General features: G+C 44.1%; 5 protein-coding genes and 1 long non-coding RNA gene across 7 annotated transcripts in view; 2 read left to right on the plus strand and 4 right to left on the minus strand.

Annotated features, from left to right (window-relative positions):
- The first annotated feature begins 11640 nt into the window (after positions 1–11640).
- Positions 11641–25094, plus strand: LOC309331857 (NXPE family member 2-like). The gene is made up of 8 exons (XM_081844379.1): positions 11641–11653; positions 11953–12063; positions 13211–13989; positions 15680–15741; positions 16376–16597; positions 17359–17772; positions 22757–22975; positions 24506–25094. Exons 2-8 carry the CDS (start codon positions 11962–11964, stop codon positions 25039–25041), a joined length of 2334 nt encoding a protein of 777 aa, XP_081700505.1. The 5' UTR covers positions 11641–11653; positions 11953–11961; the 3' UTR covers positions 25042–25094.
- A 470-nt stretch (positions 25095–25564) lies between these two features.
- On the minus strand, positions 25565–35234 carry REXO2 (RNA exonuclease 2). The gene is made up of 7 exons (XM_081844472.1): positions 35061–35234; positions 32153–32236; positions 30582–30659; positions 29604–29715; positions 28226–28334; positions 27065–27118; positions 25565–25991 (listed from the first exon to the last, which is right to left on the minus strand). Exons 1-7 carry the CDS (start codon positions 35217–35219, stop codon positions 25862–25864), a joined length of 726 nt encoding a protein of 241 aa, XP_081700598.1. The 5' UTR covers positions 35220–35234; the 3' UTR covers positions 25565–25861.
- A 3678-nt stretch (positions 35235–38912) lies between these two features.
- On the minus strand, positions 38913–47628 carry RBM7 (RNA binding motif protein 7). 2 transcript variants are annotated; one of them, XM_081844466.1, is made up of 5 exons: positions 47434–47628; positions 44215–44377; positions 43077–43185; positions 40339–40429; positions 38913–39979 (listed from the first exon to the last, which is right to left on the minus strand). In XM_081844466.1, the coding sequence occupies exons 1-5, from the start codon at positions 47527–47529 to the stop codon at positions 39608–39610; spliced, it is 831 nt and encodes a 276-aa protein (XP_081700592.1). In that variant the 5' UTR covers positions 47530–47628; the 3' UTR covers positions 38913–39607. The 2 variants fall into 2 exon arrangements, with proteins under 2 accessions (XP_081700592.1, XP_081700591.1); XM_081844465.1 differs by having other exon boundaries at positions 40339–40432.
- A 5951-nt stretch (positions 47629–53579) lies between these two features.
- On the plus strand, positions 53580–56970 carry LOC309331903. The gene is made up of 2 exons (XR_014151997.1): positions 53580–53751; positions 56509–56970. It is a non-coding gene; the product is annotated as an uncharacterized lncRNA (long non-coding RNA).
- Positions 56971–62602: 5632 nt separating this feature from the next.
- Positions 62603–65866, minus strand: LOC309331888 (nicotinamide N-methyltransferase-like; the record flags this gene model as incomplete). The annotated part of the gene is made up of 3 exons (XM_081844470.1): positions 62603–63798; positions 64626–64833; positions 65719–65866. The coding sequence occupies 3 exons, from the start codon at positions 65864–65866 to the stop codon at positions 63372–63374; spliced, it is 783 nt and encodes a 260-aa protein (XP_081700596.1). The 3' UTR covers positions 62603–63371.
- Positions 65867–67413: 1547 nt separating this feature from the next.
- LOC309331886 (nicotinamide N-methyltransferase-like) overlaps positions 67414–70379 on the minus strand; it is a 3386-nt gene continuing 420 nt past the window's right edge. Inside the window, exons 2-3 of the mRNA XM_081844468.1 lie at positions 69181–69388; positions 67414–68242 (exon numbers count right to left, since the gene is read on the minus strand). Coding sequence (XP_081700594.1) covers positions 67816–68242; positions 69181–69388 — 635 coding nt within the window. The 3' untranslated portion in view covers positions 67414–67815. The remainder of the gene's footprint in view (positions 68243–69180; positions 69389–70379) is intronic.

A 70379-nucleotide genomic window follows, 5' to 3' on the forward strand; every position in this document is an offset into this window, starting at 1 on the left:
GGTAGAGAGAGAGAGAGAGAGAGAGAGATCAAAAATTTGAGTTATACCTTTGGTTAGGCACCGTGCCTTTTTACATAACCCACTTTTCGATTAAGCAGTGTATAAATATCCTGTTAAATGAGATAAACAAATCAGTTTGGACCAATTCAGCTGCCACACAGTAGCGAGCAAGTTTAGGAGTTCCTCCTAACGCTTCCCCATGATAGAGCAGCAACGAATGATGAGACACAGGGCAGGAAGCCTACATTTGCATTGAAACCATTTTTATATATGAGAGCCAGTTTGGAGTGGCTGTTAGAGTGCTGGACTAGGACCTGGGAGACCAGGATTCAAATCTCGCCCAGCCATGAAGCTCACTGGGTGACCCTGGGTCAATGTACCCCACTGTGGGTTCCTTTAAGGAAAGGGAGGGGTGTTGATGTAATAAGGAAAAGTGCTGTTTTTCTAGAAAAAGAGGTGCTGAAACTGTTAGAATTTCTATTAACCTGTTGGAGGATATTCCAAAACCCCAAAACTTTGGGTCCAGTACGCTTCCAAGAACCAGGCCCCTTAATCAACAGAGCATCACGTGGCTTCCAGGTCAGGCACAGAGTGTAGAAATAAATCATAGGATACATTCAAGTACAGACAGAAATATTTTACCATTGTTCTTAAGCATAACCAACTGAGCTCCAGAGTGATTTGCGTGTTTTGAGCAATAAACCTGAGTTAACTACTGCCGGAGTTGTCTTGCTTCTGTTGGAGAGACGCCACCATTACATGTGACTTGCCTTGGGACCTTGTCATGGAGGGCAGTCAAGAATTCTAATTGTTTGTTTGTTTGTTTGTTTGTTTGTTTGTTTGTTTGATTGATTGATTGATTGATTAAGTGGGAAGAATCTAAGCCTGCACTTTAAAATAGTCTGTAACTTGCCATGCCAATCTCTGAGTGGTGACAGACTCCAAGGAGGCAGGGAAAGCACAAGAGATTTATTTGGATATGCTAGAACATGGTACTTAACTAGCCAATTGTTACTTCACCAAAGGAACTGGTTTGGCAGGCTACCTCTCACACATTCTACACTCATGTAGAGTCGTGCATGCTCTAGTTATCTCCCGCTTGGACTACTGCAATGCACTCTACGTGGGGCTACCTTTGAAGGCGACTAGGAAACTGCAATTAATCCAGAATGCGGCAGCTAGACTGGTGCCTGGGAGCGGCCACTGGGACCATATAACACTGGTCCTGAGGGACCTGCATTGGCTCCCAGTACATTTCCGAACACAATTCAAAGTGTTGGTGGTGACCTTTAAAGCCCTAAATGGCCTCGGCCCAGTATACCCGAAGGAGTGTCTCCACCCCCATCGTTCAGCCCGGACACTGAGATCCAGTGACGAGGGCCTTCTGCTGGTTCCCTCACTGCGGGAAGTGAGGTTGCAGGGAACCAGCCTTCTTGGTAGCAGCACCTGCCCTGTGGAAATAAACAACTATCCTACTTATAAAAGACATCTGAAGGCAGCCCTGTTTAGGGAAGCTTTTAATGTTTAATGCTGTATTGTATTTTTAATATTCAATTGGGAGCCACCCAGAGTGGCTGGGGAAGCCCAGCCAGATGGGCGAGGTATAAATAAATTATTATTATTATTAATTATTATTATTATTATTATTATTATTATTATTACTACGCAAAGATGCAAGGTCACAGGTTTATTCAGACTGACCCCCCCAACTCATAACAAGTCTTAAGTTGAGGCACAAGAGCTATTATGCAGGCTGAAACATTAGTACCTCCAAGCCTCTTGGGCTCACCGATCAGAAGGTTGGCAGTTCGAATCTGTGTGACGGGGTGAGCTCCCATTTCTCTGTCCAAGCTCCTGCCAACCTAGCATTTCGAAAGCATACCAGTGCGAGTAGATAAATAGCTACCGCTGTGGCAGGAACGTAAATGGCATTTCTGTGCACTCTGGCACTCGTCACAGTGTCCTGTCACGCCAGAAGTGGTTTAGTCATGCTGGCCACATGATCCGGAAAGCTGTCTGTGGACAAACGCTGGCTCCCTCGACCTGAAGTGAGATGAGTGCCGCACCCCAAAGCCGAGTCTGACTGGACTTAACCATCCAGGGATCCTTTAGCTTAACTTTGCCATGCAAATAAGATTTCAAGTTGCACCAAAGAAACAGCATGGCTGTTCCTCCCCTCCCCTTTTAAAAAAAATCTAGGAGCCAGCAGTTATTTGCATCTTTCCCCCCAGTGCTAAGTGGCCCATCAAGGGATCCTTTGCTAGGCACAAAGCAGAGGAAAGAAAAGCAGACTGGGCCTCCATTTGGCAAGCTTGGCAGGTCATTTCAGGTGGTTGTCACAGAGATTAACTGCCCATCCTTTACATCAAAGAGAACAAAGGTGAGCAAATATTTCCACCTGCCTGCTACCCACAATGCTTTGACTTCATCAATAACCATTCCAAAGGGGTCATGTTGCCAGAAACATTCATCTTTTAAGGTGCTACAGACTCCTTGGGCTTCTCCACACCACCTGTTTTATTCATTCTGATTTGCTCTCACAAGCCCTACACAATGGTTAGCTCTTTACTGTCAGGTGTTTATTGAGAATTTGTTCTCATTTGTTTACAGGGTGGTTATATGTCAATGAGCATTCATCCTGATTGGTATGTGGGTTGTTTACACATCTTTCTGCTTATTTATTTATTCATTCATTCATCCCACACTTTTAAATCACTTTCCTAGCTACAAAAAGCCCAGAATTTGTTACAACAGAATGCTTTAATTTACTTCAGATGTGCAACCCTAAAGTTTTGTTATGCATTTGAAGTCGTCCCGCAAAACATTGGCTATCTGGAGGCACTCATTGGCACATAATGCAAGAGGTGCATGGACGTCTGCAATATTTATATGCAAAGCATATATGTATACAAGATAAACACAGCAAGGATTCTCAACATCAGTGGTTTGGCGATAACACAATAATCTTAGCTTTGCTATGATAATTCAACATCGGTAGCAGGGGATAAATCCATGGTTTTGATTGGAATCTTAATGGATTCAAGATTCTTGTTCAACAATTTCATACTGAGTGCCCTCTTTTGAAGGTTTTTGTGTGCTTGCTTTAGGGTGGTAATTTCAGGGTCAGCTGCAGAGATTCAACAACAAGAGCACTTTGCAGGGTTTTAGAAATGAAGAAAGCATTTGGGCTTCAGTCCTTTGCCCACTTACCTGGGAGTAAGTCCCATGAACTCAATGGGTAGCTATGCATAGATTGCACTGCGAGTGTATCAAAAAATGTCCTCTTATGATAATTCATTTAATAATAATAATAATAATAATAATAATAATAATAATAATACCCTGCCCATTTGTCTGGGTTTCTCCAGCTACTTTGGGCAGCTTCCAGCACATATAAAAACACTGTAAAACATTTCAAATGGGTAACTGGTATCTTTGATGCATTTTTTTTTTTTAAAAAAAAGGTTGCTTGAGTTATTGTTCCCATATTTTGAAGAGCAAAAAAAGGGACACATTTGCTGACTTCTACTTTTAACCAAGGATCGATATGATGACTATACCCATGAAAAAGAGGATGTGTTCTGGAAAAAGAGGACATATGGCAACCCCAATTGTGAAATCTGTCAGGTGGACATTTCATATCCTATCACTCCCGTCATGGATATTAGAGGTAAAAAAATAGATCGTTATTGCAGAAGTCAAAAGGACTCAAAGCACATTCACACATACAATATGTGCTGAATATGGGTTAACCCCTCCCCTAGTCACTCCCAGCTGAATGAGTGCAGTAAATCCACTGAAAAGGACTAGAGTTGAGGTAATGTGTGTGATATGGAAGTCCTATCAATGGCATTTCATCTGTGATTACCCCTTCAACAGAGAATTCATACCTTGACCTTGCAGTGAATTGATGTGCATGTGTGAACTCACCCTGACATAGCTGCCTAAGCTGCCAACTATTCAAGAAAACCAACCCAAATTGGCGTGCTCCAGAGCTGCCAAGCTTAACAGCTCTGGAATCTGCATCATGATGTCTCTTTGGAAGAAGATGTGGTCAAGGTCTATGGCTCCCTGATCCCTGAGCCTTGTGGTGAGGCTGAACTATTAACCTAACGTCACATTTTAATTTCATCTGCTGCTGCTGCTTCAAGTCCAATCAGAGTTCAAAGAGTTCAAAGCCAGGACATGTTTGCTGCATCTGCTCAGGAGCCCAGGAAAGATTTATGAGAGGTGCGCATTGTTATGGCACCTGGTTGACAACCCTTTTGTTAGGTGAATTGCGGTTAATAGCTGGGGACAATTGGGTTAATGCTTCACCTGGGAGAATTGCATTAAGAGGTGGACTCCTATCAGCTGGGGATGTCTTGTCTTGAAGAAGACAGGCAAAGAAGCAAGGAGAAAGTGGCAGTTCAAAGGAGAGACTGGAAGACAAGAATAGGTAAGATTTTAACTGGAGTCAATGCTGGGGTTGAGCGCTGGAGCCAGTTGTCTGTGAGTCTGAAGCAGAACTGATAGCAGCTGACCACACTCTCTGCTTTGAAGAGTCTCCTTGCCCCATGTGTGCATAGCTACAAAGTATTTATCACAAAGGCAAGGCACCATCACTTTCTAGAATGCTTCAACCACGGGCAAGATCTTAGAGAGCACGGTCCCTGCCCCTCAGAAGTGGTGAGTGTGTGACCATATTTCACTTTCCTTCTGGGAATGAAATGCACCATTCGCATCCACCATGAAGGGGCTCTCTGGAGAACTTTAGAGCTTGATTTAACTGCTGGCCAAGTTTGCTCATCTGCCAGGAGAGAAGTGAGCAGATGTTTCCGGGGTAGGTGAGGACAGGAGTGGAAGCAAGCAGGGCAATCTGCTCCTTTGTTAAAGTTTGTTAAAGTCTCCGCTCCTCCACATGCAGCTGCTGGGTGACCTTGGGCCAGTCACACTTCTCTGAAGTCTCTCAGCCCCCCTCACCTCACAGAGTGTTTGTTGTAGGGGAGGAAGGGAAAGGAGAATGTTAGCCGCTTTGAGACTCCTTAAAGGGAGTGAAAGGCGGGGTATCAAATCCAAACTCTTCTTTTTCTTTTTCTTCTTCTGAAAATATTTATAACCCACTGTTCAGAGCAGTTTACAACAGATATACATACACTATAGAGTGTGTGTGTGTGTGTGTGTGTGTGTGTGTGTGCGCGCACGCGCTTTAATCCAGACTCCAGCCCTAGCCAGCTCCACTCCCATGACCACAAGAGAGACAGCAGCAGGAAGGCTTCCTTCCCCTAGAACAGGCATAGGCAAACTCGGCCCTCCAGATGTTTTGGGACTACAGTTCCCACCATCCCTGACCACTGGTCCTGTTAGCTAGGGATCATGGGAGCTGTAGTCCCAAAACATCTGGTGGGCCGAGTTTGCCTATGCCTACTCTAGAAGCAGCCAGGCTGCCTGCAGCTGCACCCATGTCCTTGTAAGGAGCAATATCTGCAAAGCATAATAAAGCAAAGCACAATAAGAAGAGTTCTGTGTGCATTCTTAATTGCCTGCATAAGCCTGGCAGAATGGGGGGGGGGGTGGGAATCAGTAGGCATTTAAAAGTTGAAACAGAAGGCACCTGCTGAATATCTATTGGCAGAGTATTTCACAAGCAGGGCCAATAATCCTAAAGGCTCAGTTTCTTGTTGTCAAATGAGCCTTGCCCACTTGGGAAACGACCAACGACACGCCTCCTGAGTATGATCTCCGTGATCAACCTGGGATATAAGGCTCCAGGAGATCCCTGAAGTATCCTGGACCTAAGTTGTTCAGAGCTTTGTAAATTAATACAGATTCATAGGATAACATCACAGATGTCTGAAGCATCGAACCTGGGAGCGTTCTGTGGAGGATAGGGCATGAAGTAGGGAGAGCAGAGAATTCCAACGAAAAGAGAAATGGGAACGGAAATTGCCAGTGTTCACTTCTTTGTCCCATACCTGGAACATAAATCAATCCAGAGAATACAAGCAGGATTCACTGTCGTCGTTGCTTTCAGTCCACAAATGATATGTAAGACATTGTGTCATTGTCCGTGCATTTGTATTGCATTTCCTTTGCATTGAAACGATAATATAATGACAAGATAAATCTATGTATTTAATGATGTGGCTTAGGACATGAGTAGCATCATTTTGCCATAAAGAACAGAGAGTTGATTTTTGCCAGAAGATGAACTGCAGCTGCATGGAGGAAGTGCTGCATGCGATGAATACAGGGCAGAATGGAAAACAATGCTTTCTTACTTCCATAGTATGGAGAGAGAGAGAGAGAGAGAGAGAGAGAGAGAGAGAGAGCTGAGAATCATAGAACTGTATACTTGGAGGCACCATGGGTCATCTAGTCCAACCCCCTGCAATGCAGGAATCCCAGCTAAAGATTCCCTTGCAGGTGGTCATCCAACCTCTGCATGGAAACTTCCAATAAAGGAAAGTCCACCACCTTCCAAGGGAGTCCGTTCCATTGCTCTTAGCATCAGAAAGGTCTTCTCTCTATTAAAAGGATGAAAAGTGGGAAAGTCCCAGGACCAGATGGCCTTTCGGCCAAATACTATAAAACACTAAGTAACCAAATATCCCCAGTGCTTGGAGAAGTGATGAATAATATATTAAAGGAAGGAAGGATCCCGAACACCTGGAAGGAAGCATATATTACCTTGATTCCTAAAAAAGATGCAGATACCCTGGAAGTGAAAAACTATAGGCCAATTTCATTATTAAATAATGATTATAAACTATTCACAGACATAATGGCAGAAAGACTAAAAAAGGTTTTGAACAACAAAATACATAAAGATCAAACGGGTTTCCTTCCAGGGAGGCAATTAAGGGAAAATGTAAGGAATCTGATAGATATTATTGAATATTTGGATATGAGTATAGACAGACAAGTGGCCTTGGTATTTATAGACGCTGAAAAGGCGTTTGATAACATCTCATGGGAGTTCTTGAAGAAAAGTCTGGAAACAATGGGAATAGGAGAGAAATTTAGAAGAGGGATAGAAGCAATATATAAGGAACAGAAGGCAAAATTGGTAATAAACAACACCACAACAGAATATTTTGGTATATATAAAGGAACTAGACAGGGTTGCCCCCTGTCTCCTTTACTGTTTATAACGGTACTAGAAATATTGAATGAGAGACTGAGGGGGGCAACAGAAATAAAAGGAGTGCAGGTAGGAAAGAGGGAATATAAAATCAAGGCCTTTGCAGATGACATCGTACTAACTTTAGAAGACCCAAAAAAGAGTGTAAAAGAAGCTTTACTAAAGATTGACGAATTTGGAGCCGTGGCAGGACTTAAGATAAATAAAAATAAAACCAAAATGTTGGTTAAAAATTTAACAAAGGAAGAAATAATAGATTTAGAGAGAAGGACGGAAATTGCAGTAGCTAAGAAAGTGAAGTATCTTGGGATATGGGTCACAGCTAAGAACATAAATTTATATAAGGATAACTATGATGTCACCTGGAGGAGTATAAAGAAAGACATGGAATTTTGGGGGAGGATGAAACTCTCCTTTTTGGGGAGGATAGCTGTTGTCAAAATGAATATTCTGCCTAGAATGCTATTTCTATTCCAGACCATCCCCATACTTAAAGACCTAAAACAATGCAAAGAGTGGCAGAGAGTCTTGGCAAAGTATATCTGGCAGGGGAAAAGGCCACGGATAAAAATGAAAATTTTGATAGATAAAAAAGAAAGAGGGGGCTTTTCTCTCCCGGATCTAAGTCTATACTATGAAGCGGCCTGCATACTTTGGTTAAAAGATTGGATAAAACTGGAGAATAGATATCTACTGGATTTAGAAGGCTTTAATAATTGGTACGGATGGCATTCGTACCTTTGGTATGGGAAAGTGAAGGTCCACAAGAGCTTTCTAAATCATATTTTTAGAGGACCTTTATACCAATCATGGGAAAGGAATAAAAATCTCCTTGAAAGAAAGACCCCATGGTGGATCTCACCAATTGAGGCTTTAATGGTGAAGAAAACAAACATGGAGGAAAAAAACGCCACCTATGAAGAAATGTTAAGAAAAACAGACCAAGGGCCAAAACTTAGACCTTATGAAGAGATAAAAAATCTATTCACTGGGTGGTTCCAATACCACCAGGTGAATGATTTGCTAAAAGAGGACAAGAAGAAGTTGGGTTTTGATGACAAAAAATCAAAATTTAATGTAGAAGTAATAGAAGGTAAAAACAAAACCCTATCTAGAATCTATGACCTACTTTTAGAGTGGTATACAAAGGACGAGGAGGTGAAGGAGGCAATGATTAAATGGGCAATTGACTTTGGTTATAACATCGATTTTGAAAGGTGGCTGGAAGTGTGGAATTGTAACATAAAGTTTACAGCATGTATGTCTCTGAGAGAAAATGTTTGGAAGATGCTATATAGGTGGTACCACACCCCTGTGAAGTTGGCCAAAATGTATAGACTAAAAGATAGGAAATGCTGGAAATGTGGGGAGGTGGAGGGTGACCTATATCATCTATGGTGGACATGCAAAAAGGTGAAAGGCTTTTGGGAATCGGTTTACAATGAGCTTAAAAGAATATTTAAATACACTTTTCCCAAAAGACCCGAAGCCTTTTTGCTGGGAATGACGGGTAAAGATATTAAGCAAGAAGATAGAACGATATTCCTCTATGCCACCACAGCAGCGAGAATTTTATTGGCACAATATTGGAAAGTGGAAACTATCCCCAATATAAATGATTGGCAAATTAAAATGATAAAATATGCTGAGCTTGATAAATTAACAGGTAAACTAAGAGACCACGATGAACAGAAATCTCTGAAAAATTGGAGTAAATACTGGAACTATATTGGAATAAATGCTTAATGTGATTGGCGGGGTCAGAACAAATACTACCAGCGTGTGAATTTAGGTCTATAGATTAAAAATCAAATACGTAATGGAAGCAGATATTCGATACTTACCAAAAGGATGGAAGGAAGTCCAGGAGGCGGTTTCTGTGGGTATTTTTTTTTTTTTTAAATCTTTTACTGTTTTGTGAAATAGCCAGATTAATCTATCTTTGTATAGTTAGAGAGAGGAAAAAGTTGGCTTGTATATCTTGACTCTTTTTTTTGTTACAATTTTTTCTTTTGTATTTGGTTGTATGTTTGTTATGTGCATAACCTTAATAAAAATGTATTTGGAAAAAAAAAAGAAAGGTCTTCCTCATGTTTAGTCACAGTCTCTTTCCTTGCAATTTGAATCCAATTGGTTCTGGTCCTATTCTCTGGAACAGAAGAGAACAAGCTTGCTCCATCTTCCATGTGACAACCCTTCAGGTCATTGAAGATGGCCATCATATCACCTCTTGGTCTTCTCCAGGCTAAGCAGACCTAGCTCCCTCAACCATCTCTCATATGGCATGGTTTCCAGGACTTTTGTCATCTTGATTTCCCTCTTCTGCACCAGTTTGTCAATACATCGTTACCTCCTGTTGTGAATGGGATCTGTTCTGGAGGTCCAGCCGCATCCCAAGGAATTCGCAACCGGAGGACCACTTCTGCACATTCTTTTTGTTTAATAAGACTTTTCCTGTTTGTTTGATCGACTCCTGTCTGAGGCACTAAGTTTTCCCTCATGCAAGTCCCCCACACGAAAGCCCGTGGTAAATTGTAAAACTGTGCAATGGGTATACAGTGAGTTGTGTGTGCTATATTTAATTGGGGGGGGGGCAGTTAGTGGGGTGAGTCCACCACACTATTAATTGGTGGTAAGTGGTGGATACACTACAGATACTTTTAATATGAGACTAATTAAAGCCATTTTTAAAATCTACACACATTTAAAAAGCATTAGGAACATTATAGAAAAACAGCCACATACCCTCTCAGTTAATAGTTTTCAGGGATGTCAGGGACAGTATATTTCTGTCATCAAATTCCTTAGTGAATAGGAATGTTTCTAAGTCGATCCAGAAAGTTAAATATGAGGGAGACAGACACATCTCACTAAGGAGGTAAAGGTAAACGGACCCCTGAACATTAGGTCCAGTCATGACTGATTCTGGGGTTGCAGCGCTCATCTCACTTTATTGGCCGAGGGAGCCGGCGTGCAGCTTCCAGGTCATGTGGCCAGCATGACTAAGCCGCTTCTGGCAAACCAGAGCAGCACACGGAAACGCCGTTTACCTTCCCACTGGAGCGGTACCTATTTATCTACTTGCTCTTTGACGTGCTTTCGAACTGCATCCCATAAACAAGGAGCCACCACCAAGAAATCCTAGGTCAGCATCATATCTTCCACATGCAATAAGAGTACATCTTCATAACCCACTACCAAACCCCCCCCCTAACTGCCCCCCCCCCCAAATACCAGGTAAATGGTGATTAATAGAATGACAGTGCTGCAATTGTGTGCAAAAAAAAAAGAAGAAAAAAAAAAAGGAATCCCCTAAAGAACAAGAACATGCCTGACTTTTTGACATAAGAAAAATGATGGAAACTCACAGTGGAAAATGCAGGATAACAACCACATGACATTGATTTTTTATATTGTTTATTATTGATTTATTAATCACTTTCTATACAACCGTCTCAAGGTGCTGTACAATAAAAACAATTAAATACAATAAGTACCTTTAGAACAAAGCTGAAACCATTCCGAATCGACACTCATGACAAAGACTCATTTCTCCAGCTAGGAAAGCCTATCAGAACAAAAATGTACAATTGTTTCAGAAAGTGCAGATAGTGTGCTCCTGTCATAGCTCAACAGGAAGGCTATTCCACAGAACAGGGACAGGTTACTGCAGAACAGGCTTCGGAGATCCTTGGAACTTGCAGGAGATGCTCTCCCACAGACGTATCTTCCCAACAAATTTTGTGAAAACGAATAAGCCCCATTGCTCAATACACACCAGCTGGAAGTGATCTTAGTTTCTGAGAATTTGAGTTAGCTGAGTCATGTTTCCAGGACCACAGCTGAATACAGGAGCACAGCTTGAAAGTATTAAATTAGCTGAACATTGCAAACACACCAAAAGTCTCCAGTGTTCTCTCACCCAAAGCTGGGTATAGCGGGATAGAGAAGGATAGATCACAAAATTGCAGAGCTGGAAGGTACCCAGGGGCCATCTAGTCTCTCCCCTCCGTCAGGCAAGGCCTCCTTCCACCTGCGTTGCTCTACCCTCTAGTCTCTGCTTCTCACTGTGCATTGTATTATCTTATGTACTGTGGCTTGCCGTTGTTTTATTGATTATAGTTTAGATATTATTTATTGTAACTGTTGAGTGGATTTCTGTTTAACTTTTATATGTTGATATTATTATTTTATACTATTCTAACAATTGCTGAATGTTACTTTTTTGATGTAGGCTGCCTATTTTAAAGTTATGTTTTATTATCACATTTTTGTATTGCATTAGATTGTTATAAGATGTACATTTTTTGTTTCTTCAGCTTGTAAACCGCCTTGAGTATTGTAAGACAGAAAGACGGTATACAAATTAAAAATGATGATGATGATGATCTAGTCTAATCCTTGCAAAGCAGGAAATTACAGATAAGTGATTAGCTGTTCTTTTTCCAACAGTTACTATTCCCTGCTGGGGGTCATCCAAAGGTCTGGTTTATGCTGCCACCATTCCCAAGGAAGCCCCCAAAAATTGAGGTTTCCTTCTCCTTGCTGTCTCTTGCCAGCTGGATTTGGGCTCCTGACCAAGTGACCTGTTGCTTTGCTGCCAGACACTAACTCAGCAACCACCCCTTTGCTCCCAAAAGGAAGTGCACGCTTCCTGGGCTCAGGAAAACTTGTGGAAGAATTCCCTTCAAATTGTTTCACTTGGCAGCTTCATCCGCACGGCTTGCTTTGCTTACGTAGTCACCCTGCTCGCCCCACAACTATATATGCAAGGAGGATTTCATGAGATCTGAGGCACTTTAGTGAGTGTGTTCTCCATTTCCCTGCAGCCAATCCTCATGACATTCTTCATCACTATCAACAGGAAAGGATTCCTTCTGACATTGGGCTTGGCAGGCTTCCTCATCCTGAGCTATACTCTGTACAGGAGGGTGTTCAAGGTAAGAGGGGTGGGGCATAAGTTGCAGACAGAGCATTTTCTGTGTGTGAAAGAAATCCTATGTTCATAATAATAATAACAAAAAAACAACAACTTTATTATTTGTACCCCACCCATTTGACTGGGTTGCCCCAGCCACTCTGGGCAGCTTCCAACATATATAAGAACATAACAAAACATTAAAAACTTCCCTATAGGAGGCTGCCTTCAAATGCCTTGTAAAGGTTGTATAGTTATCTCCTTGACATCTGATGGGAGGGTATTCCACAGGGAGAGCACCACTGCTGAGAAAGGCCCTCTTCCTGGTTCCCTGTAACTTCACTTCTCACAGTGAGGAAACTGCCAGGAGGCCCTCAGAGCTGGACCTCAGTGTCCAGGCTGAATGGTGGGGGTGGAGACGCTCCTTTAGGTATACCAGGCCAAGGCCATTTAGGGCTTTAAAGGTCAGCACCAACACTTTGAATTATGCTTGGAAATGTACTGGGAGCCAATGTAGGTCTTTCAGGACCGGTGTTTTTTGGTCTCGGCAGCTACTACCAATCACCAGTCTAGCTGCTGCATTTTGGATTTGTTGCAGTTTCTGAGTCGCCTTCAAAGGTAGCCCCACATAGAGCGCATTGCAGTAGTCCAAGAGGGAGATAACCATAATATGCACCACTCTGATGAGAAAGTCCATGGGAAGGTAGGTTCTCAGCCTGCGTATCAGGTGGAGCTGGTAGACAGCTGCCCTGGACACAGAACTGATGTGCACCTCCATGGACAGCTGTGAGTCCAAAATGGCTCCCAGGCTGCACCTGGTCATTCAGGGGCACAATTACCCCATTCAGGACCAGGGAGTCACCTGTTCAGCCCCCAACCTCACAAGCCACAGAGCTGGAAAGAGCTTCTCCTTGCTGCTGGTCAGAGGGAAGGGGAGATGGACCAGGGGTCTTATTTGGAATCTGACATCTTTCTATGAAGGACACTTTGTTCCTAGATACCCCAGCTCATATATGCCCTGTTGATATTACAGAGGACTCAGTGTCTGTGAAGTTCTCAAGAACTGTGTGTGTGTGTGTGTGTGTGAGAGAGAGAGAGAGAGAGAGAGAGAGAGCGCAAATCTGAATTCTGTTTCCTTATCATTTGCCTTCTCTTGTTTCTCTTTAAAGATCACTCTCTTTGGAGATCACATGAAAGAACCAGTGGATTTTCTAGGTGCTTTGGAAACAAATGAAGATTTTTGCCTTAGATTCACGGGGAATAGGATTTGTCAGACAGAGAATGCAGCCCAGTGCAGGACTAGGGTGCAACGGTGGAAAAAAGAACAGGAGGTGAAGGAAATCATTGCAAAACTGGACCAGATAATGCCCAGCATCACTTTCACAGATATTATGACCACCACAAGTGCCAAGAACAGCAAGGCCGCCATATTAAAGCAAAAGGGTTCTTATTGTGTTGGAGATCCCTTGATAGTTCGACTGGATTTGTACAACCACTTGGGGAAGAGAAAGGAATATGGAGGAGACTTCTTACGAGTGAGGATCTACTCTTCAAGTCTTGGGGCTGGAGCTTCTGGGCACATCACAGACTATAGGAATGGGACGTACCTAGTCAATTTCACTTTATTTTGGGAGGGCGATGTCAGAGTGTCCATCTTGCTCATCCACCCCAGTGAAGGAGTTTCTGCACTGTGGGCTGCGAGGAAGAAAGGCTACGACAAAATAGCTTTTACAGGCACATTTTTAAATGGAACATCACACGTCTGCACCAAATGTGGTTTTGTCATAGAGACAAATGCAGAACTGTGCGAGTATCTAGATGAACGAGACCAAGAAGCCTTCTACTGCATAAAACCAAAGAATGTGCCCTGTGAAGCATTTGTTCTCCTGACGACTGACAACAAGCCCATCACCTACCTCACATCCTTGGAGCAGAGCCTTTTTAAGAGGTGTTTGCAATTCCATATCAGACCTATAGCTTAGACAGCAATGCACTGGTTGTGAGTGTGGGAAGATTTATAAGAACTCATTTGGAAGCTGAATATAAATATTGGTGGGAAAGGGGCAGGTGGGTCCCTTATGTGAGGACCTTGGAGCAGTCTGGGGATCACAGAGGTAGAAGTCCAAACAAAACTGGGAGAGAAACCTTGAAGCTTTATCACAGCTCAGTACATGAGTCATCTGCACCATTAACGTCTCTCTCTTTGGGTTAAAGCAGAGGGAACTCTGTGGCCCTCCAGATGTTATTGGACTCCAACTCCCATCAGTCCCAGCTACCATGACCAATGGGATGATGGGAATTGGAGACCACCAACATCTGGAGAGCTACAGTTTCTCTTCTCCACACCTGGGTTAAAAGGTAAAGGTAAAGGACCCCTGACAGTTAAGTCCACTCGCAGATGACTTTGGGGTTGCGGCACTCATCTCGCTTTACTGGCCGAGTGAGCCAGCATTTGCCCACAGACAGTTTTTCCGGGTCATGTGGCCAGCATGACTAAGCCACTTCTGATGCAACCACAGCAGCACATGGAAATGCCATTTACTTTCCCGCTGGAGTGGTACCTATTTATCTACTTGCACTTTTCTTTTTCTTTTTTTGGCATGCTTTCAAACTGCTAGATTGGCAGGAACTGGGACCAAGCAATGGGAGCTCACCCCGTCGCAGGGATTTGAACTGCTGACCTTCTGATCAGCAAGCCCAAGAGGCTCAGTGGTTCAGACCACAGCGCCCCTGTGTCCCTTCACACCTGAGTTAGAGACCCTCAAATATAGCGTGGAACAGAACCATTTCCAGAAAAGAAGCTACACAGTATTTGGGATCTGCCAGGGCCAATCTGGCTTTCAACGATTGCAAAATGCTACAAGTTTGCCAAGGAGTCCTTTGGCTGTTTCAAACCCCCTTCCCCATAAATTTGCTTGCAATTATTTCATTCTTATGCAAGTGCCCTTGCCAGATTTCCTGCAGCAGTCTTCTCCGGAAGATGGTCTTGTTTCTCCTACCTAGCAATAGGTACCCAGTGCTGACCCAAGATGCTTTGCTGTCTGATGTATAAGACAAGGCCACCCCTCTCCCTCCATAACCTGCAGAAGCCAACCGGACTCGCCCTTGAATGGTGGCAATGGGACAGAGTCCTCCATCATACCCAAGGACACTTTTTGCCAGCATGATCCCAACACATGCGTGACGCACGTGTAAGGTAAAGGTAAATGGACCCCTGACCATTAGGTCCAGTCGTGGCCGACTCTGGGATTGCGGCGCTCATCTTGCTTTATTGGCCAAGGGAGCCGGCGTACAGCTTCTGGGTCATGTGGCCAGCATGACTAAGCCGCTTCTGGCAAACCAGAGCAGCGCACGGAGATGCCTTTACCTTCCCGCCGGAGCGGTACCTATTTATCTACTTGCACTTTGACGCGCTTTCGAACTGCTAGGTTGGCAGGAGCAGGGACCGAGCAATGGGAGCTCACTCCGTCATGGGGATTCGAACTGCCAACCTTCTGATCGTCAAGTCCTAGGCTCTGTGGTTTAACCCACAGCGCCACCCGCGTCCCTGTGACACACGTGTAGAGAAGGTCAAATAGAGGCAAAGAAGCATTCTTATTTCCTATGCACTCATTTGCCATTCTCTTCTGTCTTTGAAGGGACAACATTGGGATCGAGATACCACAGAGCTTTGGGGAGATTCGTGTCCTATCCTGTAACAGTAAGTTGTCTTTTTAACCAACATGGGTTTCTTTGATGAATCGTGCATGGCTTAGCACCAGCTGTAGTGACACTTTGCCACCAGATCTGATGTAAACTCTCCCCATTCCTCAGAACTATTTCTTTCAAGCATGCTAAACACTTTTGGAGAGATTGCCGCTCAGTGGCAGAACATTGGCTTTGCATGCAGAAGATCCCAGGTTCAATTTGTGCTTCATGTCCAGATAGAACAAGGAAAAACTCCAGTATGAAATTCTGCAACACTGCTACCAGCTGGTGTAGGCAATAAGGACGTAGATGGACCAATAGTCTGACTCGGAAGACTCTGGGCTGTATTTAGTGCTAGTATTACTCAGAGTAGACCCATTGAAGTCCTATCTGCTGTGCATCTAAAAAGAACAAGGCTTTGGAGGAAGAGGGAAATCCACAGGAGTCTCTAATCTAAGCAGTATCTCAGAACTCAGTCTCTCACATAATTCTTCAATGATATTGAAGGGTCCTGTCCTTTTGAACTCAAAGTGCCAGGGGCACACCATATTCCAAAGATGCTTAAATCCCACACAAGGAAACTGAAGCTCCAGAAATGCAGCTCTTTCTATGTTCACCACCAAATATCCCTCATCTGTTTCTGTTAGGAAGTACGACGATGATGGCAAGAGACAAATGCATGATCGGGATGAACTTGCCCGTTCCCAGCGGCTATGCCTTGCAGGAGGTTTGGCACCCACAGTTTTGCTCCGTATCTGATTTTAGCACATTGGATCAAATCCAGGAATGCCTGAAGATGAAGAAGATTTATCTCATGGGGGATTCAACGTTAAGGCAATGGATCTATTACCTTACTGAAAAGGTGGCAAGTACGTTCTCCTGGTATGCGGGTTGCCTTCAGATTTGCTCCGAGCACCCTTTGCTTTTGGCTTCAGCTTCGCATCCCATTCCCATTCGTATACACATTGGTTGCAGTTGATGATTTACTGCATGTAATTAATGGATAGCACAGTTAATTAGCGCATGATAATGCCACGGTTGCAGGTTTATCCCTGTATGGGACAACTGCATTTTCCTGCATTGCAGAGGGTTGGACTAGAATTCAGGCATGGCCAAACTTGGCCCTCCAGCTGTTTTGGGACTACAATTCCCATCATCCCTGACCACTAGGTCCTGTTAGCTAGGGATGATGGGAGTTGTAGTCCCAAAACAGCCGGAGGGTCAAGTTTGGCCATGTCTGGCCTAGATGATCCTCAGGGTCCCTTCCAACTCTACGATTCTATGAAGTTGTGGCCAACTTTTAAACCCAGCTATTGCTATCTGCCTCTTCCTTGCTAGCCACAAGGGTAGGGTAGACTCCCTCCCCATGGACTTGATCTGCAGAGTCCAGAGCCCACATGCTCTTTCTCTGATACACATTAAACACAAACTTAGCTACAATGAAAGAAGAAGACTAAAAGTGCTCTCCCCACTGAGGACCCAAAACTGCCATTAAAAGTTAGGTCCACATCAATGCTACCAAGTAACACCACTTTTCAAATATTAGGATGCCTGATTCCCTTTTTTAGGTGCAAGAGCTGGTTGACCCCCTTTCCCCCTTTCAAACTCTCTTCCTTTTATTGTTTGCTAGCATTGAAGCTCTTTGATGGCCACAGTGCTGGACCATTCAAAACGCACGTAGCTTTGGATCTGGAGAGGAGGACTTTCATTCAGTGGAAAAGACACGGGAACCCTTTTGTCTCTAGGAAACTTTTCTCTGTAAAGGACGGCAATTACATCACCAATGAAATTGACAGGCTGGCTGGGGACAAAGACACGGTCATTGCCATCACTCTGGGCCAGCACTTCCGCCCTTTCCCTATGGATCTTTTTGTCAGGAGGCTGCTTAACATCCGCCAAGCCATCCACCACCTACTTCTGAGAAGCCCAGAAACAAGAGTCATCATCAGGACAGAGAACACTCGGGAGATGGACACAGACATGGAGCGGTTGGGTGATGTCAATGGCTACCCCCAAAACCTTGCCGTAATGGACATCTTCCAAGGTCTCAATGTTGGTTTCATAGATGCCTGGGATATGAACATTGCTTACGCCATTTATGACGTCCATCCACCTGACCATGTGATCTGGAACCAAATCATTATGTTTTTAACATACATCTGTTAGTTTAGGGAAGAGAGGGTTGGAGACAGAGACAGTATAAAGTTCCAGTCTACCAGGAAACTTAATGAAGATGGGGGAGGGCGGTCACACTGATTTATATCCCTAAGTCCTCTTGACATTTGATCACCTGGAGAGCGAATATCAGTTCAGGTCTGGGTGTGAAGAAGTCAGTCAAACTTACTAAGCACTTAGGTCCAAGGATGGGTTGGTACCCCAAACATCCTCTGTCTACCCCCCACCCACAACAACAAAAAATCTCACAATGTTCACAGATTCATCCCATGTCTGGAACAGAAATCAATCCAGTGAATGCAACTGCTATTTGCTGTTGCTTCCAGTCCACAAATGATACAAAATTTGCTGAGAAAGTAAAGCTGGTTTTGTCTGCTTCTGAGCAACTGACCATTGGCCTTGCTGGATGGGACTAATGGAAGTTGCAGTGCAGCAACATCTGCTAAGGCACTAGGTTTGAGGAAAGCTGCCTTGAGCAGGGGTGTCAGCTCACCCTCAGGATTGTGGGTGCCCGCCAATGCAATGCGGTCGTGTCACATCACACACACGCCTGCACACTGTGCGTGTGACGTCACATGACCATGTGCAGGTGTGTCTGTGTGTGTGATGTTGCATGTCTGCATTTCGGTGGCTGCAGCTTCTCTTCCTCCTCCTCCTCTCTGCAGCCAGCAAGGCACCCTTTTCCACAGGGAGGGCCTCTGACGTCCAGGCCCGCTCCCTCAGAAAAAGGTGCTTCACTGGTTGGCTGCAGAGGATGGAGCTGAACTACTTCTTTTTCAGAGGCAGCACAGCTGCCCCCTGCCAGCTTTTCTCACTGACTTTGTGGGTACCCAGCACCCACAATTATATTTTTGTGGGTGCCCAAACACCCATGGCCCCCTGGAGTTGGCTCCTATGGCCTGGAGTCAAAGAGAAGTGTTTAACTTGCAGCAGGTGCATAACTCACTGAGAAAGCATCTGTTAACACATAACATGCTTAGCCCCACAGAACAATTGCCCTATACATATTTTTCCAAAGTGCTGTGAACTTGCCTTGCTATATTATTATTATTATTATTATTATCATTATTATTATTATTATTTGTACCCCACACATCTGGCTAGGTTTCCCCAGCCACTCTTCCAACAAAGATTAAAAATACATTAAAATGTCACACATTAAAAACTTCCCTAAACAGGGCTGCCTTCAGATGTCTTCTAAATGTCAGGTAGTTATTTATCGCTTTGACATCTGATGGGAGGGCGTTCCACAGGGCAGGCACCACTACTGAGAAGGACCTCTGCCTGGTTCCCTGTAGTTTTGCTTCTTGCAGTGAGGGAACCACCAGAAGGCCCTCGGAGCTGGACCTCAGTGTCCGGGCTTTACGATGGGGGTGGAGACACTCCTTCAGGTATACTGGACTGAGGCCACTTAGGGCTTTAAAGATCAGCACCAACACTTTGAATTGTGCTTGGAAACATACTGGGAGCCAATGTAGGTCTTTCAGGACCGGTGTTACATGGTCTTGTATGTTATACAAACATAGCCTTGTGACAGCATTGCATCTCTCAGATTTGACACCCTCCATTTCAACTGTGCAAGAGATCTTCTCCCTCCCCACCCCACAGTTGGGCAAGCATTGCCCCTTACAAAATCTGGATAGTGGGCAATTGCTGCAAGAAGGAGCCCCATTTCATGTTTATCAAAGGAGTACCTTTCACTTTCAGTGTTCTTTCTCTGTGGTTCGTCTCCACCTCCTTCACTTTCACTAGCATTTCACCAATTAGTTGTGGCATCACATGTGATCACACAAATACTGCTGTTGGACCCCTGAAAACAAAATTTGATGGGATTCTGCAGCCAATCACATAAGGCAGTATAGAGAGGAAGAAGGAGGGGAAATGAAGTCAATGAAAAAAGGTGCTAGCAAAGGATGCTAATCATCTTGTGCAGCTGCACTATAAGGTGCCAATTTCTAGGCAGATACCAAAATGTGAGATTCCCTGGCATTGCCCAACCTGGTAGCAGAGGTGAATTCACTTCTAAAGTTAGATGTTCTAAAGCTGAAGGGTCCTTGGAATTCCAAAGATGGGGATCGTGGTGGAAAATATGCAGAGGTCTTCATTTTGGAATTTACTTTCACAGTCTGCATCTGTATTAGAATTGTTTTTGGATGTTTTAACTGTTAAGTCACTTGGGCTCCCTTGGGAGGAAAAATGGGATATAAATTTAAAAGAATTATAATACTGCAGAGCTGAGCCCTGCCATTGGAAAGCAAGAGTGCTCCTGAGTCAAATGTCAGATCTTTAAATAAAAAAACAACCCAATGGTTGAATGTTAGAATTGTGAAATGTTTTGGAATTGTATTGCGAGACAAGGTTGTGCTGAGTATAGACAGCTGTTGGAATTAAATAGGGCGAGTAAAACTGCAAAGAAATTTCTGTTGCTCAAGGAAATAAAAACAAGGGATAAGTGAACTGAAGTCTTTTTCTTTTTTCCTTTAGTACCAAATAAGTGATGCTTTCACACAGGCTTACCTGGTTCCTATAAAAATCCATAGAGGGAAATGTTCAGCTGGATCTACACAGACCTGTTTAGCATTATTATAACAATATTAGATACGTTGTTCTAAAACATCACAGGGCATACTTGTAAACTAAAGTGTTTTTTACCTTTTTTGTTCAAAATGCTGTCTCACTACTGCTGGTTGCTCTGTAGCACCCTTTGTGTCTCATTTTAATATCACATTGTGAACGTTAAAAGTCCTGTGTCCATATGCGTTATCAAAACCATTCCTTAACCCTTCCTTAAAGTTAAAAACCGTGTGTAGATCTGCCCTCAGAAACATGTGTTGAAGGAAAAGAAACAAGGGTTGATAAGAAGCTGAGCACTCTGCCCTTCTACACCTCTGCAGGAAGCCAAGGTCTGCAGGGCTTAGACACCCACACCCACCCACAAGCTTCTCTTGCACAGGTAGTTTTACAAGTTATGAGCTGCAGAAAGGCCCAGGCCGATTCCCGGCATCTCCAGGAAGAGCTGAGAGATACTCCTTGCTTGAAACCCAGGAGAGCTGCTGCCAGTCAGTGTATACATTACTGAGCTAGAATGACCAAGGCCTGACTCAGTAGAAGACATCTTCCTATGTTGCGGCAGGCTCCCCCTGTTGATTGGCTTTAGAAATAACAATTTGGGAAAGTTTTCTTTTTCCATAGATTGTGTTACAGTGGTACCTCGGGTTACATATGCTTCATATTACATATGCTTCAGGTTACAGACTCCGCTAACCCAGAAATAGTGCTTCAGGTTAAGAACTTTGCTTCAGGGTGAGAACAGAAATCATGCTCCGGCAGCGCAGCAGCAGCAGGAGGCCCCATTAGCTAAAATGGTGCTTCAGGTTAAGAACAGTTTCAGGTTAAGAACGGACCTACGGAACGAATTAAGTACTTAACCTGAGGTACCACTGTATGTGGTTTTGATCAAAGCCAGGAAGAGCAGCCGGTTGATGCTGTTTGCATATAGAATTTGCATGCAACAGCAGAAGCTAGCTTTCGTTAAATGAATACTTGCTTGAAGCACACCTTTAGCTGAAAGGTATTCAGACTTGGCTGAGCACAAGAAAGCTTATGTTTATCAAGGGAAGTACATTCTGGATAGGAAAGAGTTCTCTAGTCCTAGCTAACTAATGAGTTGGAGAAACAAAGGAGCCACGCTTGCCCCTTTGTTCTCAGAAGGTAGATCCAAGATTACCTCTCGTCTCAAGGTCCAGAGCAAGTGTGAGCAGAAAGGAGGAGGGAATTGAGAACAGGATGCCACCTGAGATGTATCGGCCTAAACTTCAAAGGATGGAGAGAAGTCAGCATAGAGATAAAAGTACAGTGGTACCCCGCAAGATGAACGCCTCGCAAGACGGAAAACCCGCTAGACGAAAGGGTTTTCCGTTTTGGAGGCGCTTTGCTAAACGAATTTCTCTATGGGGTTGCTTCGCAAGACGAAAAAATCTTGCGAGTTCCCGCGGGTTTTTTTCGCTCCCCCCCCTTTCCTAAGCCGCTAAGCCACTTATCAGCTGTTCCGCTGATAAGCCGCTTAACAGCTGATCGCTAAAAGCCGCTAGACCGCTAATAGCGCTAATCCGCTGTCAATGGGCTTGCTTCGCAAGACGAAAAAACCGCTAGATGAAGAGAATCGCAGAACGGATTAATTTCGTCTTGCGAGGCACCACTGTACAGGGATGCTCTGGGAGTCTGGAGGTCTCTTTCTCTATCCATCTAAATGAGGAGATTTCACCCCTCCCATATCCAAGAATCTCCTGACGAGTCTGCTGATTCTCCAGAGAGGAGGAGCAGTGTTTTGCTTTCTACTTATTCAGCTCCAGCACCAAGTCAGTCAGTCAGTCAGTGTGTCAGAGAGAGAGAGAGACTGAGTGTTAGAGATCGTGTAGATATAAGGTTGCTGCTAAGAGCAGCTGCAGACACTCAGTGTAGCATTCATTTATGCTTAGACCTATTTAGCTCTGTATAGTTTTGTATTATAGCTGTAGTTACAGAATAAAAGAAGATATTCTACAGAGCTGCTCTCCGAGTTGTTTATACACTGCCAGACTCTGCTATACTCTGCTGTGCGACGACTGTATTGTGGAAGTGAATCCGGTGCTCACAACTCTAAGCTGTGAGTCCACAGCACTTTGACCAGGTGGTCTCTGGAAGTGCTACCCAGCTCGCTTAGCCCAGTCGGGGTTGAAGTGCATGAGTCCAGTTGGTGACACTGGCTCAAGGGCGATGTTGACACGAAACCCCCCTTAGCAAGTTGAGTGCACCAAAACCTACCAACAGATGCAACCGTCCACTTAGCTGTTTTTGTTCTCATTGTTTACCAGGGAGCAAGATGGCGCCAAGCCAGAAGTGCATGGTCGGGATGAGCTCCGCATTCCCCATTGGCTTTGTGTGGAAGGACCAGTGGAACCCCGTCTTTTGCAGAACGTCCAGCATGGGGACTGCGGATGAGATTAACACTTGCTTGGGGAAAAAGCAGGTTTATTTCATGGGAGACTCAACAGTGCGACAATGGCTAGAACATCTGGAAAACACTGTGGACAGTAGGTTCCCTGAAAATCTGGCAGAGCACCCACCACCATTTGCTCAGACTCGATGTTGCCGCCTCCTGTTACTCCTGATCCTTCCCAGGAACAGCTCCTGCCAGCAGGCAGATGCTGTCTCTCACAAATATTGGTTTTCCGTTCTCCATTTTTATTTATTGCACTTATATCCCATCTTTTTCCTCCAAGGGGCTTGAGGCATGCAGAGTTCTTCCCCTCCTCATTTAATCCCCCACAACAACCCTGTGAGGTAGCGAATGTCACCTAGGGAGCTTCATGGCCAAATGGGAGGATTTGAAGCCTGGTCTCCCAGGTCCTAGTCCGACACTCTAACCCAGGCTTCCTCAACCTCGGGCCCTCCAGATGTTTTGAGACTACAATTCCCATCATCCCTGACCACTGGTCCTGCCAGCTAGGGATCATGGGAGTTGTAGGCCAAAAACATCAGGAGGGCTAAGGTTGGAAAGCCTGCACCAGTACACTACCACTGGCTCTTTGAGGAAAGTGGTTCTACAGATTTTGGGCTGCTGCTTTGCGATTTCTTGTCACATAGTTGGTTCATGCCTGGAAAGAACAATGCCCAGACCTTGGAGTCAATGGGACCTAGGCAGGGGAGAGTTCCCCAGCTAATGAGAAATCCAGGCTGGAAGCAAATATAGGCTTAGATAATCCTTATAACCTTACAGTGGGGACAAATTAACACTTAACAGATTTTCCAAGCCTCTGTGGAATTGAATGGTAGTTCTCGAAGGCCCAGTACCCCCATTTTTGGAATACTGAGGGCAATGATGCAAGGGTGCCCTGGAATCACCCATCATGCAAGAGCCGAGTGAGTCATTTGGGGGCAAGACTAGTGACAACACATTTTGGAATTATGCTCAATTTAAGGACTTCAGGTGAGATTTAACATGTGCTCCAAAGGAAAGCAATTATGTCTTATGGAAAATCTCACACAGATGGCGAGTAGTTCGTTCCTCACTAGGCGAAAAGGCAGCGAAAATTTGTGGGGAACCTTAGCCCCTTTAGATGTTGCTGAACTGTAATTCCCATCACCCCCAGAAGACTTAGTCAATAGCCAGGAATGATGGAAGTTGTAGTTCAAAAACTTCTGGAGGATTGAATGTTTCTCACACCCAACTTAACAAGGCAGACTAGGCAGTTAGTGGGCTTTGTGGTAGTCGAGATACTTTCCATGAGGCCTTCAGCTCACTAACCACAGCCACCTACCTCAAGCATCCACCTGCTGTTAATCTGGGGGTGGCTACTCTGTGGCCTTCCAGATGTTAGACTACAATTCCCATCATCCTTGGCTACTGCCCATACTGAATAGGGCTTCTGGGAGTTGAAAGTCCAGCATTAATCCTTACAGATCACGGCTGCTATTTTTTCATTATCGAAAGTGTCTTGACACATGAGAACAGGTCTCCATGACAAAATGGCACCCACTCACCTGCGGTAGTCGGTTGTGCATATGGCTTTATCTCCCTAGCATCAACTTGCACTGATCCTATGTCTTTATTTTGTTGCTAGCCCTAAAACCTTTTGACACCTATGGGACTGGGAAGCTCCGGAATCTGCTTTCCATAGACACGGCCAGGAACATCCAAGTCCAATGGAAAAAACATGGCCACCCCATCATTACAGTCCACGAATATACCACAAAAGACCACAGCTATGTCGCTCGAGAGATTGACAACGTGGCAGGCGACGGAGACACGGTGGTTGTCATCTCCTTGGGCCAGCACTTCCGTCCCTTCCCCATCAAGCTCTTCATTCAAAGGATGATCAACATCCGGGGAGCCATCCAGCGCCTTCTCCTGAGGAGCCCAGATACAAAAGTCATCATCAAAGCAGAGAACACCCGGGAGATAGACATCGACCAGGAAAGATTTGGTGACTTCCATGGCTATGCCCAATACCTTGCGCTAAGGGACATTTTTCGGGATCTAAAAGTGGGTTTTGTCGACGCCTGGGACATGACGGTTGCCTACGGCACAAGCAGTGTCCACCCAGCAGATCATGTGGTTGCGAATCAAATTAATATGCTTTTAACTTACATCTGTTAAAAGTTACATCTGTAAAACATCAACAATTAAAAACTTCCCTTCTAAAAATCAAATAGATGCTTATCTGTTTGACTTCTGATGGGTGGGTGCCACTACAGAGAAGGTGTATAGATGCATCATATTGAAGTCTTGGGCATGGCTAAAAATTGTCTCCTTGGATTGTGACCTAAGTGCCTATACCAGATGCCTACACCAAGGTGCCTGCAAACTTTTAAGCCTGAAATCATCAAGCTGGAAAGACAAGTGATATGTCACATGAGGAGGGGGAGACACAGTAAACAGCACCTTGCCTTGGACTGCTTAGGTGACCTTGAACTAGCCGCGATCTTTTGGCTTCTGCTTCTGAGCTCCAAAATGGGGCAAGTGCCGCAGCCAGATTCCAAGGGGCTGTTAGAATAAAGGCACGACTCCAGTGCCACTCAGGCCAAATCCTGCTAGCAGCCCCCAAACGCACACACACACACACACAAAAAATAGGAAAAGCAAAGCAGAAATGCTTAAGTCTAGAAAAGAGGCAAGCATCTTTCAGCAAGGCTGGCTTTATTGCATAATAAAAGAGGGTGCCTAGAACCAAACAGGGGTTCTTTAACTACAAAAGGTACTCCATACGCATGAACCAAATGGCTGCAGTTAGTTCAAGGCACTGGCCTGCAATTCAGATGTCAATAACCCGTCACATGTGGTAGTCAGTAACTGTTAACAATCTTGAGGAAGCAAAGTAACGGAAAGCAGCCCCTTCCTTAACCAACAGTGAACTGAAAACGGCAGGCGGAGACACTTCTGGTGCCTTGGGCTTTTGCTAAAGAACCAGGCTGCAAGATCAACTGGCCAGCTTTTCATTGTCACCATTTTCCACTAGTTTTCTTTTCTTCTCGTCTGTTTTCCTCTTGAAGATGCTATTTCTGTAGAACTGAAGCTCTTTGATACTCTCCCTGATGTCATCCAGGGCTCTAAAGGGAATTCAGGAAATGTTAGCGTTCCTTAAAAAGAAGGCTGCACCATACACACTCACCTCCAAACGCAAGGGAAGGCTAATTTTAAAAGAAGCTGAAAAAGGTATGACTTTACAGTGTTCCCCAAAATGCTGCAAACAGGTTGTGCACTTCTATGTGCTATGGAACCCTATAGAAGGGGAACTGAAGGAGAGATTCAAAGCTGGTTGGAGGCAGGAGAGCAAAAACGCCCTTACACACATGCCTTCTCCCCTGCTGGAATGAGACCAACAGAACTTTGGCAACTTATTCCCTCTTGGTTCTCCCCCCCCCCCCCCCGCCACTTCTGAACTGCTCTGTAACACACACTTTCTCCTAGGGAAATAATGTCAATAAAGGAGGAAATGTTCTAATACAAAACATGCTACCCATCTTGGCAATAAACTTACGGGCTGAATTGCTATGACCAAGCACAATGAAAGAGAGTAGATAATAACAGCACGTTCATCTTGCTGAATAATGACCAAAAGGCAAGTTCTGAGATGGACGGGGAAAGGTTCTTAACAGCACGGTTAACAGATGAGAAAAGGAAATGGCACACTTATACTTGAGTCAAGCTTGATGGGCCATCAAGGTTGGAGTAAGCAACTTCTTGCCCACCCAGTATAGCTGGACTACAACTCCCATCATCCCTGACCATTAGTCATGCTAATGGTCTGGGATGATGGGAGAGGAATCCAGCAACTTCTAGAAGGCAATATATTGGCTATCCCTGGTCTACACTGGCTGGCAGCAGCACTCTGAGGTGTCACATTCAAGTCCCTCCATGCACAATGTGGAAATGACCGTGACTGAGCCTGGTACCTTCTGCATGTACAGCACCTGTTCTGCCCTTGAGCTCCAACCCTTTTCTATTTGGATTCGGAGCAAATGTCCCTTTCCAGATTAGTATCTGCAGACTTGAAATAACTTTTATCAATGGCACCTCCCCCACTGCGCTGTCCTTACCACATTGCATAACCTCATTGTTGATGCCTGGTGATACAATCTGAGACACACAAAACAATCACTCTTCAAAGCCAAACAATTACCTATGAGACGCAGCCTTCTTTGGAGCAAACTCGTAGTCTTCTGGGTACCAGCGTCTGCACACACAAAGCAAGTCCCCATGATCCAAAATCTAAATTATCTACCAAATGTGGTGGACGCCATAGGCAAGAGCACCCACAAACGCAGGACTCCGGAGCCGCAGACGCACCAAATTTGAAACGATCTCATGCAAAAATCAGAAGTGCTAAAATTCCAGCTTTAATTTTCTAAAACTCACGGAAACTAGTTATTACATTGCAGAGTAATATTTTCCACTTCCAAAAGTTCCATGTTACTCAATAATGTTACTATACATTGGTACCTCGGGTTAAGAACTTAATTTGTTCTGCAGGTCTGTTCTTAACCTGAAACTGTTCTTAACCTGAGGTACCACTTTAGCTAATGGGGCCTCCCACTGCCGCCGCTGCACGATTTCTGTTCTCATCCTGAAGCAAAGTTCTTAACCCAAGGTACTATTTCTGGGTTAGCGGAGTCTGTAACCTGAAGTGTTTGTAACCTGAAGTGTCTGTAACCTCATGTTACAGTTCAAAACCTCATGTTCGTAGAATCATAGAATTGCAGACTCAGAAAGTACCCTGAGAGTTTTCTAGTCCATGGGTAGGCAAACTAAGGCCCGGGGGCCGGATCCGGCTCAATCACCTTCAAAATCCAGCCAGCGGACAGTCTGGGAATCAGAATGTGTGCTTTTATTTAAAATGCATCTCTGGGTTATTTGTGGGGCATAGGAATTCGTTCCTTTTTTTTTCTTTTTCCAAAATATAGCCTGGCCCCCCACAAGGTCTGGGGGACAGTGGACCGGCTCCCTGCTGAAAATGTTTGCTGACCCCTGTTCTAGTGTAACCCCCTGCAATGCAGGAATCTTCTGCCCAACCTGGAGCTTGAACCCACAACCCTGAAATTAAGTGTCTCATGCTCTACCGACTGAGCTATCAAATAAATAAAAAATAAATGCAAATATATTTTGCGGCTGTAGAATCTGAACCTTTCAGAAAGCTGCATCTACTGTTGACTGTAGGCATCTTGGTGGTCACATATTACACGTAAGACCCGCAAGATTTCCCTGAAGTCTGTGGCATGCCATTCGCTGCCCGAGGAGCCACCCACACACCCAAGCTCTGGCAAATGATGTAGTGGGTACGGACCTGCACAGTTCTTTGATGGTGCTCACATCAATGATCCTGTAGTGAAGGTGTTTCATGAACTGGGGCATGTGCTTGTCGAGGAATTTCTTGTCCGCATGAACCGAGTTTCCTGAAAAGGGTGGAAAGGCACAGATTCTGTTCATGCGCTCAACGTGGAATTCTCCGGTGGGTGGCGAAGACACCCCCAAATCCCACCCACCCCCAAATCTCAATCTCAAATCTTTGTTACAGTCTTAGACCAGCATATGTAGCAGGGGATACAGCCATTTAAAGTCTATAAAACATTTTGGAAATCTAAACAGTATTAAAACAGAAGGTATATATAATAGAAGCTAAATAATCTAAAATACAAATATAAAAGAAGCTAAAATAATATAAAAGAAGGGTTAGGAGCATTAAACAGATGTAGTATATAAAAGACTATGGCTAGCGCAACTTCTCTATAGCACAACTTTTCTATGGTGCCCAGCTGGGCCCCTTCTCTGACTTTGAACCACTAGAACTTGTACAGTCTAAATTTTTAAGATCAGCCCTTCAAGTCTGAAAATGTGTCTCTAATGCCACTCTGAGACTAGAGACAGGCTTCACAAAAATGGAGGCTAGAGTGTGGGTGACCATACTCAACTACTGGCCCAATTATTTTATTTTTATATGAACACATGAATCTGCCTTTGACAGAATTAGGATACCCTCCCAACACCACTAGATTTTATCTGCAGCACTGCTACAGCCTGACCAAAGAAAGCGCTTGGCCAAATGTCCAGGTAGGTGATGTAAAATGGGGCAATTGGGCGCTGAATTTGCCCTGCTTTCCACTCACACTAATTGCAACTAATCTGAAGCTGCTGCATTTTTCCTTCCCAGGCTCTACAATCAACATCATAAGATGCGCTGTCCCCACATATATTTTCAGAAGAAAGACGGAGGGGAGTCAGGGATTAAACCATCTGAATCTCAGTCTCCAGAACTCCCTTCCCGTAAAGGCACAGAGGTCACCTTCCCTTCTCTCAGTTGAACTTTTTATACCAAATGATGTTTTGGAGAAATGAACATCTATTAAGGGATGGTCTATTGCTGATTCTCAAACTGGCTTTGATTAACCACATAGGGTTGCACCCAATGTTACACATACTCAGAGGAGACACACTAAAATGAATAGACCTAGATGACTGGGGCCCATTAATTTGAATAGCTGAAGTTAGTCGCATACAACAAATTATGATTTGTTGATATTAAGAGTTATTCTTAATGGTTTTTTATACATATACTGTTTGCATTTTCTGTTTGAATCCATTAGCTGCCTTAGGCCTTTTGAGTGGCAAGGGATGGTACAAATCAATAAAAATGACTATCTTTCGTAAATGTTAAAACCTCCTACCGGCAAGTGGGCAGAGTCCTGGAGGTGTCTGTTGACGGACAAAAGACAGAAATTCATACTCTGCTTGACGCAGCGAGATTTTGCTCTCCTGCACTGCCTTTGTAAGGCCAGACTGGAAGAAAGAGAGAAGCCAAAATTACATCATGTTGCCTGTGCCTTAAAAAGAGCCAGGCAGTTAAGATGTCATGCAAGAATCAATACTATTATTAGTTTTTATTAAACCTGTGGTCACTTCTTACTCAAAGGCCTCCAAGCCAATTACAACACATTTAGAACATAAGTATCAATATATTATACCATAAAAACAGAAAGAAAACAACCCCCTTAACAGCCACAGGAAGGTTTGGCAGCACACTACTGAGAAAACAACAACATCTTAATGGATAGTGGAGGATTTGCACTACTAGACCAGGCCAAAATAACCATTTAATCCAGCCTTCTGTTTCCTACAGACATCGGCCCAGATGCCCCAGGGAAAGCCAAAAAACAGGGCATGGTGCACTGGCACTCCACTACTAATATTCAGAGGGAGGCTGAAACTGGATCTGGAAGACTCATGCAGCCATCATGACTAGTAGCCATTGATGAATGTGGCTGAGACAGGTCACTGATCTCATTCCCTCGCAGGAACTGCTGGTAAACAAGGAAGCAGTCTCCCCACTCCCAAACCCCAGCCAAAGGATGCAGCAATTTTAGCACAACAAAGAAGGTTTAATGTCAAAAAGTCTTCATAATGGACATGGGAAACTCTAATGTCACGCTAAGGACACACTGTGAAGTCGGGTGATGGTTCGGCAAAAAGCTGGCCCATTTTGCACGGATGAGATAAACCTCCAGCCATCCTTTTCAAAGAAGTGCTTAATGCAGACGGCAGGGAACATGGCATGGTCAAGATAAGGTTCTGTTGCATGTGGAACTGTAAAAAGACAAAGGAGTTCTTCTCAAGGGAGTGTGAGTGATGAAGGAGCAGGCCTCTACCTTGCCGTGATGCTCTTTGCACCATTCTGACATGCTGTCCAGCAGCTCATCCGGCTGGTTTATTATCAGGTTGGGACCCTGTCAGCAAAATAAGAGAAAACAATGGGGAATCAGATCAGACTGTTACATCACTGATGCTCATTTGCTGTTGTTGCAATTATTAATATAGTAATACTAGCATTTTATCCTGGTTCTCAGACAATAAGGGTTCCCAGGATTTCTCTCATATATATCAGTGATGTGATAAGCCACTACCCATAGGCTGACAATCTAACCCAGGCATAGGCCCTCCAGATCTTTTGAGACTACAATTGCCATCATCCCTGACCACTGGTCCTGCTAGCTAGGGATGATGGGAGTTGTAGTCCAAAAACATCTGGAGGGCCAAGTTTGCCTATGCCTGATCTAACCAGACATGACACAGAAGGAAGTGGAATTGAGAGGGAAGAGGAAAAAGCAAACTCGGGCACTTCTTCTTAAGTTACAGGATTCTTATAATGACCTGCTAGAGGAGTCAAACGTGGTTGGCTTTTTTAAGAGTCAATGAAATGGCCCTGAAGCTCCACCTCTCTCTTCAAAACAGTCCAAAACAAGAGCTGCTAAAGGACAACAGATCAGGGAGGAAGGGATGGTGTGTGTGTGGTAGCAATATAAGTGGAGCTGTTCAAACAGCAGTATGTATTATGAATAGAAATAATCACCTTTGTTTGAACACAAAGGGATATAAACTTGTAGCGCAATCGGATTCATTTTTACTCTTAAGTGTAATGGTGACAGTTTGCACTAGGTAACAAAAATAATCAACTAAAAAAAACCTGATGAACTTTTAGACTTGATGGCAACAGGAAGCAGCCATAATGTGGTCAACTTTCGAGTTTGCAATATCCGGTTGGCATTCACTTCCCTCACTAAAAACATTTGGAAATTGCATGCATAAATAGGGCTTTTCATCAGCCAGCTATGTGGCAAAGAAGTCAGTGGAAATTGTGAGTGACTAGTTAGCCACTCACAGCAGTTAGCTAACTGGCTGGCATTTAAAAAATATATATTGAGAAGAAAAAAAGAATTACAAACTTAAAATCCTCCCTTCCCACCATCCCAAAGGCATAGTTCAGATGTAAACAAAAACAGTACAGTTAACACAAGCACTAATATGGAGAAAAACAGAAAGTTACTAATGTCAGTAAGAAGGAGAATATTAACACAAACAGATATTATGGAATGCGGTAGGTACAGTTTGTGCTGTAAAGTATTTGTTCAAATACTGGATCAATGGCCACCAGACTGCCAAAGAGGTTTTTCAGAAATGGCTGTCCCAAATTACATTATACCATTTTTGCACATTTAAACCCTTTGTTTCCTTCTATTTTCTAGCTATCAATATTCTTCTTACCAGTAATAAGTAACCAATTAAATGTTCATATAATAACCCTTGGTAGTCTGAACTGAATATACCCAACAATGCTATTTCAGGAGGGTGGCTTTTTTAACGGGTTTCTCCAGTATTTTTGTTATTTCTCTGCTAGCTGGCATTGAGCAGGTACCAGCCCAAAAAACAGCAACCAACATACCTCAGCCAAGATGTTCAAGTCCGAATCTGTTATGAGACAGGCCATCTCAATGATCTGGTCTTTTTCAATGTCCAGCCCAGTCATCTATATCAAAGTCAAAAAGTTAACAAGTGTAAGATGTCAAGAAGAGCTTTCTCTTCCACTTTGTGCTAGCAAAAGTGCATTTTAACAAACCCTAATCCTTTCCCTGGACTATATCTTAAAGATCCTGATGCTGGTAGGTTAAAAAAGTATTCACAGCAGCCAGAAAATGGGTGGTGGGGGAAGACCCACTGAAGGTTTGAACAAATGTGTCTGCTTCACAAAGAGCTAGGAAATCAACTCGGAAAATTACCCTGGAGCGCAGTTTATTTCTTTATTTCTTTAATGTCAGGCCATAGCAGTAATGTACTTCCTGCTCACTTAAGCCAAGTGTTTAGTTCGGGTTGGTGGTTATTTTAAATTAGGTATAACTGTAAACTGTTTATAATTGCTATTATTGTTGTTGTTATTGGTTTCTATTGATTTATTGGTTGGTTTGTTGCTTGCAGAGGATATTTTGTTTTTTTTAAATGTTTGATACTTTGTTGTAAGCCACCCAGAGTGGCTAGGGAAACCCAGCAAGATGGGCAGGAAATAAATTTTTTAAAAATATTATTATTAAGTGTCAATTGTTTTAGGACCTCAAGCCTCCACAAGCTGATAAAATCTAGGATTGTGAATTGCTTTGCTGCAAGAGGCCCAGGGGAAGAGGTTAATCTTTTTAAAGTGTGGGGCAATTTGTGATAAATAGGCTTCTCGATGACTATTAAGAGCGATAAATGGCCTCCATATTCAGTGGCTTCTGGAAGCCAACAATAAGAAATGACATCTTGTCTGCCACTGCTGGATGCACAGAACTGATCCTCAGTCTGGTCACACATGGAGCCAACATAGCCCCTTCAAATAAAATTGTCAATTTGAAACCTCATTTCCTCATAGCACAAGGATGCAGCTCATCCTAGGACAGGCTTCATCAGCCTGGTGCCCTATAGATGGTTTGGGTTGCAACTCCCATCAGGCTCGAGTGGGCCTACTTGAGGGCACCCTGTTGGTGAAGGCTGCCCTAGATCCCATGTGAATTCCCGCACCACCAATGCAGATATATGTTAGAACACTCCTTTCCAACCTGCCAAGGGTCCCAGCTGCCCTAGGTAAAGGTAAAGGGACCCCTGACCATTAGGTCTAGTCGTGACCGACTCTGGGGTTGCGGCGCTCATCTCGCTTTATTGGCCAAGGGAGCCAGGCCATGTGGCCAGCATGACTAAGCCGCTTCTGGCGAACTAGAGCAGCGCACGGAAACGCCGTTTACCTTCCTGCTGGAGCGGTACCTATTTATCTACTTGCACTTTGACGTGCTTTCGAACTGCTAGGTTAGCAGGAGCAGGGACCGAGCAACGGGAGCTCACCCCGTCGCGGGGATTCAAACCGCTGACCTTCTGATCGGCAAGTCCTAGACTTTGTGGTTTAACCCACAGTGCCACCCGCGTCCCTTCCCAGCTGCCCTAGGGTGACCATATTTGATTTTCTGCTCCCAAGATCTCATTTCCTGTGAAATTAGGCTGTTTCTTCCCCCACAAACCAAACTTTCTACATTTCCTAGAAAAAACACTTAAAGGGTGAATGGTCTCCTTCCTTCTCTCACACACATCCACCTACAGTGCCTATGTATCCAGGGGGATAATATGGGATGCGGGCACACACCAAGGCTCCCAGGAATAATGGGATGGGCACCAATCCTGTAGTACATGAGTCAGGGGGTTGGGGGCAATATGAGATGTGACCCCCGTAGGATACACATCTCATCAAAGGATATTCTAAGAGAGCCCAATCTTGCTCATATACAGGCATACACTTACATTGCACCTGCCTCTTTTCGGGAAGGAGGATGAATCCTGCACCTACACTGCACCACTATCTCTTGCGGGAATATTATTATGGGCTGCAGCTCCTTTGCAAATAACCCAACAGGGACATCTCTTGAGAACGTTGCCTTACATGGTGTAGGTCTTTCTACATGAACAGATACTAGACAATGGATACTATGATACTATGGGATTGCGATTCTCAAGTATTCCCCCCACTCACCCCCAGCTGTCTCAAGGGGTAGGGGAATTTTGTGGGACGCAGCCCCGCCCTCTCCTTACACATTGATACTAAACCATATATATATATTACATATTACACTGAACCAAATCTCTCATTCATATTATATAGATATACACATATTATATAGATAGATATACACATATTATATAGATAGACACACACACACATATATATACACATATAGTTTTTCAAATTAAAGTTTTGCAATCACATATCCAGCATATCATAAAAACAAGATTCCAAAGAACCTCCTGGACTTCCCTCCTTCCCCTTTGTGGATCCTATTATTAATCATTTCTTCCTGCATCTTTTATAATAATCTAACTCTTTTATATCTCCATTATATCCAAAATTCACCATTAAACTACAAGTGTTATTCCGATCCTAATAACGATTTTAACTGTTTACAATATTTTTTAAGATAAATGATATTTTTTCTGAACTAAATCTCATAGAGGCATATTATGGGATAGAAGCTATTTGCATAACTGTTTCATACTTCTTCAAGGGCAATGTTCTGGGGCAGCGGGAAATTACGGGATGGAGCCTCCTCAAAAGGAACTAAACCGCACCTGTCGCGGGGGAAGGGGGGAATATTATGGGATGGAGCGCCCTTTTTAAACACCCCCCCTACATTGCACCCAATTCCAGGGAGCAGGATACTACGGGATGGAGCCGTCGCATTGCACTCCACATGGTGCAAGCGTCTCGGGGGACGAAAACGATAGGATATTATGGGATGCCCCTTCGCAGAGGCCTCGTTACGGGCTGGGCGCCTCACCTCCAGGTCCACCCAGACCATTCTCTGCCCCATGCCGGGCTCCGCCGCCCCTCCGGCTCCTGCCATGGCTCGCAACCCGCTCAGGCAGCGCCCCGACAGCCACCGCCTCCCTGCCGGCGCGCCGAAAAGCCGCCAAGCCCTTCCGCCAGCGCGCATCATCTGGAGAAGCCGGAGAACTACAAAGCCCAGCAGGCCCCGCGCCAGCCCCGCCCGCTAGGCCATAAGGGACTGCCGCGCAGCCTCCTGGGATTTGTAGTTTTGCGTGGCGACAGCGGGAGTGAGAGCGTCGCTGCGCGCTTAGTGCCTCGCTTGGCATGCTGGGAGTTGTAGTTTGAGGGCCGAGGCTCCCGCGGCGGAGGTGCTCGGTTCCCCCACTGTAATGCGGGATCGTGCCCCAATCCTCCAAAACGAGAGGCTGGTCCAGTAAAAGGCTCAGCTGGGCTTGCGTTTCCCCACCTTCCCCAATACTAAGCTGCATTTTCTTGCCATATTAAGAAAGCAAATACTAGCCCTTTTTAGTGAAAGCACTGACCCGAAAGTTAACACGTATTATTCTAAAAACACGCAATATGTGGTCTGTGCAACAAAGGAAAACCCAAGGCCCCTTCCTGAGACTCATAATTTTTTTCTTTCTTAAAAAAAACAAATATGCAGGGTGCAAGATTCCCCCCTCCTCAAGCTTGGAAGTAACAGAGTAAAGGGATGAAAAAAAAATAGAACACCACAATTAACTCGGGAATAGACAGGAAATAAAGTTAAAATAATGCCGGGCGGGGGGGGGGGGGGAGACCCATCAGTGTTATCAACACTCAGAGTCAGGTTTCAGGTGGGAGGCATTCCCAGCCCTAACTGGAAAAAATGCCAGAGATTTTTGAGCTCAGTCCTTCTGCATGCAAAACATGTATCATAGAAAGGTGGCCCCTCCAACAGAGACAAAAACGGGAGTTTTAAAGGGAGACAAAGCAGTGCCCCGTGCATTAGGTTAGTTCAAAGCCACACCAAGAAACAACACTGGCACATGAACAATTTTGTGTCTGACATAGTGGTACTTAGATCAAAAAGAAAATTCCTTCTCATTGGCTCCTGTGTCACTTTCAGCATTTCAGGGATTCTTTTAAAGTGTGAACTTTGTGAAGAACTTACCTAGACCCAGGAAGGATTAAGATGGAAGCCCTCATCTGACCACACGACCTAAATCCACTGTACTTGAGCATTATTATGGCTGTCCACAGAAGCAGTATGCAGGTATGAGAAATTACATTCTATATTTGAAGATGGCAGTGCTATTTAAGGAAACGTCATTACATGACAACTTTGCGCCCCAAAGCTGCTTTACACATCGCATTTGCATCCTACACATGCTAAATGCCTTACACATTAGGAGTGCTACAGTATGCAATGTGTTTACACCAACCCAAACACACGTTAGGTTCACAGAATACAAAGCCAGAACTGGAACATGCAGACATGGTGATGGAACATGCATTTATCATTGCAATATAAGAAACAACCCTCTGCAGCTTGTGTCCTCTTGAAAACCAGAGCAAGTCTAGATTCCCTTTTGTTTTTAAGTCCTAGTTGGCCTCATAATATGTTCCACTCCCCACCAAAAGAGAGACAAAGCACTTTTAAAAAATGCATTTTTTAAAATTTATAGGCTTGGGCTGCAATCTGTAACCTGGTGCTGGCCAAGACTAATGGGAGTTGCATTCCAAAGCATCTGGATGGTACCAGGTTGCAAAAGGCTGGGTTAGGGAATAACAAGGAATGGGGGGGGGTGGAGAATCAAGGTTTCCTTCTGGTTTTTAAAACCCTGAGGCTGCCATCCTAACTCCACTTACTTGCGAGGAGACCCAATTCAATTCAATAGAACTTACTTCTGCATTTACATGGTTAGGATTGCAATCTTTGAGGTTTTGCCTGCTTGTGAATGAAAGAGAACCCCACTTACAGCAGACAAGACACTGGCAGCAAATCCTCTGCTTTAATGGAATAGTCCTCCTGCCAATAAACATCACTGAATGTCTTGCTCTGACCTATGCTAGTAATGTTAGTCAATCAACTTTGATATACATCCCCCACCCGCACCAGGTGTAACGGGGAAAAAGGACATTACAACTACCTCTGTGAATACAAAGCAGGTTGAAGCGGCACAGCACATAGCTGATGTGTGGACAGCATGTGTACAGTCTGTCTAAAAAATACAGTGTGAAGACTGATGGCTAAGCATCTGGTGTAACAGCTTAAGAAATGTGCCCTATTTAAGATGCAGGCTGAGCATGTCAATGCAAAAGCTTGCTAGGCATTTTCACACATTCAGTCACTCTGAAGGCATCAAAGGCCACTCTCTCTAATACAAACTTTCCAATGAGAAGATATTTTTTTTATAAAAAAAATCACTTTTGGATGCAAATATAACAACTATTTGTAAAGAGAAAACACCAGCTGTAAAATTTAGTTCTTAGGAAAATTTGCTTGCACACAATATTTTGAAAGAACGAGAATTTATTTTAGAGAAAATAAAAATATAGCTAACCAAGTGCGTTTTTAAAAAATACTATTAACAGTATTGCTTGAGGGAATTTTGAATTATGTAAACCTTTTTTTTTAAAAAGACGGGTGCTTGTTTTTGCAACAATGCCATAAATATGTAAGCCAAAAGGTAACAATAAATCCTTTTATATTAGTGTATATTTGACGAAAATATTTTATTTTTTAAAAGATGTCCCATTTAGGCATGCAGATAGAGGGTCACAAGTATCTCCCTCCTCTAGCCCCCCCCCCCAGATATAAACCCAAACAGCATGGAAGAACAACTGGGGTTCAAGAAACCACGGTTGATTGGGATTAGAGTAAAAGAAAGAGAAAGAGCGAGTGTGTGTATTTCAGGAGAAGTGACAGAAAAATTAAGGCAAGCCACATTTTACTGCTGCTGCAATTGCCCCCTTGTCAATTTTGTTGTAGCTGAAAATGACGAGGGTCTGAATACTTTTCAAAATAAAATACTTTGCTGTGCAGAGCAGACAAGGGTTTTTTTTTTCCAAAGAAACAATTTGACACTATCCAGACAATGCATTTATACATTGCAACTTACATGGGTGTTATGTTCCAGAGATTGTTCCTAAAGCCAAAATTGTGTAGTCCAAAGACATTGGGTACAAAGGCAGGTGCGATTACCAAAGTCTTTTTTTCTGGACGCCTGCTCCCCGCCGCTTTTTTATTATTTCTTTTGACAAGCACGTAAACCTGAATGTGCACGAGTAAAATGTGCACAAGTTGCAGGATTACTGCACTCCAGTTGCTACAGAGATTACTAATGTTCAAACGGAAGCACTGTGAACATAAACAGAAGCTACCGGAAACAATTTAGCTGCAGGATCTTTTTAAAAATGGCACCAAAAGTTCCCATCAGTATAGGGGGAATCATAGTTAAAGACATTGATGGCATTTCAAATGCACAACTTCAGAAGGATGGATGTCACAAAAATCCACCCTATTGAAAAAGCTCATCTCAGATTTCTGATTAGTTAAAAGCTATTCCAAATTTAGCTGTACTTGCAAGGGGAGGCTAGCAGCTGCACTTCTGGGCAAGACCAGCCAAACACTGTAGGCCAATGGCCCCTCCCCCAAAACATTGACTTAATTTAATTTAATTTTAAAGATGAACCAATGCTGCAGGCTGGATGAAATACAGCACTTGGCCAGACAACGCCCATGGACAAGAAGTTCATAGATACTTACCTTCGTTTCTCCTTTGTATTAAATATCAGTTGTAATGTCTAAACTTTTCTATTCAATGAGGTTTTAAAAAATTATGTCAACTATAGAAAGGGAATGGACAGAGGCATGCAATGATTTCCTGAGAGGTTTTAATCGCTTAAGTTGTTGGGAAAGTCTTTTTACGATACTGTGGGCTCTCTTGCTCGTAATATAAAAATCAAAGGAGTCTCAATGAAAGCAGCTGGAAAAATTAACACATCATTCAATACAAATCATCAAGTCATCCAGCAAAATTGTTTCACTCTTAATATCTGAACAGGCTGCATGTTTGCTTAATACAAGTATTTAAAAGCAACATTTATTCCAGTAGAAAAACACTGTTACCAATATTTTCATGTGCCATTGAGCCTTCTACTCTGTGGCATTCATTTTTTCCATGGGATTACTTACTACCAGAACCACCTCAGGGGCTCTCTTCCTTTCTCAATAACACTCTACAAAAATACCAATGTTCATTTTAAAATACAACCAAAGCGGCACCTTTTTTCCCCCCCTTACAAAATTAACTACATTGATTTCTCTTTTGCTTGTTTAAAAGCGTGGCACCTTCTCTTTTTTTTCCCTAAACCCTGAGAGAAAGTTAATACAATTGAAACGAAGCCACTTCTCACGAAATACATACTGCAGGTGATTTTTATAAAACGATTTTTAAAAAGCAACTCGTGCAGTTACTCGTTGCAAGCTCTGTAAAAAAACGATTTCTTAAAAAGGAAAGAGCCACTCCATTTCGCCAAGGAAAGGTATGCAAAATCTGCTCTGAATACTTGCTAGTGGCGGGAGGGGCGCCATTTGCCATCTCGGTAGTTCTCCCTCCGGTTATCGTAATCGTGACTCCAGCCTCCATAGTGCCTGTCATCGTGACCATATTCCTCCCGAATGCCCCTGAAATGATGCTCCGAGCCATAGTCGCTGGGGCGCTGAGGTTCCCGGCTGCTATAATGCCTGCTTTCAGTAGGATACGGATGGGAGCTCACTCTGTTCTTGCGCTGGGCGGCACTTGTCTCTGAGCGCCACTGCATGGATGAAGCTGACGACTGGGTGTACGGGTGGTGGTGCCCTGGCGAAGCAAATCCGGATGGCTCCGGGTGCAAGGAGTTGTGCCTGCCACTGTACTGCGACTGCTGCCACATATTATTCATCTGGAAACAGAAAGTGCTTCTGTTAAGAATAGGCATGGCCAATAGTCAGGGGTGATGATGATGATTTGTTCAATTCCTTACTTGCCCTTCACCATAAGGTCCCAGAGTGGCAGTGTAAAAATACAAATCAGTTAAAACTGTTTACATTAGAAAGAATAAGGCTGGTTCTAAGAACATCTCTCAGGTTGAGAGGTGTAGTCCAGCAACATCTAGACAGCCACAGTGTGCGGCTGCCAGACTGGTGAATGAGAGCAGCCGCCGGGACTATATAAGCCCAGATCTACATTGGCTTCCAGTACTTTTCTGAACAAACCCTTTCCTGCCTATTTCCCGTTAACAGCCAAACAAAGAACTCTCACCACTGCTTGTCTCTGGAGGTTATCTGGGGATGAGAAGGACCTCTGCACAGCTGGCGACTCTGTTGAGATGTTATCCACATTCCTCTCATACCTGCTAAGCGAAAATCAGAAAATTGCCCAGAAGAAGTCTCAGATCATGGAATTCTGCACCAACAGTAATCACAGTCAACAGTATTCAATTGAAGAAAGTTATACTGATGATCAAGGGTCTGGAAACCAAGCCTTATGGAGGGCTTTGGGTATGTTTAGCCTGAAAAGAGGAGACAGCGAAGAGATAGGATAGCCATCTTCAAATACCTGAAAGGCTGTCACATGGAAGATGGAGCACACTTGTTTTCTCCTGCTCTGGAGGGTAGGAGCCAAACCAGAATCACAATTCTGTGATTCTGTGACTAAACATCTGGAAGAACTTTCTGATGGTTGGAGCTCTTCAACAGTGGAAAGGACTCCACCAGAAGGTGGTAGACAAAGGAACATGTTTACGACTGGCTACATCACCATCAGGTGAATCAGATGTTTAGTAAAGATATCAAAGAAAGAGGTTATGCAGATAAAGACTCAAAATTCCAGACAGAAATAATAAATAATAAAGTGAAAATTATATCTAAGATATATAGGATGCTGTTGGACTGGAATTTAGGCGACGAGGAAGTCAAATCGGTGATGATCCATTGGTCAAGGGATATAGGTCATAGTATACAGTTTGAGGATTGGGAGAAACTTTGGAAGGAGGGGGTAAACTTTACGGTGTGTACTTCGATAAGGGAAAACGTCATGAAGATGTTTTATAGGTGGTACTTGACACCCATGAAATTATCAAAAATGTATAAGGTGGATAATAAGCGCTGGAGATGTACGGACATAGAGGGCTCCTTCTACCATATGTGGTGGGAGTGCAGAAGGGTGAAACAATTTTGGGAGAAAGTACACACTGAATTGAAGAAGATATTAAAGTACACGTTCATAAAGAAACCAGAAATCTTTCTTCTAGGGATATTAGGACAAGAGATAAAAAAGGAAGATCGCAGATTGGTATACTATGCGGTTACAGCAGCAAGGGTAGTATTAGCCCAGAAGTGGAAACTACGGGAAACCCCAACGGTGGAGGAGTGGAGATCTAAGTTGTCGGATTATGCAGAGTTGGATAGATTAACAGGAAAAGTTAGATACATAAGAGACCAAGTGTTCACCAAAGATTGGGAAAAGTATGTAGATTATCTGGAATGTATTAGTGAAGGGCAAATAACGCTAAAGGGATTTAGAGACGCACTGTGAAAGACTAAGAGTTATTGTGCAAAGCAAACAGGAATTAGGAATCGGTATAATGACAATATAAGTAATGAAACGTGTAATTTTATTTATTGCTTCAAATGATTTACGGACAGGCTGAAGGAAGTCCCGTAAGAGACGACTATGTTATATGGATGATATGGAAATGATAATTGTTGTTTATTATTTTTATTTTTTATTTTCTGTGTATTTTCTTTGTATTTGTGTGTTACCTTGTGGTTTTTTTGGAAATAACTAATAAAAAAGAATAAGGAAAAAAAAAAAAGAAGGTGGTAGACTCTTCTTCATTGGAGGTTTTTAAGCAGAGGTTGGATGGTCATCTGCCATGGATGTTTTAGATGAGATTCCTACATTGCAGGGGGTTGGACTAGATGACCCTCAGGGTCCCATCCAATTCTATGATTCTATTATAGGTATTTGTGCATGGGTTTCCCAGGCATGGGGGAAAATAGGTATCATGAAAATAACCAGGAAGCAAAGCACCAGGTAAACACTGGCATTAGCAGCTTTATGATTATAGCTATATTTCTATCCTACTCATTCTCATAGACATAGACGGTTATTTGTTCTCCTAGCCTCAGAACAAGGTTGTGAAATAAGCGAGGCTGAATGACAGAGATTGTGATTGGCTCAAGGTCACCCAGTTTGTGGCTGAGTGGGAGATCTGAACCTGGGTCTCCCTGGTTGCAGCAGAACACTTCTAATCTAACCACTACATCATACAGTTTTCTTTTGATCCACCATCGTAAACTGTTATTGAATATATATTTTTCTAAGCAGAGTATAACTGAGCAATCTGTTTTCAGTTCATCTTCATTTTTATAACTGACACACTTGTCAAAGCAATACAGAAACACAGATCGCAAGCCTCAGGAGGTTTCTAATAACAGCTTCTTTAATCTACTCTGCATCTCAATTTAGAAAATTCTGAAAAGACTCACAGCTTTCCCTAATGGAAACTAATTTGCTTGTCCATCTGTTGCTTTAGAAACAAAATTCCTGATGTGCCACATCAAAGTTCTCAATACCATTTGATTTTTGTAGCTGCTCTAGAAAGAAAAGCTAATAATAGTAATATCTTCTCTCAGCGCTAGAATTCAGTTCATATTATTCTTTCCCACTTAAAGACAAATAATAAACATAAAGGTAGAAAGGGAAGCTCAGACATAGGCTATTGTATTATGCCCACTTTGGAAAACAGTCACAGAGTTTACCATATGGTAATGAATGCTAAGAACACAATCCTATGCACAATTAGTCAGAAGCAAGTCCCACCAAGTTCAATGGGGTTCACTCCCTAATAAGCTGCAATTCTAAATGTACTTAAATGATTTACCACAGGCTTCCTAAAACTGGTGCCCTTGAGATCTTTCAGACTCAGGGTTGTAGTCCAAAATATGTGGAGGACACCAGGTTGGGGGAAGTCTGGTTTAACATTAAGAACTTACCTGCTACTGGCAGTTGTTGTTGGAAGTTGTTGTATACTGGAGGGGCTTCCATTAGCATATCCAGGTTGAGAATAAGGTGAATTGTTATCTTGAGATGCATGACTGCTCCCTAAAGGTAAAAGGACATGTTTGAAGTTTAACAAAAACAAGTCAGTTACACTGAGAAAGGTTAAGCCGACGCAAGATGCTAACAGATTGAAAACATGGTACATTACTTAATGGGCTCTGGAGTATCACACTAGAGAACCATTAAGACATACAAACAGATTTCCAAAACAAGTGTTGCAACCTACTGGAATACCCAGTGGTGAAGATGCAATCGAGATGCAATGCGAAGGACACTAAACTTAAGTTAATTGCAGATGAAACTCAGCTTTCCTAAAGTGAAAAACTTTGGACACTACTTCAAACAGTCCAAATAATCACCAAATAGTGTTTTCATTTCCTTTAAAAATAATTTTTAGCAATTCCAAGGAATTACACGTGAACGAGAACCAGTTTGAGTGCCGAGGCTCATTTCAGAAATAATCTGAACTGATAAAATAATGCTTCTAGACACGTGCAAAGTGCATTCCTCTGTGATCATAGGAGCTCAAAATACACACAGATCTGTTCTCAACTGAAAAGGGTACAGCAGATGCGTAGAATGTGTGGCCCTCCAGATATTGTTAAACTACAACTCCCAAAAGCCCCAGCTAGCATAGCCAATTGTCAGTGAGGATGGGATTTGCAGTTCAGCAACATATGGAAGGCTAAAGATTATCCAAAGCTGGAGTAGGACATCCCTTCTAAAAATGGATGGTTTGTCCCCAAACAACAAACTCTTTTGAGAAGTGCGTTTCAACATCTTTTAAAGTTCCTTTTAAAAAAGATTCTAACCGATTGTCTTCCAAAAACTGACAGAAAGCCCTCTTCAAATGAGTTAGCTCCTCAAGATAGCATACAAATATGCAGCAACACTATGAACACAAGAGTGGTTTACAGGCTCAGTGAAATTTTAATCTGATATATAATTCAACACAAAAAATGCACCCAGAATAAAAAGTTTTACACATCAGAATTTTAAGCATAAAAGGAATATGAACCCCCTTCAATTTTGCCTAGATGACCTAGGCTGTTTTAAAGGCTTTGTGGATACCTGATCGAAACTGAATTTTGAGAGGTCTCCCAAAAAGTTTGATCCCATTAAGTAGATTCATGCCATAGGGGACAGATTCTTCATGTTTGAAATTCACAAATGCAAACTGCTTTGGTTTCCCGTCCCTGTCCTTCGGAATCTTTACTTTAATGACTGGACCTGCCTGCAAACCAAAAAACAAAACAAAACATTAAAATAAAAAAATGGAGCAACTTTCCCTTGAAGGTTATTTAGTTGCATGCACCCGCATTCTAAGGTAAACCTGTATTTGCATTCAAGTATAGTGTAGGGTGTTACCCATTAAATGAAAGATATGCATTGTCAGGCAGGTTCTAAAACAACTTTCTTAATAGTTGGCATTTTACAATTTTACTCTCCAAAGGATTGGAGAGTAGGACATAGTCCTAGATTCACCAGGCAGGTGAAGGTGGTTCAAACTAGGTAATGGTCAGTTTACTGCTGGTCTCTAGGCATCACTTCAGGTAGGTGCTATGAAGGTAGAAAAGTACATGCCCCCATGTGAATCCAGAGCCATCAGGTGGGTGTACAAGATGGCCACAGGGACACCAACTTGGGTTCCATGATGGAAGAATTGCAGAAGAGAAATGTAAATAAAACAAAAATAAACGACTTTGGTTGGTACTCAATTTTCTCCAGGGAAGAAACCCACAGCAATGGATTCAGCCACATGCCAGCATGGAACAGAAAGTTAACATGCACTGTGAACCTCCTTCCACTCACAAGCATGCACCCCCAAAAGCAGAGGAAAACTCATTCACCTTTCAACCATGCTGATTTTATGTAAGCAAGGAGCACTGAAGCATTCCTTTCAAGTTAGCCTCACAATGTCTTTCTACGGATCCATTATTAACTTTCTGTGAGAACATTACAATGGTTCAAATCACCCTCACCCAATAGAAATGGACATAGATATTGAAAAGAAGAGGAGGGCAGTTTTTCAGGAAGCCTACAAGCAGTGCATGAAGGCAACAACCCTCCCCCTTATTTACTCCCTCACAGTTTGGCATCAAGGAGTATCCTGAGCTCCAACTCAGTTAGTGGAACTAACGGACCAGTTCTCAAGGACTTTATCTAATCTCCTCTGAATGTCACTGAGTGTCTACACTTTTGTCCAATAGAGTGTCTATTGGACAAACAGGCCAGACCTTACGCCAAAGAATAAACGGACATAAATCGGACATCAGGAATCACAAGACAGAGAAACCAGTAGGAGAACACTTCAATCTCCCAGGACATTCTATACAAGATCTCAAAGTAGCTGTTTTACTACAAAAGAATTTCAGAAATAGACTGGAAAGAGAAGCTGCTGAATTACAACTTATCACCAAACTTAAAACCATGGAGAAACCTGGTCTGAACAAAGACCTTGGATTCTTATCTCATTATACATGACAAAGCCATTTTTCACCTTTTCACCCCTTGCTTTTTCCTGTAAGACCTATTGCAGTCGTTAAGAGTCGTCAACAGGCTCATCACAGCTATCTGCCAATCACCCATTCCCACCACCCTTCTGAGTAATACCCCTCCCCACCTTCTCACTATATAGAAGGGTCTGGAAACTTCTGTTTCAGTGTATCTGAAGAAGTGTGCATGCACACGAAAGCTCATACCAAGAACTGACTTAGTTGGTCTTTAAGGTGCTACTGGAAGGAATTTGTTTTGTTTTGACTATGGCAGACCAACACGGCTACCTATCTGTAACTGTCTACACTTTTGTGTGTGTTCTAAACTTACAGCCAATCTACTTAATCATAAGACCCCAGGTTCCAGCATTATGAAAGTGGTTGGAACTGTTCCCTAGGTGCTTTTGCCACTCCATGCCTACATCTATAAATGGCTATTGTAGCCTTTTGTTGTATACAGAGAAGTCCAGGCATTTGAGCCTTGTAGGAAAGGTGTATGAACAGCCAACCATGTCCTTGTCAGACCTTTTCCAACTCTACAATTTCTTCTTCTTCTTCTAGATGGGAGCAGCCAGGGAACAGTACACACCACATTCCGAATGCAACTGCACCATAAAAGACATGACAATTCTGGTTGTCTTACTTTCACAGCAAATGTGAATATAAACAAATGTGATGGCACAGGACGATGTGGCAACTTTTTGCTTACACGTATGCTGAGCCTGACATCAATAGCCCTTGCATCTTGAAACAAGGGTTCCGCTACCTCTTAGAATTAGGTCTAGGATAGCTTCCCCTTAGGTCAGCTCTATGACTAACTGTTTCAAGGCAGAGTTGCTCACAATATACACATTTTGCCTGCTGGTTGTAACCTGAAGTACCGTTAGACAGCCTAGACAAACATGACAGAGGCAACCCATTATTACAACACATTCCCCATTTCTTTCCCCCCCTCAAGACCACCCTTGGCATTTTGCTCAGGGGATGAGACTACATCCCCAAAACTAAATTAGTTTTCAGGACTGGTACATCCAAAGTGGTGCTATAGGACGAATTTCCAGTTCATGAAACATGCTTCCCTTGATATATAGAGCTAAACCATCCCCAGCCTACCTTTCCTGTTTATGCACCTCCTGGGTTACCACTGAAGTTGCCCTTTTCTGACAAGGCGCCCAGATCAAAAACGCATTTCTGTTCATTTTGCTTTTGTTGTCAATTCTGCAAGCTGCTTGTTGTTGTTGTTGTTTTAATGTTCTGATACTTATTTTTAAATCCTGCCGATCTCACCCATCTACCCCGAAGTTCCCATTTTTCGGGCAGAAAAAACAGCTAACGATCAAACCTGTTTGCCGCCGGCCTTTTACCTTTAGAAGAATTCGCACCTTGCCTCGTTTTAAGAGGGAAACGGAGGGAAGGAGAGCATCCCGAGGGGGCTTTTCGCCTTGCAAAGGCTTCTGAACGAAGCCAAGCGAAAGGGAAACCCGTTCAAAGGTAAAGGAAAGCGAGGCAGGCGAGACCCAAACAAAGCCAATGCCTCCCCGTCTCCCTTCCCGGATCCGTTTTCGCTCGCAGCGACACCAAGGAGATGCCAGTCTTCTTTCAGGGCAGCCCCGCTCCTCTATAGCTCCTGGGCATGTGCAGAGGGCCCGCGCATTAAAACGCAGGCAAAAGGAAACGCCCCCCTCCCCGCACACACAGCAAGGCCGGCGCCCCCTGCGAGGTAGGCCGCTCTGAGCCCCGGCCCCTCTCCGCGGCCGAGTCAAGCCAGGAGGTGAGGCCCTGCCCGCCCCGTTACCTGGTGGAAGAGCTCGAAGAGCAGCTCCTCGGTGACTTTGGGGTCGAGGTTCCCCACGAAGAGGGTCCGGTCCGCCTCGGCCGCCGCCGCTCCCATCTCCTCAGCTCGCAGCCGGCTGCTGAACTGCGCAGGCGCGCGCGTCCGGCCCAGCCGAAGGGAGGAGAGCCGCCCCCGCGGTCGCTGCAATTCAGGCCCGCGGGCCTCTCGAGTGCGCAGGCGCCGACCCGGGCCTTGGGCGTGACGGACTGTTAGTCTCAACTCCGCATGCGCTTCTCTGTTCCTTCCTCGGTGCCCAGAATTGTGCCCTCGACGGCTCAACTGCGCAAGCGCAATACTCTCGGGACTGTGATTGGGTATTCCTTAATTATTGCTAAAATATAACGTTCAGCCTTAAATGCGAACCTGCTTCTGCAGCGTATCAAACCCACTAAAAGCCTAATACTCGCGCCGAAGGGAAAGCACAAGTCGTTTCTAAGATACTTAAAAGGCGACGGCAAGCGAGAAGGGACAAATCGAGAGATTGACCGATCTTCTTTCCCCTTTTCGCTGCGAGACAATGTGCCGCCCCCTTATTTACATAAGCAGTTCCAAGGCTGCAAACTTCAACCACGGTCAAAACAAAACAAATTCCTTCCAGTAGCACCTTAAAGACCAACTAAGTCAGTTCTTGGTATGAGCTTTCGTGTGCATGCACACTTCTTCAGATGCACACGAAAGCTCATACCAAGAACTGACTTAGTTGGTCTTTAAGGTGCTACTGGAAGGAATTTGTTTTGTTTTGACTATGGCAGACCAACACGGCTACCTATCTGTAACTTCAACCACGGTGTGCATCGTCCAGGTCCGTTTCAAAACGTGAAAATTCGGAAACAAAAGTTGTTCAGCTATTTTTGGTGGGGTGGAGACGGAAGCAAAGTTGAGCTTTTTTCTTTTTTCCCTTTTGCCAAAGTTGTACTTTTTGCGCTATTTTTTTAAGGAAATTTGTCCAAAAATGCAACACTTCCTTCATACGCCTGGGTTTTCCTGGACATTTTACCTGATTTTTTGGAAATTCAACCTGGACGCTATTTTTCACCGGTGAATCCCGTATGTGTCTGGGAAATTCCGGACATACGGCAGCCCTAACGACGTGCATGAGAATTGGGTTTGATTTTGAATCCTCCAGAGGAAGGGCCAAATAGAGCAAGACAGATCCTTCGACCCTGTTGCAGACTCCCCAGAGAGATCCTCGATGCCACCCCTAGGTGTCTGCCTTGTGTTGTCTTTATTTATGGCCCCTGTCCACGGTGCTGCATAGCATGAGAGACAGGAGAAAACAGACAAGACACAAGATGTAGAGGAAAACAGCCTACCCTGGTGCCTTATGCTAAGAATTTATAGCATCTTTTGTTACTATTATGTTCCATGACCTGGTCTCTGATGAGAGGTGGGCCCTGCCCTCCAGGAACCCTGGGAAGAGAAATTCATGGCGACAATTTCCATTTCCTCCTGGAAGTTCCTATAAAGGCAGTCCTTGTGTGGAATGTAGCAGAGCTGTAGTATAGATGGGCAGGAGGGAGCTGGGTCATAGACTGAGTACCCACTGAAGTACTTTTCTCCCAAAGGCTGAGTTGCCTGAGGCACATGAATTTATCATATAGTGTTCACCAGACACAAAGGTATTTGTGGAGACCCACACAACTGCCCTGCAAATGTCAGTGATGGGAAAACTTCCTTTATATGTGGCTGATGGGGCTGCTCCCTGAGGGAGTGAGCCGGCAGTCCTCTTGGAAGGGACTTCCCCAAGGCCTAATAGGTCTAGGCCAGACATGGTCAAACTTGGCCGTCCAGATGTTTTTAGGACTACAACTCCCAGCATCCCTAGCTAACAGGACCAGTGGTCAGGGATGATGGGAATTGTAGTCCCAAAACTTCTGGAGGGCCAAGTTGGACCATGTCTGGCCTAGGCAATAGTCTCCTTAAACCACTTGGAAACAGCAGAGGTGGATACTTTCCATCCCAGTGTGACACCCCCAAACCAAACAAGCAGAGCTTCTGATTTCCTGAATACCACTGTTCTGTCTAGGTAGAAGCAGAGAGCCCTGAGGACATCCAAGGTGTGCCTGGCCTTAGCCAAGCTGCTAGGAGGCAGTAAAAGGAGCAGAACCTGGAAGGAAGAAGCTTTTAATTAAAGACACACTATCCCCAAGAAGCTTCAGCACCTGTACTGTACACACTTGAGAGGCTGGTGCTGCAATTGCGTTTCATTGCCAGCTGGTGGTGACGGAGAACAAGCAATAAATCATCTTTCGAAAAGGCCCAAGGAGACAGAAAGAAAACAGGTGGCTCCATCTGCCTCCCCTGACATTCCTCTCCCAGCAGAAAACAGATTAAATCACTAGTGAGCCAGGGCAGAGGAAGCTGGACGGCAGCAGCTGTCAAGCAATAAAAAGCCGAGTCTCTACCTAAAAGGCAAGATGCAGGAGTGTTGGGAGAGAGGCCCTAGGAAACTTGCGAGTAGAAGGGAATAGATGTTGGAAGAAGAACACGACAGGGAAGCTAGGAAGAAGACTGGTCTGGGTCTGATCAGCCAGAGAAGAATGTGCTTAATTCCGGGGGTAACCCCCAGCGAGGAGCGACTAAGTCTAGAGAATTAGACAGGAGTATAGGAAGGAAGTACCATGGACTGCAAGAAGATCAAACCTAGCCATTCTTAAGGAAATCACCCTTAGTGCTCACTGGAAAGACAAATTGTGAAGCTAAGGCTCCAAGACTTTGGCCACCTCATGAGAAGAGAAGACTCCCTGGAAAAGACCCTGATGCTGGGAAAGATTGAGGGCACAAGGAGAAGGGGACGACAGAGGACGAGATGGTTGGACAGTGTTCTCGAAGCTACCAGAATGAGTTTGACCAAACTGCGGGAGGCAGTGGAAGACAGGAGTGCCTGGCATGCTCTGGTCCATGGGGTAAACAACAACTACATAGGAAGGAAAGCCCCACACGTTGGAAATAAAATAGAAAAGGGTTCCTGCAAAGAAAAGGGGATTTCCAATCCCCATTGGTAAGCGACCCACTTGGCAGTCTCAGAGGCCTCTGGCCAATGGGGTAAAAGAATCTCTCCTGTTCCAGAGAAAAGGAGAAGCACTATCTTGCATGAGCAGCTGTGATGCGGCAGTGTAAAAGACCACAGCAGTGTTTGGTTGTGACCGGAAGACGGGCCTCTTTTTTTCTTTCTTTTTTTTAATAAATTTTTTATTACATTTTCAATTTACAGAAAAGGAAAAAAAGAACAAACAAAAAAGAAGAAAAAGAAAAACAATCCATCTTTCAAAATGCATTTTTACGTTACTAACTGGACTTCCCCACATCTCCCTCACCCTGCGTTCTTTACAATAAACATATCAGCAAATTATTACCTTGTTTCGTATCTTTTTTATATCTTTCAAAATATTTTACTTCTAGATTTAAAGTACCTTTTGTCAATTATTTATACCTTAAAATAATACATAAAATAACTTTAAATTTCAACTTTTTCTTACTTATAACTTAATCTTCTGTTTTCCCAATCTAATTGCAGGAGCTCAAATTTCCAAATCATGCAGATTCTTAACATTCATACAACTTATAATGTTTTTGTAAATAGTCCTTAAATTTCTTCCAGTCCTCTTCCATTGTCTCTTCTCCCAAATCTCGGATTCTTCCAGTCATTTCAGCCAGTTCCATATAGTCCATCAACTGCATCTGCCACTCTTCCAGCGTGGGAAGATCTTGTATCTTCCAATATTTTGCAATGAGTATTCTTGCTGCTGTAGTTGCATACATAAAAAATGTTCTATCCTTCTTTAACACCTTTTGGTCCACAATGCCCAGGAGGAAGGCCTCTGGTTTCTTAGGAAAGGTGTACCTAAACACCTTTTTTAACTCATTGGAAGACGGGCCTCTTAAAGACACCAGAAGTCATAATGCTGACACTGAAGATCAGATGTACATTACAGGTCCCCCAAATCAGGAATGCAACCATGTACTAGAAGGGCAGGAGTGGAACAAATGTGGGTCGCAGCTAGCCTGCGGGAGGTTTTCATCCACATCCCAGTGCCAGCTCTTCGAACAAGACCCTCTCCCAAAGCAAGTCCTACTCCACAGTGCTTGTTCACACATTGCACTGAAGATTGGTACAAGCTGTCTCTACACATGTGCAACTGTTTCTTTGAGTGTGCACTTGTTGATTTGCATAGCTCAACTATTGTGGACACTCAGGTTGCGAATGTGATCCGTGCAGGAGGCACGTTCACAACCCACAGCACAGCATCTGCACATGCGCAGGTTGTGATTTGGCGCTTCTGCGCATGCGCAAAGCGCGATTTAGTGTTTCTGCGCATGTGCAAGCACCGAAAACCAGAAGTAACCCGTTCCGGTACTTCCGGGTTTTGGCACGTCCGTAACCCGAAAACAGGCAACATGAAGCGTCTGTAACCCAAGGAATGACTGTATTATGTACCAGACTGTATACTCATTGAACCTTACGTGTGAATAACTGGACAAGTGTACAGTCCAACTGTTGTGTACACAGATTGTGGGTAAAGGCCCCCGAAGAAGATCACAATGTAAGCCAAATGAGACAAGCGACTGCTCTCACAGCCAGTAGACCTGACGTACAGCAAAACGAAACAGATGGGCGGTAGATCTGTTGAAGCCTAGTAGATCTGTGGAAGCCGGTACAAGAAGGGAGATCCCCTTGGCCGCGCAGCTGTTTAAAACAGATAATCCTTGCCCCCTGGTCGACCGGATTGGCTGGCTGGGGGCCATGATGTGGGGTTTCACCAGCCCCCGCTGTGTGTGGAGACCACATGGCCTGACCGCAACACCCCCCCACCAGGAAGTGGCACAGCTTTCCCATTCCAACAACAGTTTGTACATTTTTTTAACAATAGTTTCTGATTATTTTCCAACAAATCCTTTTCAAACCTTGACAGTTCTTTACTGAAACCCAATCCTTTGACCATCCTAAATCATTTAGTAGGTGGTATTGTAACCAATCTGTTAATAAATGTCTTATATCCTCAATTTTTTTCACCTTCAATTGGTTTCCTACTTCGGTTAATAGCTCTTTGTAAGTTGCCCATTCACCTTCCTTTTTTTTTTTTTTTAACTGATATTGCTTCTAATGGTGATAACCACCATGGAGTTCTACCTTCTAAAAGATTTTTAATTTTTTCCCATATAGCATAAATTGATTTTCTTACCACATGGTTCAGGAATCCCTTATGTACTTTGGTTTTTCCATACCAAAGATATGCATGCCATCCAAACCACCCTCTTACTGCCCAGTTGAGAAAACAAGGTCCAGAGTGTGGCCTGCCACATATGTTGGGCCGGTGACACGTTGGGACAGCCCCATGGTTGTCATGGCATCCATGAAGTGCTGAGCCACCCCAGAGACAGTTGCCTCGGTATGGATGTTGAAGTCCCCCAAACCAGCAGCTTGGGTGTCCTCAACACTGCCTCTGAAACCAGCTCTGTCAGTTCAGGCAGGGAGACTGCTGGGCAGTGAGGTGGGCAGTAAACCAGAGGAATCTCTCATCTGTTCTGATTGCCCAGTGCCAGGAATACACACTCTAGATTCCCCCCACAACTGGAAAGAGATCCTGGAGAGAGAGATGGAATCTCTGTAGACTACAGCAACTCCCCATCCCCGATCCTCCAGTCTGCCCTGATGCTGCCCTGAGTACCCAGGTGGGCACAGATGGGGGTGAGATCATGGATTTTGGAGGTCTTATTCAGAGCTGACCTGGCATTCAGCAACAGCAGCCACAGACCTCAAGGCTGGCTGGTAGGACAACCACAATTCCCCAGGTTGGAGGAATTGTCGACCAAGTACTCAGAAGGATAAATTCCCCAGGATTTGGGGGGAACCTGATGTAAATTAAACCAAGCAAAACTCTCTGGGATGCCAATTCAGAAGGGTTCTGCTTTCCCAGCCCATGGGTTGGCCTCAGCGTACTGCCAGCACCCTCCCAGTCACCCCTCCCTGCTCTCTTCCTCCCCAGATATAACTGCGTTCATTGTGCAATTTTGATTTCCTTGCTTTTTAAAGAGCTCTTTCTAAGTCCTGCACTGAGCTTGGGAGCATCAGACGGGTGTTCATTCCCAGTGGCTACTCCCCTGGCGTCAGTGTTTTTGGTCAAAGCCCAGCAGCAGAGAGAGCAATTCAAGACAAGATCACCTCTGAAGATGGAAGCATCCCAGAGAAATGTTAATTCGTACCTTGCCCTTTCTATCTTCAACCTGCTGTGTTGCTGTCTGCCACTTGGAATCGCAGCTCTCGTCTTCTCTCTCCAGGTGAGTCTACTTTGGGGTTCTTTGCCTCACTCTGCAGAAGAGAATGCTGAACATCCAGCTCTTAAAAACATCCATCGGGCAGAGGAGGGATGTTTGCATTTATATGTGCACATGTGCGAATGTTTTGTATGCTTGTGCATACTTTATGCACAGTGTCTTCCTCCACTAAAAATCCCAACAATTTCCTCAACATGAAATGTTTGATCACAGATTTCTAACTGCCCTGGAGAATGGATTTGCAAAAGGGCTTTGCGTTTTTGAGTGTGGGGTGGTTTGTGTCTGGATGTTGTGGAGGGCTTTTGGTGTTGGCAGGCATGAAAATATTTGTTAAAGACGCAAGCCAGCGTAGTAGATTGCTTTGCAAATTAAGGACATTCATGAATTTTGGAATTGCTAGTAGATTTTATCTGTCCTCCCCCCCCCCTTTTTTAAAAAAATTCTCTGCAAAAGTTTGGTGCAGGGATGGAAGATGCCAATATTGGCTGTTGGGAACAACACACATTTCTATTAGCAGCTTTCAGTACCATCAACCATGGTATCCTTCTGGACCACGCTGGTGGGATGGGACTTGGAGGCATTCTTCTACGGTGGTTCTGTTCCTTCCTGGAGCAGTGAACCCAGAAAAGGGGGGGGGCTCCTGTTTGACACCTTGGACATTGGCTGTGGGGTCCCTCAGGGTTCTGTTCTGTTCCCTATGCTATTTATCAACTGCATGGAACTACTGAGAGAGGTTGTCCAGAGCTTCAGGGTTGGGTGTCATCAATATGCTGATGACATCCAGCTCTATTTCTCCTCCCCACCTGAATCCACAGAAGCTGCCTTGGTTCTAAACTGGTGTTTGTCATCAGTGATGGACTAGATGTGAGTGAGCAAATGGAAACTTAATCCATACAAGACAGAGCTGCTCTTGGTCAGTCAGAAGGCAGAATAGGGAAGAGGGATTCAGCCTGTGCTGGTTGGGGTAACACTCCCCCTGACACCGAGAAGAGATATGTTAGTCATCTTCAGGCATCTAGAGGGCTGTCACATGGAAGAGGGAACAAGCTTGTTTTCTCCTGCTCTGGAGGGTAGGACTCGAACTCATGGCTTCACATTACAAGAATGGAGATTCTAACTAAACATCAGGAATAACTTTCTGATGGCAAGGGCTGTTTGGCAGTGGAACAGACTCCCACGAGAGGTGGTGAATTCTCCTTTCTTGGATGTTTTTAAGCAGAGATTGGGTCGCCAGCTGCCATGGATACTTTAGTTGAGATTCCTGCATTGCAGGGGGTCAGACTAGATGACTTCCAGGGTCCCTTCCAACACTAGAGTTCCAGCATTCTATGATTCTAAGACACAGCTTTGCAGTTTAGAAAAAGATGGATCGATCTATAACCAAATTGTAAATGTTTAATGCTTTGCCCTAAGCCACCGGCCAGGAAATCCCAGACCTAACTTGCTCCTTAGAAGTATACCTTTTCTTTATGCTGCACTTCTGCACTGTTGGGTGAGCTAGAGTTAAGGTGAGAAGTGTAGACTCCCACAATAAATAAAATAAAAATAAGCCTCTTTGTTTAGCTGGGATATTTCCTAGCAAGGGTGCCAGCCCTTTTGACCCCCCGCCTATATTTTTGGGTTAAGGCCCAGGCCCCCCAGGACAGAAGGCATGGAAGCAAAACATGGAGACAACTGTGGCAGGGCTTCAGTGGCCACTTCCTTCCCCTCCTCCTCCTGCCGTGGAGGAGGGGGTCGAAGCAGCCTCTCACTAGTGGCACTGCCAATAGAAGGAAGAGGAGGAGCTGCCGGCCACTGAAGCCGTGTAGCCACCATGTTTGCCTCCACCCCCAGCTCCTCCTGATGTCCTGACATCATGCGTACGACATTGCAGAGGGCCTTCTTGATAGTGGCACCTACCCTGTGTAACGCCCTCCCATCAGATGGCAAGGAAATAAACAACTCTTTGACTTTTAGAAGACATCTGAAGGCATCCCTGTTTAGGGAAGTTTTTAATGTTTGATGTTTTATTACTTTATTATCATCATTATTATTAATATTCTGTTGGGAGCTGCCCAGAGTGGCTGGGAAAACCCAGCCAGATGGGTGGGGTATTAATAATAATAATAATAATTCCTCCCCGAATCGCCCTCGCAAGCTAGCAGCTCTGCTTCCTAGAGCTGATAACCGGATGTTATTACAGAGGTGGATTTAGAGGGGAGCATGACTGGTAGCAAGAATCATCATCATCATCATCATTTTATGGTATCTGAAGAAGTGTGCATGCACACGAAAGCTCATACCAAGAACTAACTTAGTTGGTCTTTAAGGTGCTACTGGAAGGAATTTTTTTATTTTGTTTTTATCATTTTATTTGTATGCCGTCTTTCCACAGTTAAAGCAATGCTCAAGGCAGCTTACAATATGAAAAGATTTACATAGTTACAAACATAGCAAAGTAGTCATAAAAATAAATAAAACACATCAACAACTACATAACCAAACTGAACAATTTCCACATAACAAAGAGCCCCACCCTGCATAATCAATCACATGATGCAGTGCGCACATACCATTTGAATGAGAATGCCCATTGACTTTGTGGGGGCCCAGCTCCCTCAAATATTTTATTGTGGGAGCTGAAGGTGGCTCCTATGGCAGGTGCTGATCTCCAAATGCATGACAACAGACCAGTTAGGCATACTTTCCCCCTGGGTTGTGGAGCTGGAAGGTGTTCTAGCTTAAGCCACTCTGAGCCCTGATTTCTCTCTCCTTCCCCAGGCGAGAAATGCCAGCAACGAAGGAAACATCAATCAAGCCGCAAGCTCTTCCCGCACGGCCCGCATCCTGAATATCATTGGGATTGTCATTGGAGCAATTATGTTTGTGATTATTATAGTGATTGTTGCTGTCAGTTCAAAAAATAAACACTAAGAGGAGATGTCCCTCACGCTTCCTCTCGGAGAGTGCTCCTGTGATGGCCCTTGGGAGTGGATACAGCGTATTATTAGAAGGGCGTCCCGATCCAAGTAGTCACGATCCACCGGCAAAATTGTCAGTTAAAAGAGACAATGCTACAAAGCCACAGTTTTTCTGAAGGGGGAGCTCTTTTGTACTATCTCTGATTAATTGCTTTGCTTTCTTTTTTTGGGGGGGGGGAACCCACCCTACTCAATCATGCTTTGCATGCTTCGAGAGCATGGTGACATGTAACCCAATAAAACAAATGAATGAACAGATGAATCTTGCTGCGTGTTATCCTTTCCTTCCCTAGCAACTAGAGAACCGGAGGAAAGTTGGTTTGTTCGGTTTATTTAGGTGGTGATGTTTGTCAGTGTGCTTCAGTTTCACATCAGTCAAACGATCCAGGCGGTAGCTGCATCAACGCAGCGAGCGCATCAATATTATTATTCATTTCTTGTTTATACCACATTGTATTTTTAAGGGGGAAAAAAATCTCAAAGCAGTTTACAACACATCAAAACACCAAAGGCTACATAATTAACAGCAAACTAAAATATTATCTTAAAGGTAAAATGTTGCAAAGGAGGTCAACTACAGAATGCACATTTAACATAGCAAAGTTAACAAACAATATTCAAAAGAAAACATTACCAAAGGATGTCAAGTATAAAATGTGCATTTAAAACAGCATAGTTAGCAAGAGATTAAAATACAGTGGTACCTTGGGTTACATATGCTTCAGGTTACATACGCTTCAGGTTACAGACTTTGCTAACCCTGAAATAGTACCTTGGGCTAAGAACTTTGCTTCAGGATGAGAACAGAAATCGTGCAGCGGCAGCGGGAGGCCCCATAAACTAAAGTGGTGCTTCAGGTTAAGAACAGTTTCAGGTTAAGAACGGACCTCCGGAACTAATTAAGTACTTAACCTGAGGTACCACTGTATTCTCCGTCAGTAGGGAGTTCTAGAGTGTAGGTGCTGCCACACTAAATTATCCAGTTCTTACAAATTTGGAACAGACATCATGTGGCTTCAACCAATCAAAGTGGCCAAATTGTCACGTGTGGGGCAAGGCGATCCTGCCAGCAAGCTGGTATACTAATAGTATAGAGCTTAGTATACTAATAGTAACTCCTTGTACTTGACCGGGCAACAAATCCGCAATCCGTAGGAAATCACAATTAAACTGAAGCTGCAGCAAAACAGTAGGATAAATATTTAGCAGGGTGGCTTAACCCTGGTTGTTGTTTATTTTTTTTTTAACTGCAAATTGCTGTAGAAATGTGGAGAATTAAATTTCACACAAAAAATTAGAAACAGAGAGAAAACAAAATTTGACAGAATTGTCCGTGCTAAGGATTTCCGTTAGTTAGTGTGCTGTAAACAAACAAATTATTTGCTGTTTCTTATGACAATCACAACTTTACCTTTCTTTTACCAAGATCAGTTAGCTTAAAACAATAGAAATATTCATGGAAGGTGTACCTTTCGATTAGTATTAACCAATATAAATACAGTGGTACCTCGGGTTCCATACGCTTCAGGTTACATACGCTTCAGGTTACAGACTCCGCTAACCCAGAAATAGTACCTTGGGTTAAGAACTTTGCTTCAGGATGAGAACAGAAATCGTGCGGCAGCGGCGTGGCAGCAGCAGGAGGCCCCATTAGCTAAAGTGGTGCTTCAGGTTAAGAACAGTTTCAGGTTAAGAACAGACCTCAGGAACAAATTACGTACTTAACCCGAGGTATCATTGTAAATGGAACACCCATGCCCAGAGGCCGTCTATCACAGAGTACCAGATACCTGGAAGAATGGTGGAACGGTTTGGCCAAAGTGTTTTGCTCATGTGTTATTCTCAGAAGCATCTCAATGGACACTGTTTGGAAGTTGAATACCAGACCAGACAGACCTGCTCCAGCATAGCTCTGGATCAAACATTATTCACAAATGACCGCTGGATGGGAGCACCAGAAAATGCTCAACTGTTCATGTGTCCATTTGCACATGACAAAAACATGAATCTGTGACCACACATGTTCAGTAGGCAAGCAAGTGGAAGGGGCAATGAGAGAGATAACTCAAGCTGGTTCTCAGTCACAGTCTCACTTGCTGAGCACACAGACAGATCATTGTCTTGAGGATGAGGGACTCTAGTTCTAAACAATGGTTTCCTGTTTCAGATAGTATCTTGCGGCTTTCAGCTAAATGCCTTCCAGATATTGTCAGGCTCCATCTCCCAATGGCCAGTTGTCAGAGGTGATGTGAGCTGTGATCCAACAATATCTGGGGGTCATGCCAGTTCCACAGCCCTGGGAATGGGGGTTGGGGAATCTGTTGAACTCGGATTCCAAAGTGGGCTCATTTGATGCAATCTGGTCAGATCAAGCCCCTGGATTGGATCCTGAGTTTACTTCAGAATCCACAGTCTGGTGGATTCCTTGACAGAGTGGCCCAAGGACTGCATCGCTGCAGGAGGTTGCATTCTTGCCCTTGCAAACCCAGTAACGGACGTTGCAGCTTTGGTGTCTGTGAAAGAAACAAAAGAGGAGACTGCAATGTCAAGGAAACCAAGCAAGACAGAACCCCAAGTCCTGCTTTGAGGACTTGAAGAGGAGAACAGAGGGCAGAGTTCCTGATTGTATAGGCATTACTAAGCACACACACACCCCTATGGAAATTGCTGAATGCACAAAGAAGTATACATTTCTTACAAAACGTTTGATTCCTGAGGATGCTAAAGCTATCCAATATCCACTACCTAGGGGCTGCTGAAACCAGTCTTGCCAGGGGTGCAAAGTGTATGCAAAAATCACCCAGAAAGCTGTCTCCAGTTATTTGTGCAAGGCCATGAGTTTACACAAGAGTTGGGAGCTGAGCAGTAGAAGAAATGTCAAGGTGATATGAAGGCAGACCGCTGGAGACTATGGAGTCTATGACATATATATGTGTGGATCTGCACCACAAAGAGATCAAACATCCCATCCTTCTTGCACCATGGCACAAAGGCATGCAGGTTTTTTTCACCCTTCCTCCTCGCCTTGCCCTCACTCTGCTTTGAAGCAGTTGGGTCTCACAAAATGTAGTACAGTGGTACCTCAAGTTATATACGCTTCAGGTTACAGACTCCACTAACCCAGAAATAGTGCTTCAGGTTAAGAACTTTGCTTCAGGATGAGAACAGAAATCGTGCTTTGGCGGTGTGGGGGCAGCAGGAGGTCCCATTAGCTAAAGTGGTGCTTCAGGTTAAGAAAAGTTTCAGGTTAAGTATGGCCCTCCGGAACGAATTAAGTCCTTAACCTGAGGTACCACTGTAATTTCTAAAGTGGCTATTGCTGTAAAGTGATTTTTTTTCAGCGTGATGTCTATACAGCTCCTTGCCAAGGGCGCAAGGGACTCTAAGGTGCGTTCAACTGAACATGGCCAGAGTCCCCCTGAAATATACTTGGAGTCGAGTGTGGATTTCATGCTCCTTATTCAGCTCATAGTAGTGAGGAATGGAAGTTCCCCCGAAATGTCTGCTTTATATACATTATTTACACAATGGGCCCCACGTGATTGGCTAATTCCGGGATTCTCCTGTAGGCCAATCAGGTTGCGGATTCACTTCCACCTGGAGTTGGATTGGGTGGCTCCTGTGGACCAATCAGACTGCTGCATTCTAGATCCTATTGTTCTAGGACCAATCAGACTGCCGCATTCTGAATCCTATTTTTGTGGGAGAAATGTTGGAGGGTACGGAGTTATGTGACCCCCCCCCCCGAGCCAAGGAAATAAGTAATTTTATACGACCTTAGGTGACCTCTGAAGGCAGCCCTGTATAGGAATATTTTTTAATGTTTAATGGGTGGTATATAAATAATATAATAATATAATAATTATTATTACTGCTGCTGCTGCTACTACTACTACTTCTGGTCTATGACCGTAATAAATTCATTCATTCATTCATTCACTACTACTACTACTATGGAATAGGACGTCCCTATTTTCATTGGAGAAATGTTGGAAGTATGGGCACAACAATGTACTGTAATTTATTCTGACCATAGAGCGTCCCCATCCCTCAGTATTATTGCATGACAAAACTACATGCAAATGCCACTTCTGGGTTTTGATTTCTGTTGATGCTTTAAGAGCTTCTTGCCTGATGGATGAATGCTTCCTAGGAAGCAGTAAGCCTGAAAATCAAAACCAGGCTTAGCAAAGCACTACTCCCACGCAGGAGCAGATATTAAAGAAAAACAAATTGCGGAAGCCATAGTTTCAGATCCACGTCTGTGTTCAGTCTAGAAGGGGTACCATAAACATTTTTATTGTGCAAGCACAAATTGCGCTTCCAGGAACTCATCAGGACAGGGGGCCTCAGCCCAGGGGACGCTGGCCTCTGGATGCTTCGCAAAGAAAAATATTATGCTATGAATCTGGCAGCTCAACACCGCTCCAGATCCAATTCAGCTCCACCTAGCGCTGCAGATGAAAACCACATGGCAACCACTGTCCCCATTGCTTAGCTCAGCTCTTCTCCACCAAGGAGGAGCCACTACCGAGTGCAAAGATGGGCAAAGTGAGGACATCATCTCCTGACAACAGCCAGGCAGGGCTTTCCCTGCGCGACACATCCTCGTTGCAGCTCAGCTCCTTGATCTGTCTTCAGCGTCAGCCTTGAGCCCTGATGCACAGAGGTCAAGGAAGAAGAGAGTACCTTTGTGGATGTGCAGAATGCCTTTCACTCCCTGCCAGGGGCATTGCAGGGCATTTAAATGACACACCTTTCCCTGTGCTAATTTTTTAAGTGTAGATACTGTTATGTACTGAAGTTCTCACCCTGGGCCAGCAGGGGGATACTGTAGATAGTTTTCACTCAGGTCCACATATGCAAATAAGGAATTGAAAGTGACGTTCAGTGGTTGAATAGTTACAGAAAGTTGTTACTGTTGCTTTGTAGTTGAGCTCTATATAAGCAGGTTGGCTGAACCCTTCAGCTCAGTTCTGTTCTGGCCTGTGAATAAACAAGAGCTGTTTGAAGAATCGCTGTGTCGTCTGATATGTTCACCCACAACTTAACAGATACAGGTTTAGGCCTCTGAATGAGTGAAGGTCAGTGGGTAGGAGTCCCAACAACAGACACAAAGTTTTGCAGCAGACCCAGCTATTGGTAAGCCAAGTTTGGCTTAAAAAACAAAACAAAAAAACTTTTTCAAGTTTGGGGCCCGGTGCGAAAGATGCTGTGTACTTATGAACCCTGGGTACTTATGAACATTGATTTCATTGATTTGACCACTTTAGGTCAGGGAACCCTGGGGTCCTCTAAACCCTGGGTCACCAACCCAGCACCCATGGGTGCCATGACATCTGTAAAGGCTTTCACTGGTACCCCAGGAAAGGTGACCCAACTTCTGAGCTTTCTTTTCTTGAAAGAGAGTTATGGGGCTAAATGTGCAGGTACCTTCTAGGGAATTTCTGTGAAATGAGTTTGATGTGGCCAGCATGTATATTTTTCCTGGTACTGTTATTGTTGGACAGCAATGACATCAATGTGTGGGTGAGGAGGGAGAGAGAGGGAGATAATTGTTGTGTGATCTCCACAATCAGGACTGGCACAACATAGCTAACTTCCCACTGTAAGCATAAAGTTGTCGGCTCTAAATTTTTTGCTATGCCACGCTCCCACATGGTAGCCATTTTGTGACTAGTACCCCCAGCACTCCCATTGATATGTGCCCATTGGTTCCAAAATTTTGGCTACCGCTGCTCTAGATGGTGCTGGACTACAACTCCCACAAGCCCTGACCTTTGGTCATGTTTGATGGGCCTGATGGGAACTGTAGTCCAACAAAATCTGAATGGGGAGCCACAGGATCACAACCCCTGCTTTGGCTTGTAAGCCTGAGGTAGGACATACGTGGCTTCTAATTCCTGTGCTGGGCCAGGTGGCTTTCTTTTCCTTCTTTTAACATACAATTCTTTTATTAATTTTTTCAAACATTTTTACAATAACCTTCAAATCAAATAATTACATTATTTCATAAGCTGACTTCCCTCTCTCAGCTCCTCAGGGTTTTTACTCAAACCTTTTCTATTGCGTTATAATATCTTTATCTATTACAAAAGGTTTCTCTATTACAATTATTTGTCATTTTTATTCAGCTGATTTTATCTTGAATCCTGCCCATGATTTCATTTGACTGTAATATTTTTTCCCCTAAATAATCCATGAAAGGCTTCCATTCTTCTATAAAAAGTTCATCATTTTGATCTCTTAATTTCCCTTTCGGCATTGCCAATCCTGCTAGGGTTGCCATATTTCAAAAAAAAATTGGCCATTTCTGAGCTATTTTTAAGGGAAATCATCAAAAAGCGCACTATACGTCCTGATTTTCCCAGACATTTCTCCAATTTCTTCCCGGGCACTATTTCTGACTGCAGTATTCCAGATATGTCTGGGAAATTCTGGATGTATGGCAAATCTAATTTCTGCATAGCCCATTAATTTTAAAAGTCACTCCTCCTTCAGTGGAACCTTCTCTTCTTTCCATTTCTGTGCCTGTAATATTCTAGATGCTGTTATCACATACATAGACTTTCTACAGAAATAACTAATCTCCAGAACAAAATATACCCCACCCCCCAAAAAACCTTCCTGCTTCACCCTGTTATTCTTTCAGTGGTCTTCCCTTCAGCTCTGGCGTTTTTGGGCCACCACAATGCCGAATGCCTTTGCGTCTGTCTCAGATAGTGGCAAATCAATCTTGGTCTCCTTGAACAACTTGACAGCAAAGCCTGCCTCCTTGAGGGCTTCCTCCACAGATGCCCACTCCAAGTAGAGGCAGGAGAAGGGCTGCTGGCCCACCTTGTAGTAGGTTTCTTTTAGGACGGAGCCTAAGATGAGGTGCCCCCCTGGTTTGACAAGGGAGCTGATGTTCTTCAGAGCAGAGCGGTAGGTGGGCAGGTCTTTGCAGGCCCCTTCCAGGCATAAGGAGGACAGCAAGCAGTCCACTGGAGGCAGAGCCACAGGGCCCAATGGGCTGGCCTGGGTCACGTCGCATTTCAGTACCTGCTTAATGGCTCTTCGGACCTTTTCTTCCTTTTCTTCCCACTTTTCCCTGGGGAAGAATGAAAGGTGAACATGACAAGATCCTTGCACCCCACAATGCCCAATCCCTGTCCTCAGATGTTCCTAATTCCAGCCAGGCACATCTCAGGATCGCTCCACATCCTCAGCTGAATGTGTGAATAATTCCTGGTTGCCATGGATCTCAAAGGGTGAGCCAGTGTCCTACAAGTTACAAGCGAGGTGCAATTTACTCTATATGTGCTTTTCAGCTTTGCAGATGTTATTTTCCTATTAGACGTTGGTCTAATAGGAATCAGCAGCAATCAGTAAAGGTGCTGTGCTGCTGTGCTCACGTAAACCAACTGGGGAAACTAAACTACAGTGCCTGATTGCTGCTTGTTTCATTTGTGGTCTACAAGAACCTGTGATGGCTGTACAGTGGTGCCCCGCAAGACGAACGCCTCGCAAGACGGAAAACCCGCTAGACGAAAGGGTTTTCTGTTTTGGAGGCGCTTCGCAAAACGAATTTCCCTATGGGCTTGCTTCGCAAGACGAAAATGTCTTGCGAGTTCCTGCGGGTTTTTTCCCCTCCCCCCCTTTTCCTAAGCCCTAAGCCGCTTATCAGCTGATCCGCTGATAAGCCGCTTATCAGCTGATCCGCTAAAAGCCACTAAACTGCTAATAGCGCTAATCCGCTAAGCTGTCAATGGGCTTGCTTCGCAAGACGAAAAAACCGCTATACGAAGAGCCTCATGGAACGGATTAATTTCGTCTTGTGAGGCACCACTGTACCAACCTTCCTTCCAGAGGGTATCTGAGTGCCGAGGAGTCTTAAAATTCCACCTTCAATGTCCCATGCCAGAAAATTCTCCATACCTGTTACCCTCCAGCTCACACACATATTTCACCACCGGGCTCCAGTCGAAAGCTCCTGGCTCCTTCCTTAGCCATCGTTGCATCTCCTCCCTGTTCTGATCGCAATAATCTGTGGCGACAATTTCTCGGAAGGACTCACAAGCCGAGAGGAACTGGTAGATGGTCGGTCCACTTCCAATATCAATCAGGGTGTCCCCTTTTATGTCATCTGCATGGAATTAACCCATTAACCCATTTGTTCAGATTTCAGCCATGATTCTTGGACAACAACAGCCTCGCTTGGTCATTTCACATTTAGTCAACAACTTTATATGTGAATATTAGAAGGGAAAGCTTTCACAGTGTTTCAAAACTGCTGCTGAATCACTATAGATCAAGGGTGGCTAACCTGTGCTAATGGGGGAAGACAGAAAATCAATTCTATTTGCATTGGTAGGCAAACCTGCCTAACCTCTTTTCAAAACAATATATGAAGTGATGCACAGGTAGCTTTCAAAATTCACACATCTCTGAATTTTGCAGTGTAGATCTACAGTCAAGACATGGGTACAAAAATAGACATAGCAGGGTAAACTGTGCATAAAAGTTCAGGTCTTTATGAAACAATATTTGAAAGGTATCAGGGAAAACTGCTTTGCAAAAATCCGTGTATTATACAAAAATTGCACACAGAATTCTGTCTGTTAGGAGACTTTGCACTAAAATGCTAATGCATTTTCATAAGAACTTAATTATTCCCCCTGCAAATTGGAATGTGGAAATGTGGGGAACGGAACTTAAGGCTGGAAGAATCAGGGACAACAGATGACAGGCTTGCCCATTCCAACCTGCAGCCATCTAAATGTTGCTGAACCACAACTCCTATCATTCTCCTGAGCACTGACGCATGCTGGTTGGGGCTAATGGGAGCTGGAAAGCTACCACTGCTCTAGATCCAACTAGTATTAAAGGTCTCTCTCACCATTGGCCACCTTAGAGGCTGGCAACTGTGGACATAATCAAATTGATCATTCATATCGCTTTCAGGGAATCTCTTTCCAGGCAACCCAGTTTTGTGACAGCTCTGGAGCCCATGAAATACACCAGCACTTACCTAAAGTGAATGCCTGGTGGAGATTTTTCAGAAAGAAAAACAAAAAGGGATTCTTGTTTTCTTTTCCACAGCTGAAGTTGTAAAAGGTGTCCAAATATTCTTTTGGATTGAAATGTGCAGCATAGAAGTCTTTGTCGGTGAAAGCCATTTGCACGATCCTTGGAAACCTGCTCGATTTTTGGAGTTTTGTTTACTGGCTCCTCCTTTGCATTCCTATTATGCTATCTAGGGTCATTAGGGGGTTTTTTCTTCTTCTTCTTCTTTTTTAATGAAGTCACCAGAATTCCAGCCTATCAGGTCTTTCCTGCCCCTCTAAAAACCAAGCAAACAAGCAAATACCTTTTAAATGTCTTCTAGGTTTACCTCTGGGACATCTTTCGTAAGCTAACCTTTTTTCCCCTATGTCTGAGAAATTATCTGTTGCAAACAATTATTATCTTGGAAACGGAGAGAGAAAATCCCAATGTCCCTTTGAGTAAAAACACTTAAACTTTGGGATCACAATACCTGGAAATAATTAACTTATTTGCCCAATGTTATACTGGCCCTGCTTCTTTGAGCTGTGTGGCAATTCCAGGGTGCAGCATTTATGTAGGTCTGTTTTCCTTCGGAAGCAGCTCACAGCAGGTATAGTTCTAGATATAGCTTAACTTGTGATGGATTTCTTCAATAAACACACCATTGTGATATTTGATGTGACTTTACTTGGTGAAACAGAACAGCTGCTGCTGCTGGGGAACCCACAAAATCAGACCCTCCAACTATCCCTATTTTCCAGAGACGTCCCTGATTTAGAGAATTTGTCCTAGTTTCTGATTTCATCCCAGAATGTCCCACTTTTCCTTAGGATGTCCCTATTTTCGTTGGAGAAATGTTGGAGAATATGGAGTTAACTGACCACTCAGCCATCTGAAGGCAATTCTGTACAGTCGTACCTCCATTTACGTAACCCTCTGGTGGTTACGTAAACTTCGGGATGTGTGTGTGGCAAACCCAGAAGTATTTTACCAGGTTTTGCTGTGTGCACATGCACAGAAGCGGTCCTCAGGTTGCAGAAACCTCAGGATCTGACCGGAGCTCTGGAACGGATCCCATCCACAACCAGCAGTACCACTGTATAGGGAAGTTTTAAAAAAATGTTTAATGTTTTATTATGTTTCTATATATGTTGGTAGTTGCCCAGAGCAGCTGGGTAAACCCAGTAAGATGTATGGGGTATAAAAAGTAAAATTCTCAATATGCAATTGGACGTCCCTATTTTCATCGGAGAAATGTTGGAGGGCATGCAAAATGGAGTTTACAGGCGTATAAATTACACAGGGCTTGTCCACATTTCCACTTATTCTGTGGTTTTCTAAGCATGTGCTCTAAGAGGTTTTCCACTTGCCTTGCCACTTTCCTTGCTGTTTACTACTGAATCAGAACAAACGCCAATCTGCAGGAGAAGCAATGCGCTAATTCAGCAGTAAACAGCAAATTTTCCGGGGGGGGGGGGGAGGCAGGAAAAGTGGAGGTGTGGATGAACCCTAATTCACGTTCTCGGAGGGAAAAAATGTCTGCATGATCAGAATTAGATGCCTGATTTAGCAGGAAGAATAGGGTGCCTACTGGCTGCCAGGCAAACTCAAAGCTGAGTTCTTTCTGTGCAAACATTCTTGACACTTACAATCTGAGTAAACGGATTCTCCCAACAAGGTCTTTTCACACTCTGTTTTAACTTTTTTACAACTCTTGACATGTAGGCTCTCTATCAAAGCATATACTATCATATCTTTAATCTCCAATCCTGCCCACAATTTCATTTGAGTGTAATCTTTTTCTAAATAGTCCATGAAAGGCTTCCATTCTTCTATCAAAAGTTCATCATTTTGATCTCTTAATTTTGCTGTCAGCATTGCCATTTCTGCATAGTCCATTAAATCTAAAAGCCACTCCTCCTTTGGTGGAACCTTCTCTCCTTTCCATTTCTGTGCATATAATATTTTAGCTGCTGTTGTGGCATACATAAAAGTTCTAAAGAAATAACTAATACTTTTTACAAATTCTACCACAAAATATTTCCTGCTTCGCCCTGCTTTTCTTTCAGTGCTCTATCCTTCAATTCTGGCATTTCTGGGCCACTGCAACGCAGACCGCCTTCGCGTCTGTCACAGAGAGCGGCAAGTTGATCTTGGTCTCCTTGAGCCACTTGATAGCAAAGCCTGCCCCCTTGAGGGCTTCCTCCACAGATGCCCGCTTCAAGTAGAGGCAGGAGAAGGGCCGCTGGCCCACCTTGTAGTAGGTTTCTTCTAGGATGGAGCATAAGACGAGGTGCCCCCCTGGTTTGACAAGGGAACTGATGTTCTTGAGAGCAGAGCGGAAGGTGGGCAGGTCTTTGCAGGCCCCTTCCAGGCACAAGGAGGACAGCAAGCAGTCTGCGGGAGACAGAGACACAGGGCCCAATGGGCTTGGCTGGGTCACATCACATTTCAGTATCTGCTTGATGGCTCTTCGGACCTTCTCTTCCTTCTCTTCCCACTTTTCCCTAAGGGAGAATGCAAGATGAATGTGAAAAGATTCCCACGCCCCACAATGCCGGACCCCCCATGTGTCCCTAACTTCCAGGGACAGTCCCAGATTTAGAGAAGCCATCCCAGTTTTAGATTTGATCCCAGATTGTCCCACTTTTCCTTAGGATACCTTCCTGAAGCCTGGAGAGCGAGAGGGGTCCGTGCGCCCCGATCCCTCTCGCTCTCCAGGCTTCAGCGAAAGCCTGCATTCACCCCATAGGACCCACACACATTTCCCCTTCATTTTGGGAGGGGGAAAAGTGCGTCCTATTTTCTTTGGAGAAATGTTGGAGGGTATGGAGTTATGCAACCCCTGAGCCAAGGAGATACCGTATTTTTCGCCCTATAGGACGCAGTTTCCCCCCTCCAAAAATGAAGGGGAAATGTGTGTGGGTCCTATGGGGTGAATGCAGGCTTTCGCTGAAGCCTGGAGAGCGAGAGGGATCGGGGTGCACGGACCCCTCTTGCTCTCCAGGCTTCAGGAAGGTATCCGCAAGCCTTGGGAGCTCCGCGGGAGTTCCCGTTGGGCTCCCCAGGCTTGCGGATAGCAGCCTGCATCCCGAAGCCTGGGGCGTGCTGCACAGCACGCCCCGGGCTTCGTGCAGATATCAGGCAGCCCCACAAGCTCGGGGGACAGCGGGGAGGCGGAGCGCCGCCATCCCGCTATTCCCCGATCTGGTTTGGAAGCTGGCGGTGGGGAGAAGCAAGGAAAAAATTTTTTCCTTGATTCCCCCCCAAAAACTAGTTGCGCCCTATGGGCCGGTGTGCCCTATGGGGCAAAGAATACGGTAAGTAACTGTATAACCTTTAGAAGACTTCTGAAGGCAGTCTTGTATTGGGAAGTTTTTTGAAATGTTTAATGTTTTATTATGTTTTTATCTATGTTGGAAGCAACCCAGCAAATTCTCCATACCTGTTACCCTCCAGCTCGCAGACATATTTCACCACCGGGCTCCAGTCGAAAGCTCCTGGCTCCTTCCTCAGCCATCGTTGCATCTCCTCCCAGTTCTGTTCACAATAATCTGTGGCAACAATTTCTCGGAAGGACTCACAAGCCGAGAGGAACTGGTAGATGGTCGGTCCACTTCCAATATCAATCAGGGTGTCCCCTTTTATGTCATCTGTATGGCATCAACCCAATAACACATATGTTCCAATGTCAGCCATGATGCTTAGACAACAACAGCCTGGCCTGGTCAACAATGTTAGATGTGAATATCAGCAGGGAAAGTTTTTCACGGTGTTTCAAAATTGCTGCTGAATCACTATAGATCAAGGGTGGCTAATTCTATTTGCATTGGTAGGCAAACCTGCCTAATCTGCTCTTTTCGAAACAATACAGTGGTACCTTGGGTTACATACGCTTCAGGTTACATACGCTTCAGGTTACACACTCTGCTAACCCAAAAATAGTGCTTCAGGTTAAGAACTTTGCTTCAGGATAAGAACAGAAATTGTGCTCCGGTGGCGCGGCAGCAGCAGGAGGCCCCATTAGCTAAAATGGTGCTTCAGGTTAAGAACAGTTTCAGTTTAAGAACAGATCTCCGGAACGAATTAAGTACTTAACCCGAGGTACCACTGTATATGAATTGACGCACAGCTAGCTTTCAAAATTCACACATCTCTGAATTTTGCAGTGCAGTTCTAGAAATGTTCTCAGAAGTACATATAGCAGGGTAAAATGTGCATAAAAGTTTATATCTTAGCTAAAACAATATTTTTTTTGAAATGCATTGTATTAGGGAAGACTGCTTTGCAAAAAAAATCTGTGTATTATGCAAAAATTGCACACAGAATTATGCAGTTAAATCAGTACTAAAATGCTGATGCATTTCTGTGCGGATGTAATTATTCCCCCTACAGACTGGAAAATGGAAATGTGGGGAACTGGACTTAAGTCTGGAAGAATCAGGAACAACAGATGACAGGCTTGCCCATTCCAACCTGCAGCCATCTAAATGTTGCTGAACCACAACTCCTATCATTCCCCTGAGCATTGACACATGCTGGCCGGGGCTAACGGGAGCTGAAAAGCTACCACTGGTATAGATCCAACTGGTATTAAAGGTCTCTCCCACCACAGACCACCTTAGAGGCTGGCAACTGTGGACA

Source organism: Podarcis erhardii (assembly GCF_964252035.2).
Source record: "Podarcis erhardii genome assembly, chromosome: 16".
Classification (NCBI taxonomy): Eukaryota; Metazoa; Chordata; class Lepidosauria; order Squamata; family Lacertidae; genus Podarcis; species Podarcis erhardii.

Excerpts from the sequence above, each read along its gene's own strand:
- RBM7 (XM_081844465.1), bottom strand. The coding sequence starts at position 47,529 with ATGGGAGCGGCGGCGGCCGAGGCGGACCGGACCCTCTTCGTGGGGAAC. Across the intron at positions 43,186-44,214 it reads CAAAATTCAGTTTCGATCAG|GGAGCAGTCATGCATCTCAA; the intron begins GTATCCACAAAG and ends TTTTACCTTTAG. Across the intron at positions 39,980-40,338 it reads ACCTCCAGAGACAAGCAGTG|ATGAATAATATGTGGCAGCA; the intron begins GTGAGAGTTCTT and ends TTCTGTTTCCAG.
- LOC309331857 (XM_081844379.1), top strand. The coding sequence starts at position 11,962 with ATGACATTCTTCATCACTATCAACAGGAAAGGATTCCTTCTGACATTG. Across the intron at positions 13,990-15,679 it reads GAGCAGAGCCTTTTTAAGAG|GGACAACATTGGGATCGAGA; the intron begins GTGTTTGCAATT and ends CTGTCTTTGAAG. Across the intron at positions 17,773-22,756 it reads CGTAATGGACATCTTCCAAG|GGAGCAAGATGGCGCCAAGC; the intron begins GTCTCAATGTTG and ends ATTGTTTACCAG.
- REXO2 (XM_081844472.1), bottom strand. The coding sequence starts at position 35,219 with ATGATGCGCGCTGGCGGAAGGGCTTGGCGGCTTTTCGGCGCGCCGGCA. Across the intron at positions 30,660-32,152 it reads ACTTGAACATCTTGGCTGAG|GGTCCCAACCTGATAATAAA; the intron begins GTATGTTGGTTG and ends TTTTGCTGACAG. Across the intron at positions 28,335-29,603 it reads AGGACTCTGCCCACTTGCCG|GAAACTCGGTTCATGCGGAC; the intron begins GTAGGAGGTTTT and ends CACCCTTTTCAG.